Source organism: Lactuca saligna, chromosome 9 (assembly GCF_052625555.1).
Source record: "Lactuca saligna cultivar CGN05327 chromosome 9, ASM5262555v1, whole genome shotgun sequence".
Lineage (NCBI taxonomy): Eukaryota > Viridiplantae > Streptophyta > Magnoliopsida > Asterales > Asteraceae > Lactuca > Lactuca saligna.
The window spans coordinates 117694814-117766902 of NC_136425.1; positions in this window are offsets into that span (position 1 = coordinate 117694814).

The window sequence follows — 72089 nt, forward strand, 5'->3', positions numbered from 1 at the left end:
GTGATCCCATGGTTTTGTATCTATATCATATACGGGATAGTGATCCCATGGTTTTGTATCTATAGCTTATATGGGATAGTGATCCCATGGTTTTGTATCTATATCATATACGGGATAGTGATCCCATGGTTTTGTATCTATAGCTTATATGGGATAGTGATCCCATGGTTTTGTATCTATATCATATACGGGATAGTGATCCCATGGTTTTGTATCTATATCTTATACGGGATGTTTTCCTCATGGTCTCTAATTATATCTATTACGGGATAGTAATCCCATGAAATCAATCTATATTAAGTACGGGATGATAATCCCATGGTCTAAATCTATATCTTGTCCGGGATAGTGATCCCATGGTTTACAATCTATATTTCCATATATATCAAATTATCTCGAGTCTAGTCTGTCACACCCCGAAAATCAAAGGCGGAAACATTTCCGGGGTGGACTACCACGTTGTGTATCAAATCCAATGTACATAGTAATCACAGTAAACAACCATTACATTACATATATATATATATATATATATATATATATATATATATATATATATATATATATATATATATATATGAAAGTTTACATTTGTTTCAAAAGTAAAGTTATACAAATTATACATATGCATCATATTAACAAAAGTTGACATGAGTCTTCCACGCACTCCATCTTCATCAAAAGAGATCACCGGGTACCTGTCTAACTTGGACCTGAGAATACAAGCGGTTTGAAAATCAGCATAAAGCTGGTGAGTTCATAAGCGATTTTGTTTTATGAAAATGTATCGGTTTCCTTTAGTTTCCGAAAAGATTTGTTATCCAAGAAAATCCCATATTTTCTTATGTGAAGTTGGTTTAGTTATCATTTGTTACCAATTCGATTATGTGTTGTATTTTACCCCAGGAAAATCCCATATTTTCCTAATTGTAAGATCAGTTGTATATCACAAAGTATAGTTTAATACACAAAACTATGTGATGAAAATCTTGGGATCACTATCCTGAAAGAGATCTAAGATAGTTTGACACGTTTGAAAGTACAGATTTAAGATCATGGGACTACCATCCCAGACTAGACTCGAGATAATTTGATATATATGGAAATATAGATTGAAAACCATGGGATCACTATCCCGGACAAGATATAGATTTAGACCATGGGATTATCATCCCGTACTTAATATAGATTGATTTCATGGGATTACTATCCCGTAATAGATATAGTTAGAGACCATGAGGAAAACATCCCGTATAAGATATAGATACAAAACCATGGGATCACTATCTCGTATATGATATAGATACAAAACCATGGGATCACTATCCCGTATAAGCTATAGATACAAAACCATGGGATCACTATCCCGTATATGATATAGATACAAAACCATGGGATCACTATCCCGTATAAGCTATAGATACAAAACCATGGGATCACTATCCCGTATAAGATATGTTGGATAAGGTGTCTAAGTCCATAACTATTTCTGGTATGTACTTGACCCGACCCGGCATGGTCCATTTGGGTTGCATGGCACCATGCAATTGGATAGACTAAATGAGAGAAATAACGCTTGGAGATAATTAATATATTATAAGTTCTAATATATTAATAATATTATTTGATTAGTTTGATCAAGAATTAATTTAGAATTAATTAAGTGATCAAAAGATAACTAATTAAATATATGGGTTGATTAAGTAAATCATCCATATCTTGTATAGTGGGCTAAAAGGCTCCATGGATCATCAAGTTGGGTTCCACCCATAGGATGCTCCATGGGAGTTACAAACCCATGGGTCATGGAAATGAAGAGTCATGACACATTAGGGTTTAACCCTAGATGTGTCAACACTATATAAGTAATATGATCTCCTCCCAAATCGGTTACACTAAGTAATAGAGGGCTTGGCCGATTTTAAAGAGTGAGTATTCTCTCATAAGTTCTTCCAAGAGCATTTGGTGTTGTGTGAAGCATTTGAGGCATCACACTTGGGGTGCTAGGCTCACAAGGTTTCAAGGAACACAAGCAACAACAAGGTAAGTTATTCTATCTATACTTTATATTAAAATTGTTCCCCATGTATGCTAGATAGGAATATAACCTTGGAAATCAACTTTGCATGACAAATTAGACAAACATAGATCCAAGGTTATTAGGGTTGCATGTACACTTAGGAAGTGTTAGAATGCTCAAAACCCATCAGTGGTATCAGAGCCTAGGCTTGTTTGTTCTTATTTGTGCTTAAAAGTTGAAAACAGAATCGAAAATTTGCTGTCTGCGAATGGACTCGTCGAGTCTATTGGGGGGACTCGTCGAGTCTATTGGGGGGACTCGTCGAGTCCATGTGTATCTTCAACCAACTCGGCGAGTCATGTTCATGCACTCGGCGAGTAGGGTCGAATGAGTGCAGAATTTCGATTCAATTGCTGGAAAATGAATTAGAAACATTACCCTAAACTGTTTTAGTAAATGTAAACTTGTTTTTGGTGGTGTAATGTCTTGCTAATTCATTTACAACAACTAGTTATCAAAAATTACAAAGTTTTATGTAATTTTTTGATTGTGTTCATATTCATGTTCTTGTTCTTATGATGTTTTAGATGATCATAGGAATTATTTGTAACCTATTTGGTAGTTTAATTCTTGATCATAATGTGTTTTAATGGAGTTCATAACTTATCCTTAAGTTATGGAAAACCAAGAGTCACACTTGAGTTAAAACCATTAAGAAAAACACAAGAGTTATAAAAAATGAAGAGTCTTCATTTTATGACTCTATTAAACTCATAAGTTACAAGAAATGAAAAGTTTTGAAAGTTACAAAACTTGCCCTCAAGTTTTGGAACAAGTAAAGTTAAGTTAAAACTTTAGTTCCAACCCCTAGAATTTTAAAAGTTAAAATTCAACCCTTATACTTATATTATGATGATTTAATAATTATATATATATGTATAAGAACAAGTCGTCTTACCGCTAGTACGCCTCATTCACGAAGCCGGTCTATAAGGTGGGTATAAGGTTGTTGCCTATAAAATGGTGACTTAATGGGTGTATATTTTCACCCACCGCTTGCTTGACTGGTGGAGGGTCGTTAGCCGAACGGGTAAGACAAGGACTTATAAATTCTCATTCAAAGTATGATGAATATATAAAGTAACTAAATGTTTATTAAATTCCCAATCTTAGTTACTTTAGGAAAAAATGTGAATAAGGTGCTAATCCATGAAATTACACTTTACACTTTGTCTGAGTCGTTGGTGGAGCGTGTGTGGTTAACCGGCACACTAACTTGGACTTAACAAGGTAGGTAAAGGGTGGCTTAAGGTTTATTATAGTATCGGTGGAGCGTGTGTGGTTAACCGGCACATCGATTGAGTGATAAACTTTAAGGGTACCAAGTGATTTGCATGGTTACTTCACACCTCGTTTTGTGATCCTCGGCATCCCAGTCACAAAACCTGGAGGGCACTCCCGAGATTGAAACATGCCTTTGAAAAGTTCATTGGATCTCAAAGAATCTAGGAGTTTCTAAAAACCAATAAAAACTAAATATTTAATATTTCGGTTTTCGTGGTGGAAATTGGTGAATCGTCATTCACCTACCTTTCAAATATGGTATAGCTTAGATTACGGCATACCTCTTCTAAGTTATATTATATTGTGATTGGATCCTAGCCTTAATATTACATTTGGGTGTTTTATTAAGGACTCTCTTAAATCTAAACTAAACTTGTTCTTCTTTTTCAGATGTCTTCAAATAATGCTTCTGGCTCGAATCCTAATGGCTCCTTTACTCTTATGAGTCTGTGTGGGAAAGTCACCTTTGATGGATCCAACTTCAATAAGTGGATCAGAAACATCATGATGATTACCCGCTACGAGGACAAAGAATATGTCCTTGACAAGGAGCTTAAGGAAATTGACGAGTCCACTGCAACTCCCCAGGAGATCGCTGACTTTCATACTCATGAAAGAGATGCAACCAAGGTGGCTTGCATCATGTTAGCCACCATGACAGCTGAACTCCAAAAGTATTATGAAGACTTCTACCCTTATGAAATGCACCAAGATTTGATGGAAAGATACCATCAAAGTGCACGACAAGAGAGGTACGAAGTCATCTGCTCCATGATAACGACCATGATGAAGGACGGAGAGTCCGTCACGAGCCACATGCAGAAAATGCAAAGGTATGTGGATCGGTTGCTGAAGCTCAATGTGAACTTCCCTGAGGAGCTTGCAATAGATATCATTTTGCACTCCCTACCATCGTGCTATGATCAATTCCGCATGACATATCACATGAACAAGGAAGAGGTCACCCTCAGCAAACTTCAGGGACTTCTCAAGACCGCAGAAACAGGTCTTAAGGGGAAGTCGGTTGCTATCACTCCTACTCCAGACTCAACTCCGATCTTGGCAATCGGGCAAAGTCGAGGGAGGAAGAGAAAGAGATCTTCAAAGGGTACCAAGGCTCGGACCCTTGATGGCTCTTCTTCAAGTGGAACCAAGAAAGGTTTCATTACTCCTTCTTCTGACCCAAAAGAGGCTGAATGCTTCTATTGCCACGAAAAAGCTCATTGGAAGCGGAACTGCCCAAAGTACCAGCAAGATGTGAAGGATGGGAAAGTCAAACCCAACCATGCAGGTATTTACACTATCATTTCTAATAACTCACCCCATTCGAAATCTTGGGTCCTTGATACAGGTTGCGGTATTCATATTTGTTGTGACTTGCAGGGACTAGGAAGAAGTGAGAATGTGGAGCAAGGAAGAATAAACTTAATCATGGGGAATAGGAAAGTTACACCTGTCACCAAGATTGGAGTTTATACTTTATCGCTAAGTAGTGGGTTAAATTTAGATTTGAATAAATGTTGTTATTCGCCAGAAATGGCAAGAAATATTATTTCCTTTCATGCATTGTACAAACAAGGTTTCACCTTTTCGTTTGATAATGAAGTTGGTTCGATTAATGCTTTCTTTAATAATGTACTTTATTTTAAAGCATTACCTTGTGATGGTGTGTATGAAGCTGTATCTATTGTAGATAACTTAGGAAATAATGTTTTGTGTATTGATTCTACTAATAATAATAACTTGGATAAAGCATCATTATGGCATTGTCGTCTTGGACATATAAGCAAGAAACGCATAGGCCAACTCCAAAAGGATGGAGTCTTGGAGTCGTTTGACCTAAAGTCAAGTGATAGTTGCGAATCATGCTTACTTGGAAAAATGACAAAGTCACCCTTCACAGGCTCATGTGAAAGGGGTGAAGGTTTGTTGGACCTTATACACACGGATGTGTGTGGACCATTCAAACATGCCACAAGGGATGCTAATCGTTATTATTTGACTTTTACCGATGATTACAGTAGATATGGATATGTCTACTTAATCAAGCATAAGTCAGAGACTTTCGAGAAGTTTAAGGAATTTAAACAGGAAGTCGAGAATCAATTGGGCAGGAACATTAAGATGCTTCGATCCGATCGAGGTGGTGAGTATCTTAGTTCAGAGTTCCTCGACTATCTAAAGGAATGTGGGATTGTCTCACAATTGACATCTCCCAGGACACCGCAGTTGAATGGTGTGGCTGAGAGGCGTAATCGAACCTTGTTGGACATGGTTCGTTCCATGATGAGTCGAGCTTCGCTACCAATCTCATTCTGGGGGTATGCCTTAGAGACTGCCGCCCATATCCTTAATCTAGTCCCTACAAAGAAAGTTGCCAAAACTCCTCACGAGATGTGGACTGGTAAAGTACCTAAACTAGACCACATCAAAATTTGGGGATGCGAGGCTTTCGTGAGACGTGAGACTCATGATAAGCTCGAACCCCGAAGCGAGAGGTGTATTTTCATCGGCTACCCACAACAATCCTTTGGTTACCTCTTCTACAGACCTAGTGACAATGTGGTCTTTGTAGCAAGAAGAGGAGTCTTTCGAGAAAGAGAGTTTATAAGCCAAGGAGACAGTGGGAGGCAAGTTGATCTTGAAGAAATTCAAGAGTCAAGTGGTGAAGGAACTTCAAACTCTAGCCCTCAACTTGAGGAGGAAACTCCTGTTGAGCCAAATGGACGAATCTGTACCTCTGAGGCGTTCCACGAGAGTTAGGAGTGCACCTGAGCATTACTATGGATTCCATATTACTGCAGAAGGTGAGACACTTATTAGTGATGAGACACTAGTAATTCAAGATGACCCTAACAGCTACGAGGAAGCCATGGCGGGCCCCGAGTCTGCTAAATAGAAAGAGGCTATGGATAGCGAGATACAATCCATGTATGACAATCAAGTTTGGAACTTGGTTGAGAATGTACCAGGTCGAAAGACTGTAGGGTGCAAATGGGTCTTCAAGAAGAAGACCGACATGGATGGTAAAGTACACACTTATAAGGCTAGACTGGTTGCAAAGGGCTTCTCTCAAATTCCTAGAGTGGATTATGATGAGACCTTTTCTCCGGTAGCCAAGCTTAAGTCTATTCGGGTTCTGTTAGCCATAGCCGCATTTCATGACTATGAAATTTGGCAAATGGATGTCAAAACCGCTTTCCTTAATGGAAAGTTGGCTGAAGATGTTTACATGAGTCAGCCAGAGGGTTTTGTTAGTAACGAGTACCCTCATAGAGTGTGTAAGCTTGAGAAATCCATTTATGGATTAAAGCAAGCACCTCGCAGATGGAATCTTTGCTTTGATGAAAAGGTCAAGGAATTTGGCTTCTCTAGGAGTGAAGATGAATCTTGTGTATATGTCAAGGCTAGTGGGAGTATAGTTAGCTTTTTGGTATTGTATGTGGATGACATACTACTCATAGGAAACGACATTCCAACCTTGCAGGAAGTAAAGTCCTGGCTTGGAAAGTGTTTCGCTATGAAGGACCTTGGTGAAGCTGCCTATATTTTGGGGATAAGGATTTTGAGAGATCGGAGTAAAAGACTAATTGGACTTAGTCAAAGTACCTACTTGGAGAAGATTCTGAAGAGATTCAGAATGCACGACTCCAAGAAAGGAGAGTTGCCCATCCAGAGTAGCGCCAAGCTGAGTAAGACACAAAGCCCTAGCACTGAGGCTGAGATAGCAGAAATGAGTCGAATACCTTATGCTTCGGCTGTAGGTTCGATCATGTATGCTATGACGTGTACTCGACTTGATGTAGCCTTTGCCTTGAGCATGGTTAGCAGGTTTCAGGGGAACCCTGGCAAGGCACACTGGATTGCGGTAAAGAATATTCTCAAGTACCTACGAAGGACTAAGGACTGGGTCCTTACCCTCGGTGGGAGTGATGACTTGAGAGTTGTAGGGTATAGTGATGCTAGCTTCCAGACTGATAGGGATAACTTCCGCTCTCAGTCGGGCTGGGTCTTTACCCTAAATGGAGGAGCAATTTCTTGGAAGAGTTCCAAGCAAGAGACAGTGGCAGATTCTACTTGTGAATCAGAGTATATTGCAGCTAGCGAAGCGGCAAAGGAGGCGTTATGGCTGAGGAACTTCATTGGAGACCTTGGAGTTGTACCAGCTATTAAAGAGCCGATGGAAATTTTCTGTGATAGTGAAAGTGCTGTTGCCTTAGCCAAGGAACCAAGGGATCACGGGAGATCCAGACACATCGACAGAAAATACCATTTCATCAGACATCGGATCGAAGAAGGACTCCTCGTGGCAAAGAGGGTATCATCGGATGAGAACCCAGCAGTTCCCCTCACGAAGGGACTGACTCGGGTTAAGCATCTCCAGCATGCTCGGAGCATAGGGCTGAAGGATGATATTAGATTTAGTAGTTAGATAATCTCGAAATTTGTAAAGTGTAATTGACATTTGATGATGAATAAAAGTGTTTTATTTATGAGTAAAGTGTTGCTATCTCTTGTCGATCGTTTACTATATTTCTTTTGCATGTTTTGACTTCCAGAATAATTTTGTTTGGTATAACATATTATTCAAACCTCCACAGTCGGTCATATGTCGGAAGTAGGTATGAATCAAGACTGTCATGATTGGTTGTAGAGGTCTGGGACAAGGCTACAACAATCATGAGTGCTCATAAGTTCTGAGCATTGGACTCAACCCACGCTCACTGGAATCATTTCATGGAATTCTATCTCGAGTGATCGTGAGACGGTAATATCATATAAGTCTTTAAACCTAGAGATATGATTTGTTACTTACGAGTTGGTTATGCATTGATTGTACGAAAAACGCATTGGTAACTCGATGTTATAAAATCGTGCTCTTATGTGTAATTCAATGAGTAGTAGAACAAACATATGAGTCGAAGTTTATCTGTTCCTTCTTGGATTAGAAGCTGATATCTGGGCCCCTCGATGATTTTGTTTTGACCTATGTACCGGGCCCGGTCAGAACTAAATTGATGTGTTCAATAAAGTTCTTTGTCAAACAAATCGGAAATCGGGAAACAAATGTTGGACAATAAGTAAGACATTGTTCCATGTATTTGTCCGACTGATATCTAGAACAGAGGATTATATGATCACTTATCTTAAATGGCGTACCATCATCTTCTCAAGTTTCGAAAAACCTTGTAAAGAGCTACGATTGCGATCGGTTCCTGAAGTCATACTTGCAGTAATAGTTACTAGACTTATCCAAGTGGGAGACTGTTGGATAAGGTGTCTAAGTCCATAACTATTTCTGGTATGTACTTGACCCGACCCGGCATGGTCCATTTGGGTTGCATGGCACCATGCAATTGGATAGACTAAATGAGAGAAATAACGCTTGGAGATAATTAATATATTGTAAGTTCTAATATATTAATAATATTATTTGATTAGTTTGATCAAGAATTAATTTAGAATTAATTAAGTGATCAAAAGATAACTAATTAAATATATGGGTTGATTAAGTAAATCATCCATATCTTGTATAGTGGGCTAAAAGGCTCCATGGATCATCAAGTTGGGTTCCACCCATAGGATGCTCCATGGATGCTCCATGGGAGTTACAAACCCATGGGTCATGGAAATGAAGAGTCATGACACATTAGGGTTTAACCCTAGATGTGTCAACACTATATAAGTAATATGATCTCCTCCCAAATCGGTTACACTAAGTAATAGAGGGCCTGACCGATTTTGAAGAGTGAGTATTCTCTCATAAGTTCTTCCAAGAGCATTTGGTGTTGTGTGAAGCATTTGAGGCATCACACTTGGGGTGCTAGGCTCACAAGGTTTCAAGGAACACAAGCAACAACAAGGTAAGTTATTCTATCTATACTTTATGTTAAAATTGTTCCCCATGTATGCTAGATAGGAATATAACCTTGGAAATCAACTTTGCATGACAAATTAGACAAACATAGATCCAAGGTTATTAGGGTTGCATGTACACTTAGGAAGTGTTAGAATGCTCAAAACCCATCAAGATATAGATACATAATAGTTTGATAATACCATGGGATCACAATCCCGAAAGAGATATAGATTCTAAAACCCAAACTGTGAATAAACTAAGATTAATACATGTTGTGAGTCGGGTAACCATGCTAATACGACAACGAGACCTCCTTGACGTTTGTCAGACGTGGAAACGACATCCAGAAATTTGTCACCCCAGGCGTGCCTGCCTAACTGTAGCTAGCAGTTAAGGTGTGGGATTGTCAGTCCCGAATAGATCTATTCACAAATTCCGCGCTCTCCCTCCAGGAGACTCTGGTTACACTTCCGGGGAGGATTTACTGATCATCCATAAAGGGTAGTGACTATCTCACAAACCAGTACTAAACTATTCACAGGGTTCTCATACGATATCGACATACAGAAGATTATGAAACATAGTACTGTAAATATAGATACATACAATGAAATTATCTGACAATACATTTAAATGATATGAAGATAAACTGAATCATACATAGTTTATCTAATAACTTTATATAGATATTAGTACATGATAAAACGAAACAGTAAAGAACCCCAAATTATTCCCATAATAATTTGATTAGTTTTGTTATTTCCTTAACTAAAATCCATTTAGTTGTAATTGACAAGTCATTCCTTATGCTCAGAATAATACATAAAGAGTAAAAGAGTTTATAAGATTGTCAGATATAATTTGAAACATATCAAGATTTGAAAACAGTTATAGTTTGCTTGTATTCCCCCCTGAAAACATTGAAACAGTGAAAAAGAGCGTAGGGGTATGAACTCACCGGACGAGATATGAGACGGTTTGGATGCTAAGAGTTGATCCGCGGCTTGTAAACACACGAGGTTCCTAATTATGATGTAAAGATACACATTTGTATCTAATTAGGACTTAGATTGATTGTTGGATAGGGACGATTGCTTCAAGTCGCGAAAACACTCCGATACAAGTGTTTGGAGGGACCCGGGTGGCATTTAAGGACAGGAATTGAAGCGAGGGACTTGGGACTTGAGTTTACTCCCCATGAATAAACTTATACAAAAGATTTTGGTCCAAAACACCTCCGTAAACTCATGGTAGGGTGGTTTATGGTGCAAATTTGGGTCATAAATGGATATGGACACTTGGAAATGCTTGGATTAATTTTACTTAAGGCTTGGATTGAATTGAAAACATCATTTGCAATACTTAAGGGAGTTTACGGCCTACGCATGGGATCTTTTGCCGCAAACTCTCAAATCCCCTTGATTTAGTGTTTTTAAGGTGTTAAAATTAATCACATGTGATTTTAAAAATTCCCACAAGTCTAGAAATGAGTTTAGGGCACCATTTGACACCCTTTTATGAGTTTACGGCCATGAGACATGTACTATGGCTGTAAACTCTCAAATGTGAGGTTTTGATGTTTGTAAAGCCCTAAAACTATTTTTGGTTGGTCCTTTGATTTATTCCAAGGCTTTTGGTGGTGTTGGATGCCTTTCAAACACCCTAGAAATGGATTTGCACCATTTTTCATGGAGTTTACGGCCCCAGCACAAGCGTTGGCCGTAAACTCATGTAAGTCCCCCAAAAATCATGTTTCATGTGTCCAAATACAAATATCTATGTTCTATAATTAATATCTAAGCTATATGAGTGATTTGGAAGGGTTTAAGGGCATGAAAACCCTAGTTATATGAGTTTACGGCCCAAGAATGATCCTTGGCCGTAAACTCCTTCAAACTTTACAAAGATCATATTTTAAATGATTAGAGTCCATATATTGAAGTCATTTAGCCATATCTAAGTCCCAAAGTTATCAAGGAGGGGTTTAAGGGCTTAAAAACCCACTTATTGTGAGTTTACGGCCCATGAATGCTCCATGGCTGTAAACTCATGAATGTGGTCACAAATCATGTTTTGAATTCGAATTTGAAGGCTAAGAAGGTTACAATATAAGCTAAGGAATGTACCTTAGAGATTTGAAGCCTTAAATTTGAGTTTTGGACCCTTAAACTTGGATTTAATTGAGAGGTTAGAGAGAGAGAGAGTTGAGAGAGAAGGAAAAAGCTTCAAATGGATGCTAAAAAACGTTTATATAGGTCTTAAAAGTTGTACGCGGTGGAATTCTACCCGATACCGACGTTAAACGCGGCTTTTGGTCGCACCCGATTAAGTTTCCGTCACCCGACAGAGACATTTCTAAAACTTATGAAAATAATTATTTTGGGCTAATTACGTGAGTTCCTGAGTGGTTTAGACACTCATTTAATTATGATAAACATATAAGTTTAAATAATTTGACCCGAAGTGTAAACGGAACTGATTTGATAACGGCGACTTTTCGGGTAAAACGGGTTTTGGCGACGAACAATTTCGGGTTGTTACATTATCCCCCCGTTAGAGGGAATTTCATCCCGAAATTCAAAGAATAAGATATAGATCACGAATTTGAAATGAGACACGAATGGATTGTTACTTCGGATCTTCACTTTCTCAAGTGGAATCGGGTCTCTACTGGGAGTTCTAGTGAATTCTCACCATCGGGACGTGTTCTTGTTTCGTACCTTGACTCTCTCTTAATATATGTTATCAATTGGTTTTCTCATGGAAGTTCCAACCCTGGACGACTTCGGTTTCCTCAAGGAATCACTAGGGTTTCGTTGGGTAGAAGCTTCTAAGGATTCGAGACACGATGTACTGGATAGATGTTAACAAGCTCTACGAGCATCCGAACTCTGAAGATTGCAGAATCAATCTCTACGAAGGCCTCGAAAAGTATGAGGTGCGACTAAACTTTAGACGTTCGAATGAAATTCCCGGAAACTCTTCGGGGCAAACATTTAGTAGAAAGGGCTACTAACTTCCCGTTTCTCAATGGTCACAGAAACGAGGGATGTGGTAATTCGTATCAGGAAAACTTTTGAGCTTTATAGCATGAAACAATATGAAGGTTTGATGTCGAAGATCATGAGAGTTTGGTCGAGGAAAAGATATAGATAGGCGACCCTCTCGTAATCAAGATAACAACATGAATGAGGCTCAGTCTTTCCATGTTAAACGTAGCATCAAAGTATTTTCGTGAAAGGTTTCCCATTTAACCGAATGGAACAGAATAGTCCTCTGGACCGAGGATTCAATCTATAGGTACGAAGTTAGTGTTCTCAATCTCATTGGTTAGTCGTCTCGATGATACACATTTCGATCACGTACGAAGGATTGAGCTTAGAAAACGTTAGAATAGATAGATAACAGGTTTCCCTCTAAATACTGGAATCGAAAAGAGTTGCAGGTATAAGAATTATCAAAGAGAAGTATACCTGCGGCGACAGAGGGATCAGTGGTGGTAGTTGTTTTGGGAAAATTCCTTTTGAAGTGCCCTGCTTCACCACAATTGTAGCAGGCCGGACTGATTCCTGCTCCCGATGATTGGTTCGTCGATTTAGCTGGTTTTCTGCAGGTTCGAGACAGATGACCCTTCTTGCCATAGTTGTCGCAGATTCTTTCGCGACATGGGCCAGGAATGCGGTGATGGTAGTTGCACTTACCACACCAAGGAAGGCTACCAGTGTATCCACTGGTGGGAGTTTGGGCTGTGGATCCAACAGCTGAGACATCAATAGGGGCAGTAGCAACGTGGACTGCTACCGTTTGCTGTTTCTTAGAAGGCCCCTTCTTACTCGGGGCCTTCCACTTGTTCCGAGATTTCTTTTTACTTTCACCTCCACTTGTGTCTGATTCAGGAGTGGTAGCTTCCTCATCAGAGTTGTCTTCGTGATCGATCAAGATTTTCGCAAGACATTTAGCGTTGTCGTAGGTGTATGTCTTCGCAGCCAAGACATTCCCTTTGGTTGGCTGGGTCAATCCCCAGATGAATCTCTCGATCTTTTTACTCTCCGGGGTAACCATTCCCGGACAGAGTAATGCCAGGTCATCAAATCTTGAGGTATAAGCAGTTATGTTGGAACCCTTCATCTTAAGGTTCCAGAGTTCGTGTTCTAATTTCTGAATTTCACCCCGAGGGCAGTACTCTGCAACCAGAAGCTCTTTCATAGCTTCCCAACCCATGTCATTTGCTACAGGTAGAGTTAAGAATTTGACTCGGCCGTTCCACCAAGTCAGGGCTTTGTCAAGGAAAGTGCAGGCGACGAATTTTACTTTGTCAAACTCCGAACAGGCGCATATTTCGAAGATTGACTCGATTTTCTCGAACCATCGAGTCAGGGAAATGACACCTCCAGTGCCATCAAAGGTTGTGGGCTTCGCGTTCATGAAGTCTTTATAGGAACCCCCTCTTTGGTGTTCCTAGCTGTCTTCTGGATTTTGGGGTTGGGGACCACCTCCGGAGCCACCGAGATTCATTTGTGACATGGCTACCACCATTGCAGCAGTCAGAACTGTTTGAAGTGATGCGAGATCAAATTAAGGAGAATGTGGTGGCGGAGGAGGATTGTCGTTGTTCTGCGAGCTGGGTCTCTTTCTCGGAGGCATCTTGATCTAAAAAGATCAGGAAAGAGAGGATTATAAGTCCTCTGAATTGAATCAAGAGATATGGAACAGGGGATATCTCATCAAGACAGATATAGCATTATACTAAGCGATAAAGCAGGAAAGAGTTATCAAGACAGAACATTTTATCGCTAGAGGGATGTTCAAGTAACATCGCTTATACAAGGATTTTCTACGAAGGATTGGCTCGAGAAATACTCCCATAGTATTTCATTGTTCGCTGCAGCGACGACTTGTTGTTTGAGATATTAGGTAAGTTTTAGGCATGTTGCGTACCACAGTCACTCCCAAGCACATGTTGCCCGTGTCTCGAATGAATATAGTTGGCCAGGCTATATTGATCCTATACACGACTACATAACTGCCCAAGTTTAACCGCAGTGTACAACACCCATTTACTTATGTTTTGTTCTACTTGTAGTCACAGATTTCGACGGTTCGGTATACTTGTATACTTTTGAAAATACTTATAGTTTTGAAGATACTTTTAATTCAGAGCACTAAGGCCCTTTAGTGTTTATAGTTTTATAGCATGTAAGGTTTGGTATACTCTGTTCACTATAAACAAGGGCTCTGATACCAATCTGTCACACCACGAAAATCAAAAGCGGAAACATTTCCAGGGTGGACTACCATGTTGTGTATCAAATCCAATATATATAGTAATCACAGTAAACAACCATTACATTACATATATATGAAAGTTTACATTTGTTTCAAAAGTAAAGTTATACAAATTATACATATGCATCATATTAACAAAAGTTGAGACGAGTCTTCCACGCACTCCGTCTTCATCAAAAGAGATCACCGGGTACCTGTCTAACTTGGACCTGAGAATACAAGCGGTTTGAAAATCAGCATAAATCTGGTGAGTTCATAAGCGGTTTTGTTTTATGAAAATGTATCGGTTTCCATTAGTTTCCGAAAAGATTTGTTATCCAAGAAAATCCCATATTTTCTTATGTGAAGTTGGTTTAGTTATCATTTGTTACCAATTTGATTACGTGTTGTATTTTACCCCAGGAAAATCCCATATGTTTTTTCCTAATTGTAAGATCAGTTGTTTATCACAAAGTATAGTTTAATACACAAAACTATATGATGAAAATCTTTGGATCACTATCCCGAAAGAGATATAAGATAGTTTGACACGTATGAAAGTACAGATTTAAGATCATGGGACTACCATCCCGGACTAGACTCGAGATAATTTGATATATATGGAAATATAGATTGAAAACCATGGGATCACTATCCCGGACAAGATATAGATTTAGACCATGGTTTATCATCCCGTACTTAATATAGATTGATTTCATGGGATTACTATCCCGTAATAGATATAGATACAAAACCATGGGATCACTATCCTGTATATGATATAGATACAAAACCATGGGATCACTATCCCGTATAAGCTATAGATACAAAACCATGGGATCACTATCCCGTATATGATATAGATACAAAACCATGGGATCACTATCCCGTATAAGCTATAGATACAAAAACATGGGATCACTATCCCGTATAAGATATAGATACATAATAGTTTGATAATACCATGGGATCACAATCCCAAAAGAGATATAGATTCTAAAACCCAAACTGTGAATAAACTAAGATTAATACATGTTGTGAGTTGGGTAACCATGCTAATACGACAACGAGACCTCCTTGACGTTTGTCAGACGTCGAAACGATATCCAGAAATTTGTCACCCCAGGCGTGCCCGCCTAACTGTAGCTAGTAGTTAAGGTGTGGGATTGTCAGTCCCGAATAGATCTATTCACAAATTTCGCGCTCTCCCTCCAGGAGACTCTGGTTACACTTCCGGGGAGGATTTACTGATCATCCATATAGGGTAGTGACTATCTCACAAACGAGTACTAAACTATTCACAGGGTTCTCATACGATATCGACATACAGAAGATTATGAAACATAGTACAGTAAATATAGATACATACAATGAAATTATCTGACAATACATTTAAATGATACGAAGATAAACTGAATCAGACATAGTTTATCTAATAACTTTATATAGATATTAGTACATGATAAAACGAAACAGTAAAGAACCCCAAATTATTCCCATAATAATTTGATTAGTTTTGTTATTTCCTTAACTAAAATCCATTTAGTTGTAATTGATGAGTCTTTCCTTATGCTCAACATAATACATAAGGAGTAAAAGAGTTTATAAGATTGTCAGATATAATTTAGAACATATTAATGTTATGATTTGAAAACAGTTATAGTTTGCTTGTATTCCCCCCTGAAAACATTGAAAACAGTGAAAAAGAGCGTAGGGGTATGAACTCACCGGACAAGATATGAGACGGTTTGGATGCTAAGAGTTGATTCGGGGCTTGTAAACACACGAGGTTCCTAATTATGATGTAAAGATACACATTTATATCTAATTAGGACTTAGATTGATTGTTGGATAGGGACAATTGCTTCAAGTCGCGAAAACACTCTGATACAAGTGTTTGGAGGGACCCAGGTGGCGTTTAAGGACAGGAATTGAAGCGAGGGACTTGGGACTTGAGTTTAATCCCCATGAATAAACTTATACAAGAGCTTTTGGTCCAAAACACCCATTCCCCATGAGTTTACGGCCGTAAACTCATGGTAGGGTGGTTTATGGTGCAAATTTGGGTCATAAATGGATATGGACACTTGGAAATGCTTGGATTAATTTTACCTAAGGCTAGGATTGAATTAAAAACATCATTTGCAATACTTATGGGAGTTTACGGCCTAGGCATGGGATCTTTGGCCGTAAACTCTCAAATCCCCTTGATTTAGTGTTTTTAAGGTGTTAAAATTAATCACATGTGATTCTAAAAATTCCCACAAGTCTAGAATGAGTTTACGGCACCATTTGACACCCTTTTTTGAGTTTACAGCCATGAGACATGTTCTATGGCCGTAAACTCTCAAATGTGGGGTTTTGATGTTTGTAAAGCCCTAAAACTATTTTTGGTTGGTCCTTTGATTTATTCCAAGGCTTTTGGTGGTGTTGGATGCCTTTCAAACACCCTAGAAATGGATTTGTACCATTTTTAATGGAGTATACGGCCCAAGCACAAGCCATGGCCATAAACTCATGTAAATCCCCCAAAAATCATGTTTCATGTGTCCAAATGCAAATATGTATGTTCTATAATTCATATCTAAGCTATATGAGTGATTTGGAAGGGTTTAAGGGCATGAAAACCCTAGTTATATGAGTTTACGGCCCAAGAATGATCCTTGGCTGTAAACTCCTTAAAACTTTACAAAGTTCATGTTTTAAATGATTAGAGTCCATATCTTGAAGTCATTTAGCCATATCTAAGTCCCAAAGTTATCAAGGAGGGGTTTAAGGGCTCAAGAACCCACTTATTGTGAGTTTACGGCCCATGAGTGCTCCATGGCCGTAAACTCATGAATGTGGTCACAAATCATGTTTTGAATTCGAATTTGAAGGCTAGGAAGGTTACACTACAAGCTAAGGAATGTACCTTAGAGATTTAAAGCCTTAAATTTGAGTTTTGGACCCTTAAACTTGGATTTAGGAGAGAGGTTAGAGAGAGAGAGTAGAGAGAGAAGGAAAAAGCTTCAAATGGATGCTAAAACACGTTTATATAGGTCTTAAAATTTGTACGCGGTGAAATTCTACCCGATACCAACGTTAAACGCGGCTTTTGGTCGCACCCGATTAAGTTTCCGTCACCCGATGAAGACATTTCTAAAACTTATGAAAATAATTATGTTGGGCTAATTACGTGAGTTCCTGAGTGGTTTAGACACTCATTTAATTATGATAAACATATAAGTTTAAATAATTTGACCCGAAGTGTAAACGGAACTGATTTGATAACGGCGACTTTTCGGGTAAAACAGGTTTTGGCGACGAACAATTTCGGGTTGTTACACTATTGCATGGAGGAGATCGTCGTCGCCCTGTAGGCGATGAAATACATTCTCCGAAGAGGACACTAGGATACCGAGAACCACAGGATAATCTTCGCAACAAAGAATATTTGGTCAAGTATGAAAGTAGCTGCGTTAAATCTCATGACCCAGATCCCGAAGAGATCATAGGCCTGACACCAGCATTGGTGTTAGTCGAAGGGTTATGTAGGAACATACACTTTCCACGCTAGAATAAACCACAGTCTTAGAGATCCCTTGAATTATTAGGAGTTCCACGAATACTATCTCACGTAGGATTACTAGAACCACCTCCTGAGATAGTCCAACACTCGTTAGGTGAAACCCTATCTCCTCGACCCTCAGGGTTTCCGTACCTGAATTTTCGTTAGTGCAGGTTCATTTCGCACAAGCGCGAAATAGACACTCTATAGCAAACAAATAACCATAGTCACGTAACCCACTCGACGATCTAGAAAGTCTCTATCATCCAGTTGAAAGAATACATGAAACCGAAGACCACTCGAGCTCCCTAAGGACTAACCTGAAGGACTACACATCCAGTACAAGTGAGAACGCTAGTGTTGATCTTGCCATAGAAGTACACTATGTTCTTAGTACTGAAAAGCTCTACTCCTTTCCGAGAGCTTAGGACCATCCGAGAATCCTCATGGAGACATGGTCTAACCCTTTTCAGGCCGCTACTACCTTCGCATATACCACAGGATTCACACCCGGATGACCCATTTCTTAGACTTGACTTGATAGGTGATTTCCCGACAACACTCTTCGTGCCTCACTCATCTTGATAGAATCCATGGAGAACCCTAACCTCGTAGATACACCAGGCGGAACCCACTAGCTACACGAGACGGAATCTGCATCCCGTACGTGAGGGTCTGTTGGATTGACAAACACAGACCAGAGATCACTTGGGAATGCGAGGACAACCACATAGGAAGTACTCTCTGTCACACCCCAAAACCGGAACGGCGAAAACGTTCTGGGGTGGATGACGTCATGTCAAGTATCACAACACATGCATTATAGTAATCAAAGTACAACAAAACATTGCATTAATAGTAATAGTTTTACAAGGTTACATTACAACATTTTAAAGTAATACAAGTAATAGAATAAATACAGCATAGTACAAAGCTATCTTCATCAACAGCTCCGGGGATGTACCTGTCTAATGCTAACCTGAGAATACAAGTTATTTGAAAAGCGAGTATCAGCATTTTTACAAATGCTGGTGAGTTCATAAGCATTTAGTGACATTTCATTCAAATAACTTAAGAAAGTAGTAGTTTAAGAGATTTCAGTGTATTAGAGTCCTTTCACGAAAATCCTATATTTTCTTTAATAAAAGCAACCTTCTACCAAGACTGGTCAGTGATGTAGGGTAAAAAGTAGTTTTCCCTAAATTGCTATCATTATCAAAATACTGAATTTGATTATTGAGGAAAGCAACGACATCAGGGAATATCATATGCCTCAGCAGTGAGGACTGCTGACTAAGGCAAAAGAGTCATAGACTCCAGGAAAGTATCGAACTAACGACACGCCTGGTTCAGTCTAACAAATGGAGAAACAGACCCCAGAAGGTACCAAATGAAAGGTACAACTAGCAAGGTCAAAACAGTGAAGACAGACCACAGACGATACCAAATGAAAGGTACATCTTGTAAGGTCAAACAGAGATAACAGACCCCAGACGGTATCAACTGAAAGATACAACTAGCAAGGTCAAAACAGTGTGACTCTGAAAAAGGTGACGTCAGCATACAGTGTAAATCGCTGATGAAATACCGTTACCTTAAAGCCATGAATTATAAGGCAACCCAGGATACTCGTAACCATACTGACTAGAGTTCTAGACGCTCTACAAGCATCTATATAATGTGACATTTGTCACCCCTTGGTTTGGTAGGCCATGGACTGTAGCTAGCAGTCAGGGTGTGGGGTTGTCAATCCTGTATAGGCCTATACACACAATATCCGCTCTCCCTACAGGAGACTCTGGTTACCAACTAGACGATGGAGAAGTCCGCGTCCCGAAGATGCATCCCAAATAGAGGATAGTGTGTTTCTAGAAGGGAGTGGATTTCTGATGCAAGTGACGTATTAGAGATAGAGACTTCCAAACAGTGGGTAGTGTGTTTCTAAAGTAAGTGTAGATAGAGGTAGAGACTCTCAACTGACTTGACCAGAGAATTTCTTGTAGGTCCATACTCAAATACATAGTATATAACTAATGAACCAAACGACTTTCGGACGGCCACCCGATCCCACCAGACCACATCTAAACGAAGAAAAGGAAATAGGGCGGATGAGCCTTCCTAAGTCTTTCAATCGTTACTTATATGTATCTATATAAGCACAGACGTACATCTAACTACGACTGAGTGTGTAATAACTGAAGACATATCATTGTGGTATGAATTCATATCGTGTGGAATAACAGCATCATAAAGTATAAGTGTATCAAGTATAAGTGATTCTTGTGAAGTAGGAGTGTCTAACGAGTGAAGTAGGAGCGGTCGCAAGTGAAGTAGAAGTGTCAAACAAGTATAAGCGTATCACGGAGTAGAGGCGATAATAAGTGAAGCAAAAGCATGTCAAGTATAAGTGAAGTAGACTCGTTATCAAGTATAAGTGAAGAAGGAATCGTATCACTAAGTAAGAGCGTGAATAAGCATAAGCATCATCAAGTATAAGCGACTATAGGTATAAGTGAAAGTGTTACCGAGTCATAGTATAAAATAAGTATAAGTGAAGCAGCAGTATTTAATAAGTAACAATATACGTCAAAAAGGGAAATCTTTCATGAAAAGCCTTTATGTACAGAGAAAATCACAAATTCTATTCCTTTGTAAAACACGTTTAAAAACTTAGAGGATCTTTCATAAACCAATTTAGAATGAATTTGAATAAATCAGCATAAGTAAAAGTTATGAAACAGGTAAGAATCATTTTAGTGTCCCACTCGGTAAAACAGTGTAAAGGTGTAAAATCTAGTGCATGCGGGTTATCAATCATATGCGATTGACATGATAACTAGCATGTTTAACTTGTATTCCCCCCTATAAAACATTTAAAAGCATTTAAAAGGTTCATTCAGGGGTATGAACTCACCTGGTGTAAGTAGGTCCGACGAGAGTGCTGTTTGGACGTTCGGTGCCATGTAAGGACTCGAACACACTCAATGACCTATTTAACATATGATAACATATGTTCACATACAATTAGTATATTTAATGCTAATTACACAAATATACGCACTCAAAGGAGCGGAAAACACTTTTGGCTAAGTGTTTGGGGTCCCGGGTAGCGTTTAAGGGTGCTAAGGGCCTCCTATCAGTTGTGGAACTTTGCTAAACTCAAATATCAAGTGTGTGAATGGGTTTAAAGCATTAACATGGACCATTTTGGAGTTTACGGCCTAACCCAAGGGAGTTTACGGCCGTAAATTCCCAAGGTCATATTCTTGGGTGTTTAATGCTTCTAGCTTGCTCATGGGATTTTTCTAAGGACTTTTCATAAAAGGCATGAGTGGATTTGAGGCTTCTAAGGGCTTGATCTATGATTTTACGGCCAAGGAACTACTCCCAAAGGAGTTTACGGTCGTAAACTCTAATCCTTAGAGTTTTGGGAAGTTTAAAGCCCCTAATGCCTTCCAAGTGATTTCTAATGAAGTGTGATGCCATTTTGGGGGATTAAAACTACCATTTGAGTGTGTTTTGGGGAGTTTACGGCCTAGAAAATTTCTTGGGCCATAAACTCCTTTTTACCCCTCTATTTCATGTGTTTATGTCCTTAAATCCTTTCTAGCATTTTATAGAAATAGTCTAAGGCCATTTGGGGGACAAAAACCAACATTTTGGGCATGTTTGGGGAGTTTATGGCCTTGGAATAGACTTGGTCCGTAAACTCCTTTTTATCCTTCATTTTGATGTGTTTAATTGATCTAAACCCAAATACCAAGTCCCTAAATTATGTATGGAGCCCTAGGATGAGTTTGGAGTGCATTTGGGACCTTTTAACATGATTTTGAGGTGTTTACGGCCTAAGCTTGTGCTTGGGCCATAAACTCTCTTTTAACCCCCAAATCCATGAGTTTTAATGTTTAAACACTCCTAGGCTAATACCTCAATTTATTTCCAAGCCATTAGGGACAAGTTTGGGTCATTTTGGCCTTGTTTTAGGTGTTTACGGCCTAAGGAGGTTCTTAGGCCGTAAACTCCTTTTTCATAGCTTCTAAGTCCGATTTTTTGGGCTATAAACACAAATCAATATGCTTAGAATAAGCTAGGGTAAGCGGACTCACAATTTGGAAGCGTTTGGTTGTGGTTTCGGGGCGAAAACGGGTCTAGAGAGAGAGTATAGAGAGAGAGTGTAAAAAGTCTTCAATAGAATCCACTCACCCTTATATATGGTTTTGAGTCGGGGCACAGTGGAATTTTACCCGATACTACCGTTAAACGGGGCTTTTGGTCGCACCCGATTTAGTGGTCGTAATAATAAAACTTAACATTTCCAATTAAATGGAAATATGTGTTATGTATTTTATTTCCTTTTATCACGACTTAACGACATATAAACATACACCATTGAAATGTTTATTAAACTTGACGACTTCTCATTAACGGAACTTTTCTACAGTGGGATATTCCGTTAACGGTAACGGAGGAATGTAACGGGGCAACTTGGGTTGTCACATCATCCCCCCGTTAGAGGGAATTTCGTCCCGAAATTCAAATCTAGGCAAGGAAGTAGGTATGAATGGCCAAGTAGAGGTAAGAGAGTACTTCCTATGTGGTTGTCCTTGCATCCCCAAGTGAACTCTAGTCTGTGTTTGTCATTCTTACAGACCTTCATATACGGGATGCGGATTTTATCTCGTCTAGCTAGTGGGTTCTAACTGGTGTATCTACGAGGTTAGAGTTCTCAATGGATTCTATCAAGATGAGTGAGGTACGAAGAGTGTTGTCGGGAAATCACCAGTCAAGTCAAGTATAAGAAATGGGTTGTCCGGGTGTGAATCTTGTGGTATATCCGAAGGTAGTAGCGGCCTGAAAAAGGGTTGGACCATGTCTCCATGAGGATTTTCGAAGGGTCCTACACTCTCGGAAAGGTAGACCTTTTCAGTACTTATAACATAGTGTACTTCTATGGCAAGACTATCATTGGCGTGATCGCCATTCCGAAGTTCCTAACGTTCTCTATCGTACTGGTAGTGTAGTCCTTCAGGTTGGTTCTTAGAAATCTCGAGGGGTCTTCGGTTTCGTGTTTTCTTTCAACTGGCTGATAGAGACTTTCTAGATCGTCGAGTGGGTTGCGTGACTATGGTTATTCGTTTGCTATAGAGTGTCTATCTTACGCTTGTGAAAAATGGACCTGCACTAACGAAAATTGAGATACGGAAACCCTGCGGGTCGAGGAGATAGGGTTTCACCTAACGAGTGTTGGACTATTTCGGGAGGTAGTTCTATTATCTCTGCGTGAGATCGTATTCGTGGAACACCTAACAGTCCAATGAATCTCTAAGATTGTGGTTTATTGTAGTGTGGAAAGTGTATGTTCCTGCATAACCCTTCGACTAACACCAGGGCTGGTGTCAAGTCTATAATCTCTTCGGGATCAGGGTCACGAGGCTTAACGCAACTACGTTCACACTTTACCAATTATTCTTGGCTACGAAGGTTATCCTATGGTTCTCGGCATTCTAGTGTCCTCTTCGGTGAATGTATTTCATCGTTTACAGGGCGACGATGATTTCCTCCATGCAATAGGGTGGAGGATGATAGGCACTACTTGTCTATAACGAGGTGGACGAAGTGCCTGAGTAGTGCGGGCATATACTGCAACTACTCATCCGAAGGTTCTAGGTTTTCTTGGTCTAGGTTGAATCTAGTGAGTATAGAATCTTCTCACTCGGAACTCTTATGAGTTCAACCCGTAGTGATTTTCTTGACTCGGGTTCCTATTTTATGGAATAGGGTGAAAGTGTTTTCCGAAGAGGTTCGTGGTAGAGCTCATGCTTAGTCTAACCACAAATATTGGGTGTATGCGAGCAGTATACGATTGAGGTCAGCGGACATTCAGCTGTGCGACTCCACCCCAAACCCACAACCCAACGAGGAACAGGGAATAGGGAGGAAACACACACCTTAAATCTTTTTGATCTCGATTATATACCACCTTTATGCATATACCTATTTATAGTGATCAATCTCACGAGTTCTGTTCTCTAGGTTCACGAACCTAATGTGCGAGGTGTGAAGGGTTTTCCGAGGGAATCTACGGAGTATGCTTCGGTTGGTTGTTGTCTTCTGGAGTATCTTGTAGTGTGTTTCGCTTCGGTGTTCATCTGAATACGAGGGGTCGGTCAACAGTGTATGGTATCTTCCCTTGGGTGCTTCGGAAGGTTTGAGATAAGAGGGACGATTGACGGATCATATTAAGTTGGTTTATTTGTGTTAGGTTCAGGTTCGGAAGAACCTTTATTTTCCGATAGGGCTATGGAGAAAGTGCTTTTTACACAGCACTTAAGGATTTACACACGGTTGCACGAAATCAAACCATGATCAATAGAGTCGTCGAAGTTGGCACACTCCAACATGATATAAAGTGAAGATCGATAGAGTCATGTGCCGAACAGGCACACCAGTTCGAGGCGTCTCGGGTTTCGTCCTACGTATCACTACCGTGAATACTTGGACCGGTAGAGTCGACGCGGAACTATAGAGAGTTCTAAGTGTTTCCGAATAGAGTATCTTTTCATGAACGGATTCTCACGAGGCATTTTTATAATCGCCTCACATATACTAGTCATGTACATTTAAGGTGGGGAGGACTGTCGACTGAGCGACCCCGCCCTAAATCCACAACCAAACGAGGAACAGGAGATGAGGCGGCATTCGCTCACTCTAGGTCTGTCCATCTTAAATATACATGGCCGTAACGTATATGTTTAGCCACTATAGCTTTACCTAATGAATTTTAAATTTTTATAACAGTGCTGCGACTTTCGCCTTACTGGAAAGAATTTGCATTTGAATTAGTCTTTTATTGTTCTTAGCTTTGTTATCTGAGATCGAGAGTCGTACCAAAAAAAATCTATCGAGTTCCTTGATGTTTCTCCCTAAGCAGTAGTGTCAGGCTCCTTCTATGTCTTTGTCTTTTCCTTCGGTTGGGCAGTCCTTCTTGAAGTGTCCAAACTCACCACATAGGCGGCAAACCTGTGTGAGCGCCGCATTGGCGATTGCTGTTATACGTTCCACCGGAGTTCTGCATACACGAGCAATATGCCCCTTCATGTGGCACCTAGCACAATAGAGTTCCCGGCAGGCACCATGATGATGGTAGCTGCACTTGCTGCAATGGGGAAGGTCTCCTAGATACGGTCTTCTTGGAGTTGGGAGGGAAGGGTTGATAGGGGTATAGACTGCCTCAGCTCGTTGCCCATCGGAAGGTCCTTGAGCCGAGGTACTTCCCTCCTCTATCTTGAGTTTTCTCTTTAGTGGGTTCAGTTGAGGTTCTTGGGTGACTGAGTATGGAAGTGTGGGTTGATGTTGTCCATCGCCAGGATGGGAAATCCCGACAGGGCCCTTGCTAACATCGGCGGTGTTAGCATTCAGGTGAGCCATGAAAGCTGCTACGGCTGCTGAAACTGCAGCTTGGAACGTAGCTTCATCAAATAAGAGAGTAGGTTTCTCGCTTGTGGATTGGTTACGCTTCTTCGGTGGCATGGTTTTCCTACACGGAAAGGAATACAAGGTAATGAGAGACGATGGTTAACCCTGGACGTTTTTGTCCTGAACGTATTAGGCATAATATTTTTCCCGTGCCTCGGGTATTGGTTGTCTGAGTGTCGACCTACATCCCTATGATGTAGTCCTGGTAATCGAAGTGGGTGTATGAGTGTCAGAAAAAAGGCCATAAGATGTGAGTCGTTCCTACTAAGTTACGTTTATACTGAGAAAGGTTTCACTCTCCAGCCTGGAGAGATTTGAGAACAGTTCGGAACGAAGCTGCGAAAAGAGAGGCTCATGAGGGCTTATGGCTAAACAACTTCAGAGAGGTGTGGGGATCCGCTATAAGCGTATTACTGGCAACGGGAACAAGGCGATTTACCTAACACATAGCGTGAGCAGTGTAATCACTAACTCACTAAATTGTATTATTTTATGGGTGTATTAGCATGACGAACACGAGGAAAAGACACTTTTCTGGTTCCACGTACTGGCTCCCCTGGTCTGCCTCGTATCTTTGACTAGAATCGGCGTTGGTTTCCTTCGGGCAGTTTCCTAGGGTTCTCTCCTCGTATGGACATATTGAATTTCTACTCCGCCTTCCTTCTGATTCCAACTCTGGGTGTCATCACTTCAGGATGGATGACTGGGAATCTCCGAACTTTAGGCGAGTTTCTCACCGATGTCCCTAAAAGAACATGGGCACTTGGTGTATTCAATAGTCTCGACCCAGTTCATTTATTCCCGAACAGGAAATATTCTCAAAGAACTTCTTCGGGGTCGGAATCAACTCTTCTGTTATGTACTGAAGTGGATAGGGTTTTCTACAGCGTTCGTGCGAGAATGGAAATGTCTAAAGAATCCTAACAGATTATTAACATTTCGCTGGATGATTCACATCGAGTCCTGCTACGATTACACAGGGTATACAAATCATATATAGTTTAGATCCGATAGGCCTTCGAATATGTGATACTACTCTAGGACCACATCCCAACGAGGAAAAGGAAGTAGAGTGAAACCACACATTCTTAGCCTATGGGATCCTTATTATATATAACCTTGGAAGTATACCCTCTGTAGTTGTAGGTATATCAATAAGGATCTTTTAGTTCTCACACTAGGTTATCTATGTATCCTAAATACCCCTATGGTATTTTAATTCTTGTTTGGTTCTTATCTTTGAATATGGGTTCTGGGATTAGTATGGATCTTTTAGTGTTCCAAAATATTCCTATAGTATTTTAACTTTATGTTTGGCTCTAACAATCCTACTTGGTAAGTTTCAAACCTGTTGCACACCACAATCACTCTTGAGCACACGTTCATCGCATCTCGAATAAAGGTAGTTGATCAGGTTACATTTATTCCAGCGTACGATTACATAACTGCCCCGATTTGTCTGTAGTGCTCAACATCCGAAGACTGTTATTCTTGTTCTTCTTGTGATACTTGTGTTCGAGTGCTTAGATTCCGGATGTTATTATACTTTGGTAAAAATATGGTTATATTTTAAAGTATAATCTCTTGGTCAGAGTGTTTTATCCCTTTTGTATTTATAGGCTGTATATCTTTTATGAATTGATATACTTAGCTCACTATAAACAATGCTCTGATACCAATCTGTCACACCCCAAAACCGGAACGGCGGAAACGTTCTGGGGTGGATGACGTCATGTCAAGTATCACAACACATGCATTATAGTAATCAAATGTACAACAAAACATTGCATTAATAGTAATAGTTTTACAAGGTTACATTACAACATTTTAAAGTAATACAAGTAATAGAATAAATACAGCATAGTACAAAGCTATCTTCATCAACAGCTCCGGGGATGTACCTGTCTAATGCTAACCTGAGAATACAAGTTATTTTAAAAGCGAGTATCAGCATTTTTACAAATGCTAGTGAGTTCATAAGCATTTAGTGACATTTCATTCAAATAACTTAAGAAAGTAGTAGTTTAAGAGATTTCAGTGTATTAGAGTCCTTTCACGAAAATCCTATATTTTCTTTAATAAAAGCAGCCTTCTACCAAGACTGGTCAGTGATGTAGGGTAAAAAGTAGTTTTCCCTAAATTGCTATCATTATCAAAATACTAAATTTGATTATTGAGGAAAGCAACGACATCAGGGAATATCATATGCCTCAGCAGTGAGGACTGTTGACTAAGGCAAAAGAGTCATAGACTCCAGGAAAGTATCGAACTAACGACATGCCTGGTTCAGTCTAACAAATGGAGAAACAGACCCCAGAAGGTACCAAATGAAAGGTACAACTGGCAAGGTCAAAACAGTGAAGACAGACCACAGACGATACCAAATGAAAGGTACATCTTGTAAGGTCAAACAGAGATAACAGACCCCAGACAGTATCAAATGAAAGATACATCTTGTAAGGTCAAAACAGTGTGACTCTGAAAATGAATGTACCAGCATACAGTGTAGATTGCCGGTGAAATACCGTTACCTTAAGGACATGAATTATAAGGTAACCCAGGATACTCGTAACCATACTGACTAGAGTTCTAGACGCTCTACAAGCATCTATATAATATGACATTTGTCACCCCTTGGCTTGGTTGGCCGTGGACTGTAGCTAGCAGTCAGGGTGTGGGGTTGTCAATCCCGTATAGGCATATACACACAATGTCCGCTCTCCCTACAAGAGACTCCGGTTACCAACTAGACGATGGAAAAACGCCGCATCCCGAAGATGCATCCCAAATAGAGGATAGTATGTTTCTAGAAGGGAGTGGATTTCTGATGCAAGTGACGTATTAGAGATAGAGACTTCCAAATAGTGGGTAGTGTGTTTCTAAAGTAAGTGTAGAATAGAGGTAGAGACTCTCAACTGACTTGACTAGAGAATTTGTTGTAGGTCCATACTCATATACATAGTATATAACTAATGAACCAAACGACTTTCGGACGGCCACCCGATCCCACCAGACCACATCTCAACGAAGAAAAGGAAATAGGGCGGATGAGCCTTCCTAAGTCTTTCAATCGTTACTTATGTTGGATTAATGTCTAAGTCCATAACTATAATTGGTAAGACTTGACCCGACCCAGCATGGTCCATTTGGGTTGCATGGCATCATGCACTTGGATAGACTATAATGAGAGAAATAAGACACTTATGGTTATTAATATATTATAAGTTCTAGTATATTAATAATAAGAATAATAAGATTATTTAATTAGTATAGATCAAGAATTAATCTAGGATTAATTAAGTGATCAAAAGAAGACTAATTAAATATATGGGTTGATTGTGTAAATCATCCATACTTGTATAGTGGGCTAATGCTCCATGGATTATCTAGTTGGGCCAAAATCCATATGATGCTCCATGGATGCTCCATGGTGTATTTGAACCCATGGATCCAAGGAAATGGAAAGTCATGACAATTAGGGTTTGCCCTAATTGTAACACTATATAAAGATATTATTCTTGACAAAATCGGTACTAGTATTATTCTAGAGAGGGCTATCCGATTTTCATGAAGTGTAGAATTCTCTCAAGTTATTCCAAGTGTTTTGATGATTGTGAACCATTTGAGGTGTCACACTTGGGGCACTAGGCACTCAAGCTTCATGAAGACAAGCACTAACTTAAAGGTATGTATTCTATCTTGTTATATCCATTGTTTTGTATGTTAGATTAGGATAATACCTTGGATGTTCATATTTGCATGTATAATAGAGAAAACATAGATCCAAGGTATTTAGGGTTGCATGTACACTTAAGAGTGTTAGAATGCTCATAACCCAACAGTGGTATCAGAGCCTAGGCTTGTTTTCTTGTTATACTTGCAAATGGAGCTGAAAAATCGAGTTTTGATGCTGTCAGCCCAGCAGACTCGCCGAGTCCATGAAGGGACTCGACGAGTCCAAGGCAAAATGCATCCAACTCGCCGAGTTGGACCCCAGACAGCATATCTTCGAGGTTTTTGGCTAGAAATGGACTAGGAACATTACCCTAAGTTGTTTTTGAACTTATAAACTTGTTTTTGTTGTGCTAATGTTCATGCTAATCCAATTTCAAAGATACTTGTCAATAGATTCATGTTTTGTATTAGTTTAAAGGTTAGACTAATTACATGAAAAAAGTTTGATTTGAATTATCTTGTTCTTATGAGTTTCTTAGATTAATAGAAAAGTTGAATGAAATAGTTTTTTTCAATCCATTTTAATCTAAGAGTTGAGTATAAAATGTGTTTGTGTAACTTGTCCTCAAGTTACATGAAGAGTCACACTAAAGACTCATAAAACTCATAAAATTGGCAAAGGTTACAAAAAAAATGAAGAGTCTAGTTCTAATTAATTGGAGTTATGACTCCATAATTTGTCCTCAAGTTATGGAGGACCAAGAGTCTCTTCATTAAATAAATATAAAAAAAAAATAATGTAACCTTAATTAATTCCATAAGTTATAAAATAAAGAAAAAGTTAATTCTTTATTAGTTTAAAGTCTTCCATAATTTGTCCTCAAGTTATGGAACTTGAAGAGTTTTTGGATTAAAACTACTTTAAACACATAAGTTATGGAATTAATTAGTTTTGAATAGTTTCAAAACTTGCCCTCAAGTTTTGGAATTTGTAAAGTTTTCTCTTATGAATACTTTAATTCCAAGTTAGCCCTTAGAATTTTAAAAGTTAAAATTCAACCCTTATACTTTATAATATTATAAGTTAATAATATATATATATATATATATATATATATATATATATATATATATATATATATATATATGTATGTATGTATAAGAGTAAAGTCGGTCTTACCGTTAGTACGCCTCATTCACGAAGTCGGTCTATAAGGTGGGTATAAGGTTGTTGCCTATAAAATGGCAACTTAATGGGTGTCCACTCTCACCCACCGCTTGCTTGACCGGTGGAGGGTCGTTAGCCGAACGGGTTTGACAGGACTATAATTCTCCCTTCATTAAAAGTATTAATGATAAATATTAAGTAACTAAACTCCTAATAATTCCCAATCTTAGTTACTTAGGAAAAATGTGAATAAGGTGTTAATCCATGAAATTACACTTTACACTTTGTCTAAGTCGTTAGTGGAGCGTGTGTGGTTAACCGGCATACTAACTTGGACTTAACAAGGTAGGTAAAGGGTGACTTAATATTTATCATAGTATCGATGGAGCGTGTGTGGTTAACCGGCACATCGATTAAGGGGTAAACACTTAAGGGTACCAAGTAATTTGCATGGTTACTTCACACCTTGTTTTGTGATCCTCGGCATCCCAGTCACAAAACCTGAAGGGCACACTCGAGATTGAAACATGCCATTGAACAGTTCAATGAATCTCAAAAGATCTAGGAGTTTCAAATCCAATTAAACTATTACACTGAAATACACTGAAATCTAGGAGTCTCAAAAGAACAGTTCAATAATAGCATTTTCTGGAAAGAACTCTAATACACTGAAATCTCTTAAACTATTACTTTATTAAGCTATTTGAATGAAATGTCACTAAATGCTTATGAACTCACCAACATTTGTAAAAATGATGATACTCGCTTTTCAAATAACTTGTATTCTCAGGTTAGCATTAGACAGGTACATCCCCGGAGCTGTTGATGAAGATAGCTTAGTACTACGCTGTATTTATTCTATTACTTGTATTACTTTAAATTTTTGTAATGTAACCTTGTAAAACTATTACTATTAATGTAATGTTTTGTTGTACTTTGATTACTATATTGCATGTGTTGTGATACTTGACATGACGTCATCCACCCCAGAACGTTTCCGCCGTTCCGTTTTTGGGGTGTGATACGATCCTTTTCCACTGGGAAGAGAGAGCTTTTACTAGATATCCAATGTTATCATTGTCAATGTCCTTGAAGTTTTAGGAAGTTGATCTCCTAATCAAATTTGCTTTACTAGTACAGTAAATCATTTCTCTTTTAGCAGAACCAAGCAAATAGATAGGATCATTAAGGGTCTTATCATAGTCTATCTCATAGAAGTCCCAAAGGAACTCATTATGTGACTTAGAAAGTGATTAAACCACTAACTTTCTCAAGACTTTGACACCCAACTCTCCCGGCTTGTCAGCATGTGACTTTCATCTCCAAGATGTGATCACACATAGACCTTTCCTTGCCAATAGGGCTTGAGTGACCTTGAACTTGTGGGTTAAGGAGAATAATTGGAGGAGGTGGAGGAAGTGAGGTTCCAAGATATTTGGGAAGATCATATATGTCTGAACTTGACATCTTTTGGGAGATATTCAAGATAGTTGATTTAAAGTCCTTAATATAACACCCAATATGAAATATTAAGGCTAGGACCCAGCAAACTATTTTATAACTTGGAAGAGGGATGCCGTAATCCAAGCTATAGAATATTTGAAGGTAGGTGAATGACGATTCACCAATTTTCACCATGAAAAACGAAATAATTAATCAGGTTTTAATTGGATTTGAAATTCCTAGATCTTTGAGATTCATTGAACTTTCAATGGCATGTTTCAATCTCGAGAGTGCCCTTCAGGTTTTGTGACTGGGATGCCGAGGATCAGAAAACAAGGTGTGACGTAACCATCCAAATTACTTGGTACCCTTAAGTGTTTACCCCTCAATCGATGTGCCGGTTAACCACAAACGCTCCATCGATACTATGATAAACATTAAGTTACCCTTTGCCTACCTTGTTAAATACGAGTTAGTGTGCCGGTTAACCACACACGCTCCACTAACCGACTTAAACAAAGTGCAAAGCGTAATTTCATGGATTAGCACCTTATTCACATTTTCCTAAGTAACTAATATTGGGTATTATTAAGAGTTTAGTTACTTAGTATTTATCATTAATACTTTTTATGAAGGGAGAATTATAGTTCTGTCAAACCCGTTCGGCTAACGACCCTCCACCGGTCAAGGAAGCAGTGGGTGAGAGTGGACACCCATTAAACTGCCATTTTATAGGCAGTAACCTTATACCCCCTTTATAGACCGGCTTCGTGAATGAGGCCTACTAATGGTAAGACTGACTTTACTCTTATACATATATATAAATATTATTAACTTATAATATTATAAAGTATAAGGGTTGAATTTTAACTGTTAAAATTCTAAGGGCTAACTTGGAATTAAAGTATTCATAAGTGAACAATTTTTCAAATTCCAAAACTTGAGGGTAAGTTTTGAAACTATTCAAAACTAATTAATTCCATAACTTATGTGTTTAAAGTAGTTTTATTCCAAAAACTCTTCAAGTTCCATAACTTGAGGACAAGTTATGAAAGACTTTAAACTAATAAATGAATTAACTTTTCTTTATTTTATAACTTATGGAATTAATTAAGGTTACACTTTTTTTTATTTATTATTTAATGAAGAGACTCTTGGTTCTGCATAACTTGAGGACAAGTTATGGAGTCATAAAACCATTTAATAAGGAAAGACTCTTCATTTTTTTTTTTTGTAACCTAAGGCATTTTTTATGAGTTTTTACGATTCATAAATGTGACTTTTCATATAACTTGAGGACAAGTTACAAAAACACATTTTATGAACAACTTTTAGATTAATTTGGATTGAAAACTATTAACACATATTTTTCATTAATCTAAAAAAATAACTCATAAAACAAGGTAACACAAAAAAAAACTTTTGGATTCCATAACTTATGGAGTTTAATGTTTCTCTTATGATGAAACTTTTCATGTTCCATAACTTAAGAACAAGTTATGGAATTCTTTAAAACATTAAGACCAAGTTTTGTAACTCCATAAAAAACTTTGAATCAAATTTTTTTTAAACCTTTTCATATCCATAACTTATGGAGGTTTCAAAAAACTCTTTAAATCAAAATTTTAAAACTAATAAAATAATCATATAATTTTACCTTTTACTAAATTTGACCTAATCCAACTCATATAGAAAATGATTCAAATTTTACAAATAATTAGTTTTTCACAAAAACAAGTAATTATCTTAAAATTTGACAAACGTCATGCTTTTTTTTTCAACTTTGAAAATAAAACATTTGCATTAATATAACAGAAAACAACCAGGCTCTGATACCACTATTGGGTTTTGAGCATTCTAACACTCCTATGGTGTACATGCAACCCTATAAACCTTGGATCTATGTCTTCTCTATTATACATGCAAATAAGAACTTTCCAAGGCTTTAATCCTAACTAGCATATTATGAAGTTCTTATACTACAAAGTACTAGTTAGATGGCATACCTTTTGATGTAGCTTGATGTCTTCAAGCTTTAAGAGCTTAGCCCCAATAGTGTGGAAGCCTCAAGTGGAATCACAAATCACCAAAACACCTTGGAAGACTTTAGAGAATATGGATACTTGGTTCTCTCTAGTGAAATCGGCTAGCCCTTCTTAGTGTACCACACTAGTGCCCATTTCACCAACCAATGACATCTTTATATAGTGTGGAGGATTAGGGTTAAGCCCTAATACCATGACCTTTCATTTCCTAGGATCCATGGGTTAAAGCTCCATGGACTATCCATGAAGACTTAGCCCAACCTAAATGAACTTGGCCCACTACACATATATATATCTAAGAGTCCATATTTAATTAGTTCATTTTGATCACTTAATTAATTATAAACTTATTCTTGATCAATACTAATTAAATAATATGATTATATTAATGTATTAGAACTTATAATATATTAATATAAATCATAAATATACTATTCTCAAAATACTATCCATATAAATTGTGCCGGTGAAATGCAACCCAAATGGACCATGTCGGGTCGGGTCAAGTACATACCAAATATAGTTATGGACTTAGACATTAATCCAACAGTCTCCCACTTGGATAAGTCTCAAACTATTATTGAGTATGACTTTAAAACCTAACTGGTAATCGTAGCTCTTAAAGCTGCTGTCGAACTCTGATCTTGTCAACGAACTTGTCCATTAGATAAGGGATCATATATTCCTCCATTCTAGATATCATATGGACCGAGACATGGATTATAATCATTCTCTCTATCCATTTGTTGTTTCCCGATTTCCGATTCATGATGACTGACTGATTGAAAAAATCAAATCAGTCCTAGCTTGGCTAAGCACTCACATGTATCATCATTAAATCATCGAGGGGCCCACAGATATCGCTTTTATCCTGAAGGTAAAAGGAATGTATAAACTTCGACTCATATGGCTTGTTCTACTACTTGTTGAATCATACACACAGGCACGTTTTATAACACCGAGTTACCGAATGCGTTTTCGTGCAATCAATGTACAACCAACTCATAGTAACAACTCATATCTCTAGGTTTGAAGAATACAAGATATTACCGTCTCATGATCACTCGTGATAAAATCCATGAAGTGATTCCGATGAGCATGGGTTGAATGCAATAATCAGAACTTATGAGCACTCATGAGTGTTGTAGCCCTTTGTCCAGCATCTTAGACCTCTACAAGCCAACCCATGACAGTCTTAATTCATATCTACTTGCAACATATGACCGACTGTGGATGGTTTGAATAACTTAGTCATTCCAGAAGAATAACCTAGTTTATTCTGGAAATCAAAACATGCAAAGTGAAACACAAGAATAAATGAATCAAATATGGTATCAAACCCTATGAATATAAATAAACACTTTTATTTATCACCATATTGATTACTCATTATTCATTGTTTCGGTTTTATCAACTTTATACTTGAATTTAAAACAATAGTTGTCATCTAACTAGAACTTTGTAGTATAGGTGCTTAACCCATGGATCTCATGGAAATGAAAAGACATAGGTATGAGGTTTACATGGATGTAACCCTAATCCACCACACTATATAAAGGAGTACTTGGAACCTAAAATGGTACTAGTGTGTGAGGACATAAGAGTGGGCTGATTTTAGTGTGCGTACATATTCTCTCAAGTTCTTCCAAGGTGTTTTGGTGATTCCCCTTGAGGCTTCCACACTATTGGGGCTAAGCTCTTAAAGCTTGAATACACCAAGCTACATTAAAAGGTATGTCATCTAAGCTCTTAAAGCTTGAATACACCAAGCTACATTAAAAGGTATGCTAGTTAGGATGAAACCTTGGAATATTTAATATTTGCATGTATAATAGAGAAAACATAGATCCAAGGTTTATAGGGTTGAATGTACACCATAGGAGTGTTATAATGCTCAAAACCCATCACTACCACCTTCATCAGGAAAGTCATTCTGACTTTTTCTAGGTGGTCCCTAAATGGAACATGCCTTATGAAACACCATATCCTTTCACAGTCTAAAGCGAAGCACTCCCCTAGCTGCATCCCATATGGCTCCACATAAGCCACGACCGACTCACTCCAACTTGGATGACTTAGACAGGGGCGGAACACAAACACAAAAACTAGGGGGGCCGAAACAAAAAACAATCTACAATGGTTTTCGGAATGATTTTTAAACACAATAATACTTGGTTGTTATTTCATGTCTGTGACAACCCGATATTTCGAGACAATGTAATGTAAAACCAATCAAATTTAGGTCAAAATATAACTTTCCTAAAATCTTATTTGGGTTAAATAAAGTAGTAGCAAATCGTATCAAGGTTTCCAAGCATATAAAGAACACTAAAATCCAAGTTATAACGATGAAGTTATGACCAGCCGAAGATTCTCGGCAAAAACCGGCAACACTGATAGAGGTAAAAACGCAAAGTTTCAATAAAACACTTTCTGACCATAGGTGTCTAAATGAAAGTCATAGATATCGTTAAACTACAAACATGCATAAAAAGAACGCTCAAATCGGACATCGTATGAAAAAGTCATGAATTTTTAAAGAAATTCCTTAATCACGTCATTTTCATAAATAAATAATAAAAATAATTTCAAAATTTGCTGACAGAATCTAAACGAAAGTTGTAGATCGTAGTCTCACCTTCGCAGGGATATAAAGAACATCGAAAACGGAGTTCGTATGAAGGAGATATGAATTTTAGAAGTTTATTTAAAATAAATATAAAAATAATTAAAAATTCTTGGTAATATCTGAAGGGGAGTCAGTAGATAGGACCGGAGTACGCGTTGCGTACTCTCGTACGCCTCACGTACTCGAATCAAGGGCCTCGAATCGTCCACGTCGCCCTATGCAAAGCTACCGACCCGTCCCATCCGACCCGCCCCATCCGACCCGTCCCGTCCGAAGTGCGTAAGTGATGACGCACGGGTACGCGCTGCGTACGCCCGTACGCCCTGCGTACGTAGGCAGTTCAGCACCCCTATAAAAGGGATCCGAGGCTTTCCGAAAATTTTGTTCATTTTCTCTCTTTCTCTCACGATCTTGCCTCGATTTCCGTGCCCGTTTAAACCCGAAGCTCTGGTCTTTTTGCTCAAGTCCCGAGGGTCAATTTTACTCCTGAGATTCCCGAGAATCCCGAGAAAAATCCGTTTCCCGAGACAAAACTCTGCCCGGTTTTCCTTCTCGCTATCTTCAAACTTCCAAGTGAGTTCATACCCCTTTAATCAACCTTTGAAATGCTTTTAAATGTTTTAAATACTTTATGGGGGGGATACAAGTTAAACACATACAGTTATTACATCAATCACATGTGATTGATTTAATCACATGTGATTAATAACTAGAAAACCAATGATTTTATCACTGTTCAAACTGTTTATCAAACTGTTTCACTTCAAAATGTTTTATAAACTCTTCTACTTATTAAATGCTTTTATTAAACTTAGTTTTACTTCTTATAAATTGCATGCCCATATATGTACAAATATATAAGAAATGTTTAAAGGGCTTAAGAAGGCTATCCACCCTATTTCCTTTTCGCGCATTGAGATGTGGTCTGGTGGGATTTCGGGTAACCATCCGAAGGTCGTTTCAATATTAATTATACATCAACTATACATATATAGACATAAAAGTACTTCCATACTCATACTCATCAGCAGATCATTAGTAAGTTACCATCGGGGTAACACAGGATCATACTACTACAATTTCTAGATCAACGAGTCAGTTCATTCAGGAGTCAATACTTATTACTAAGAGAACATATACAACAATAGTAGAACAAGTAACATTATATTACATATACACGAATACGTTAACAATTGTGATCCACTGTATGGGAGCATGTGTTAATTGTCATGACCCGAGTTGTAGCCAGAGTCTCTTGGAGGGAGAGCATGAGTTTGCGTATAGATCTATACTGGATTGACTATCCTACACCTCGCTGCTAGCTACAGCGGGACTGACAGGTCTGCGGGTGCCAAACGTCATACCTTATTTTCAACTATACGTTGTCGTTGTTACTAGTCGATAGTATAGTGCAAATTCATCACATGATACCTTAATATAAACCCGGTTTAAGGTAGTTAGTACAACAGTAGTTCCTATAAAACAAAACTATAGTACTACAATGATTTACCCATTACATTTTGGTGATAACCTCATTTAAACATTAACGTACAAACTATATTTTGTTAAAAGATAGTTACACTTGGGAAATTACATACTTTTACATCAAACGAGCATACAAAACAGTTAAGCCTTGGTAGAAGGCTACTTTAACAGAAAATATAGGTTTTTCTGAGAGATTCAAACTTTTACAAACACTTACATACATTTACAACTCATACTTGCGACAGGTTCAAACGTTTCGATAAGAAACATCGACACTAAAACACTTATGAAATCACCAGCTTAATGCTGATAAACTCTTTCAACATAACTTGTATTCTCAGGTCATCAGTAGACAGGTACCGATGCCAGCTTTTGAGAAGATAGAGCGCATTCAAGACTCATCATATTATTTTGATTTACATTATATTTTTGGTGTCTAAATGTGTACAGAACACACTTGTATTAAAATTATATATTTAATGCAATGGATGATGTTGTTTGCTTATTTACATTTACTTTGTTGTAATACTTTACATGACGTCCTCCGCCCCAGAACGTTTCCGCCGTTCTTAGTTTTGGGGTGTGACAGATTGGTATCAGAGCATTGTTTATAGTGAATTGAGTATATCAACCCATAAAAGATATACTAACTATAAATACAATGGGATTAAAAATACTCTGATTTAGAGTTTATACTTTAAATAATAAAATATTTAAGTAAGTATACGTGCCTGCATTCATACTAAAATCAGTGTCACTAGGGCAGTACAAAAGAATTACGATTGTTGGGCAACACAAGTGGGCTTAGAGACATATGGTCAAAACTGGGAAGGTATAGCCTGATCACCTATATTATCCAAGGGTTGACTAGCATGTGCCTAAGTTTAATTGTGTGGTTACAACAATGCTAAAATCTTACCAACCCTACCACAATGAGAACAATAGAACATAACATTAAAAATTTAAAATACTATAGGAGTATTTGGTGTTACTATAAGTACTTTATACTTGAGAGCTAAAATGGGATCTTCATTATTAAGTTGATAGTTGCTAAGTGGATACACTGAGGCTATATGTAATTAGGATGTTATAGACTTAGAATCTGTGATAATTTTGCCTTGCCCCTATTCTGTGTGAATTTGGAATTAAGGTCACTTATTCGAAAGTCTATCCTGTTTAGATTACACATAGCTGTTATGCACTTTACAAATAGCGATGTAACTAATGAAGGTTTTCTAAATAAATTATCTAGATAGTTCGTCAAATAATTATTCTGTTACCCTAAATTCTCGCTTAGAAATCACAGCTGGTTGGCTTGAAGAAGAACCAGTGAATGATCATCCTATCCCCTTGAATGATCACCATGATGAAGACTTTTCGTATGATGCTAACTCCGAACCAGAAGTTGAGAACCTACCCCGAGCAACTCCCGTTCCAACTCTTAACCCTCGTCCGGTTTTTCATGACCCGAACCTGAGTGAGTGGAATGCTTGGAAATAGGGAGCCAAGGACAAGATCAGTCTATGCTATTTGATGGCGACCGAAGCTTTTACGACTTGAGCAATGAGGGCTTAGCAGATATAGTCTTGCCAATCTTGATCCGTAGAGAGACCCGAGATGAGATTCAAGGTAGGACAGCCCTACATCAGATTGCAGAAATAGTCGCCTATGCTAGAATGCATACCCTCCACGCCATTAATCTAGAATATGCTCACGAGAGATCAGAGAGAAACCATGAAACCCTACTGCAAGCACTGACTGAATCACGAGCCGAAGTCATAGGGATCCAAGTACGCCAGATGGTGTGCGAAAGACACCTACGTGACGTGGAACGTCAATTGGCTGAACTAAGCGTTCACCAGAGGGAGGACCATCGCCAGTAGTAGACGCTTTACTTTAAGGAATCGTATTTTTCTATCTATGCCTGAGGTGGCTTTTTCTATGAAATTATCATATACCGTAAGTACTTTAGTTAGGTCTTTATGCTGTCAGGAACTATCTCCTATGGATATGATGTAAGACCTTTACAAGGTCATTTTCCTGAACCTTTACGTCGTAAATATCCAAGATATTGACAGCCGGCTAACTTTTGTGTCATTTCCTTCATTCAAGTACTCTTATCGTACTCTCATTGGAGTCTATCTGAAACCTGCTTTAGTTAAGTCATTGGACCATAGCAAGTTAGATACGGAGACATTTCCAAGTCTCTTTCAGTGGTTGGATTTTGTTATTCGCCAACCCACGATACCTCAACTTGTACAACAAACGTCTTGAGACCATTCTACGAACCTACCTCTACTCCTTACTAGGACTGCATCATAGGGATGTAGGTCAAACCGTCGCGAACATACTTTCATTCTATACTAGGACTGCATCATAGGGATGTAGGTCAAACTTTCGAGAACATCGTCGTACTCTTTACATGAACAATCTAAGTACATCAGGGTAAACCAGAATCACTCACAAAATCCTTACTTTTCGTGTTACAGAATCATGTCGTCATCCAGAAGCAATCAATCGATCACCAAAACCCCCACTTTTCCTAAGGATGCCACTACCTTTCAAACAACAGTTACAGCTGCCGTGGTGGCTGCCGTAACCACGGTCCTTGCACACCGTAGCGCTAACAGCACAATCAATGCAACTGATGGGAATGAAGTTTCCAATCGTGGTATCCATCCAGGAAGTCGTCAAACAGTAACAGTCACAGGCTTGCAAAGCCGAAAAACAGAAAACAAGAAACAAAAGCGTCAAGCCCGGAAGGAACGCAGGAGATCCCAAAAGCTGGTTATACAACAGTAGCAAGTGGAAACCCCTGCCATCCCAGTACCCAGCAGGCCATACGAGGGAAAACTCCTGAAGTGTAATAAGTGTAGTTTCCATCATCATGGGGCTTGCCATGAGATGCAGTGTTGCAATTGCCTAACATAGGGTACCATGCTCGTAACTGTGGAGCACCGGCGCGACCCATCACTCAAGTCCCTTTCATCGGGACCAAACCTGCACACAAGATTTGTTATAGCACCGAACGATTTAAGAAGCAGTTTTCAAAGTGGAGTAACGAGGAAGGAACTCGTGTCCACATAATATTAGTTAAATACTGCAATCCCGTCTCCAAGGCTAGTACTAGCCAGTCATGCCACCAATGCGGTGAGGTAGGGCACTTCAAGAAAGATCGCCCGATAACAAAGAACTCTAGCGCAGATGGGAAAATTCTCAGGATCACAACTGTAGGAGAGCCTACTCCGGAACCACGTTAAATGTAATTTGGGCGTTTCGTTGTAACAGAATTATAAACTATCTAGAACTAGTGCAACTAGAGTCTTAACTTTTGTGAGATCCTGTCTGTATAGGAATTCTCGTGCTGCGTATACTTGTCTTTTGTAGTATATCTTATTCGCAACAATAGTCTTGTGGTAAATCTAAAGTACTGTAACTCTGTTCATGGTTACACAGTTGTGTTTTGTCTGTAATCATCTATGTTTAATTTTAATGTCTTTAAAGTTTCTGTATGATTCCGACATTATCATACAATCAGATTCAATTTGATCGATGCCAAAACAGCTTCATATGTACATCTCTTTCTTCTAGATCGTTTTTCCAGCGAAGCCGTCATATCAGAACACTGTAGTACTCATGCCAGGAGTACCACTTAGTTATTTTCTTTCCGAAGAAATCCCCGAAGTACCACTGTGCAGTACGTCAAGTTCAATCCAAGGATTTATACGATTGATCTATCACTGATAAATGTATGCATAAGAGTGATATATAATCAAGGTTCTACAGGTTTAGAATTGATGATTTCACTTTAACTTCTTTTCCCGGATGGGATGTGAGGGTAAGGAAGAATCAGTTATTCGACTACCTTTTCAATCTTAATTATATACGCCTCGTATACACGAGATTGTGATCGTGAAGCCCTGTATAAATTCTAAAATGGACTTCAGGACGGAGAAATGCCTAAGTATACGAGTAATCACATCATCATGTGAACAAACTTAGAACCCAGTACAACTCCTGAAAACATGTCACCCTATTGTTTAAACACCCTCGGAGATACCAGAACAGTACAAACCACTTGACGAACTACACAAAAAGAGAATTAGTAGAATAGGCTTCTCACCCTAGAGGACCCCGATCATATTCTCGCGGAGATCGACGGATTGCAACGTATGTGCCTCGGATATCGAGGACTCCGTCAAGATTTTCATAGAAATCGTTATCTCTACCTCGCATAGACAAAATGGTTGAGCAAACGCAAGGAAAGAAACTACTTCCAGAAATGGATCTGGAATCCGAATATCACCAGTTCGAGTGTTAGGGGAGGATGTCCGGAAGACTATCTCCTGAACTCGATGCGGACACTTCGAGTTCGTAGTGATACCTTTCGGATAGGACCAATACGCCCATAGTTTTCATGAGCTAAATAAATAGAGTTACGTCTTTCTTACTGGGATCAGTCATCATTTCTCCATGTAATGACTTACTTATCTACCCTTGTAGTAAGAAGAAAGCCCATGGTAACATTCCTACAGAGGAACTTTTAGCAAAGCTCTCTAGGCACGAGTTTTGAAATTGAAGAGTCAAATTTCTAGGACACACTGTTAGTAATGTGAGAAATTATGAGTACTCTTTCAATTTGTCAAAACCGTTGAGCATTTATCGACACCAGAGACGCTGATAGTTTTTCGCCAGATTCTAGGTCTTACTGACCTACTGCCTTAGTTCATTCAGAACTCCTCGCAAGCTACAGAAACTCGTACGACTTTGACCCAGCAAGGGGTGGCCTTTGATTGGGAAGTTACGCAGGAAAAGGAACCTTTGAGACTCCAAGTGAGTGACCAAGTTCTTTAGGATAACTCACTCTGGGAATGGCTTAATACATTCATAAAGCGTGGAATGCTAAATCCAAGTTAGACAGGGCCTCCGAGATTCTTACCAGAATCGGTTATGTGCCTCACACAAACTAGACCTACTCCGCGAACTCAGTAACGTACTTTCTACTCTTCGCATCTCGATCGTGAAACCATACCTTTCCGTTAGGACTCTTGCAAGTCCACTCGTTGAGATCCTTGCCTTCGTATTAGAACCATAGTGACACTCGACCGAGAGGTCAAGCGGACTAGGAAATGCCATCGCCAGTTAGTGAAGGTTCTTTGGAACGCCAACCGAGGACCCATTATCACTTAGATGCGCTAGAACCAATCGATCAGGAAGTTTCCTCCTCACGACTCGATCATTCGTGCATACTTCCTTGCTTAAATTCTAATTTCGGGACGAAATTCCTTCTAACGGGGGGATGATGTGACAACCCGATATTTCGAGACAATGTAATGTAAAACCAATCAAATTTAGGTCAAAATATAACTTTCCTAAAATCTTATTTGGGATAAATAAAGTAGTAGGAATCGTATCAAGGTTTCCAAGGATATAAAGAACACTAAAATCCGAGTTATAACGAAGAAGTTATGACCAACCGAAGATTCTCGGCAAAAACCGGCAACACTGATAGACGTAAACACGCAAAGTTTCAATAAAACACTTTCTGACCTTAGGTGTCTAAATGAAAGTCATAGATATCGTTAAACTACAAACGTGCATAAAAAGAACGCTCAAATCGGACATCGTATGAAAAGTTATGAATTTTTAAAGAAATTCCTTAATCATGTCATTTTAATAAATAAATAATAAAAATAATTTCGGAATTTGCCGACAGAATCTAAACGAAAGTTGTAGATCGTAGTCTCACCTTCGCGGGGATATAAAGAACATCGAAAACAGAGTTCGTATGAAGGAGATATGAATTTTAGAAGTTTATTTAAAATAAATATAAAAATAATTAAAAAATCTTGGTAATATCCGAAGGGGAGTCAGCAGATAGGACCGGAGTACGCGCTGCGTACTCTCGCATGCCCCGCGTACTCGAATCAAGGGCCTCGGATCGTCCACATCGCCCTATGCAAAGCTACCGACCCGCCCCATCCGACCCGTCCCGTCCGAAGTGCGTAAGCGACGACGCACGGGTACGCCCTGCGTACGGAGGCGGTTTAGCACCCCTATAAAAGGGATGCGAGGCTTTCCGAAATTTTTTTCATTTTCTCTCTTTCTCTCATGATCCTACCTCGATTTCTGTGCCCGTTCAAACCCGAAGCTCTGGTCTTTTTGCTCAAGTCCGAGGGTCGATTTTACTCCCGAGATTCCCGAGAATGCCGAGAAAAATCCGTTTCTCGAGACGAAACTCTGCCCGGTTTTCCTTCTCGCTATCTTCAAACTTCTAAGTGAGTTCATATCCCTTTAATCAACCTTTGAAATGCTTTTAAATGTTTTAAATACTTTATGGGGGGGATACAAGTTAAACACTTATAGTTATTACATCAATCACATGTGATTAATAACTAGAAAACCAATGATTTTATCACTGTTCAAACTGTTTATCAAACAGTTTCACTTCGAAATGTTTTATAAACTCTTCTACATATCAAATGCTTTTATTAAACTTAGTTTTACTTCTTATAAATTGCATGCCCGTATATGTATAAATATATAAGAAATGTTTAAAGGGCTTAGGAAGGCTATCCACCCTATTTCCTTTTCGCGTATTGAGATGTGGTCTGGTGGGATTTCGGGTAACCATCCGAAGGTCGTTTCAATATTAATTATATATCAACTATACATATATAGACATAAAAGTACTTCCATACTCATACTCATCAGCACATCATTAGTAAGTTACCATCGGGGTAACACAGGATCATACTACTACAATTTCTAGATCAACGAGTCAGTTCATTCAGGAGTCAATACTTATTGCTAAGAGAACATATACAACGATACTAGAACAAGTAATATTATATTACATATACACAAATACGTTAACAATTGTGATCCACTGTATAGGAGCATGTCTTAATTGTCATGACCCGAGTTGTAGCCAGAGTCTCTTGGAGGGAGAGCGTGAGTTTGTGTATAGATCTATACTGGATTGACTATCCTACATGTCGCTGCTAGCTACAGCGGGACCACCAGGTCTACGGGTGCCAGACATCATACCTTATTTTCGACTATACGTTGTCGTTGTTACCAGTCGATAGTATGGTGCAAATTCATCACATGATACCTTAATATAAACCCGGTTTAAGGTAGTTAGTACAGCAGTAGTTCCTATAAAACAAAACTACAGTACTACAACGATTTACCCATTACATTTTGGTAATAACCTCACTTAAACATTAATGTACAAACTATATTTTGTTAAAAGATAGTTACACTTGGGAAATTACATACTTTTACATCAAACGAGCATACAAAATAGTTAAGCCTTGGTAGAAGGCTACTTTAACAGAAAATATAGGTTTTTCTGAGAGATTCAAACTTTTACAAACACTTACATACATTTACAACTCATACTTGTGACAGGTTCAAACGTTTTGATAACAAACATCGACACTAAAAACACTTATGAACTCACCAGCTTAATGCTGATAAACTCTTTCAACATAACTTATATTCTCAGGTCATCAGTACACAGGTACCGATGCCAGCTTTTGAGAAAATAGAGCGCATTCAAGTCTCATCATATTATTTTGATTTACATTATATTTTTGGTGTCTAAAACTGTATAGAACACGCTTGTATTAAAATTATATATTTAATGCAATGGGTGATGTTGTTTGCTTATTTACATTTATTGTGTTGTGATACTTTACATGACGTCCTCCGCCCCAGAACGTTTCCGCCGTTCTTGGTTTTGGGGTGTGACAATGTCAATGTTCATTACATAAAAAAATTAACTAATATATAGAAACAATAAAGTGACACTAAAAATAATTGAACAAACATTTTTTAAAATAGTTATTTTTTGCTTTATTTACATTGTTTCTCAAAAATATATATATATAATCTGCTGATAGTTAACAAATAAAAAGTTAATTAACAATTAAATATTATTAAAATAAAATAATAATGAATAAATACTTTTTTAAGTTTTAACAAACAAATTATTCACTTCCTTCCTTTTAATATGTAGATACCTTCCATTATATTTAAAGCAAAATACCCATTAATATGTTTCATTTGCTAAAACAATAATGAATTTTTAAAAGGGAAAAAAGTTTTCACCCACTTTTTAAGAATTTAATTACTTTTTCAGAATTTCTATCTTTAAAACCTTGTTCACCTAAAAGTTACCAATGAGATAAAGAGAAAAAAGAGAGACACCATACTGGTGGAGAGGAAATTGAGCAGTGCATCAGAGGTAGCTGCTTCGAGGAGATGATGGGTACAATACGCAAATGGAGGACTGGAGGAGAGAAGATGGAGAGAGCGTGGATTTTGATTATTTTGTGAAAACCTTTCATTTTGTTGATTAGGAACAAAAGTCCTTTGTTGTTGGTTTTTAACAAAATTCTCATTTCTTGCTTTTTGAACAACCGGTTTTTGACTTGGATTTTGAACTTTGGAATGACTTTTTGATAAATCATTTTGCTTTAGAGCGGGTTTGTTCTGAACAAAAGACTTATTTTGAGAAGAAGTCTTAACTTGGTCAGCTATTTCTGTTCATATGGTTTTGATAACAAAACTTTTTGTTTCTTACAAGACTCGACATTTTTCCAATAAACCTTTTTTCCTTGCTTTATACATCGAAATTCCTTCATCTTTTGAAATCATCTTAATTTGTTCATAAAATATTTGAATCGTTCTGTTCTGAGAAACATATTCATTTGAAGGTTTGTCATCATTTACATTTTCTTTCTTAACTTCCCGAGTTCTTTATGGTTTTTGCCTTTGAAAAGTGGATGATTTTTTGTTAAGAGTATTTTCAACCGTGTTTTGGTTTCAAAAAAACCCTTCATTGGAAACTGCTTCATTATCTTCAACAACAATTTTACTGATTTTAGCTTTCACTTTATCTCCATTTCCAGATGTGACAAATACTTGATTTGGAAACACCACATCATCAGTGCACTTGAAATTTAGATAAACAACAGAGTTCAATTCAAAATAATGAGAACCTTTTTCCTTCATCACTTTGTCGAACTTCTCTGTTTCCTCATGCACCTGATCGACAACCACCCTGGGAATTGTTTCAACTAAAACATATTCATCATCATTATCACTATCAGTTTGACTCTCTTCGACAATAACATGATTATAGTCATGAGCTTTCGATGTTGAAGGTTGATCAATGTTAACCTATCCAATGAATCATCACATTTTTCTTTACCCTTAGCCATTGAAGTGACATTAATGATAGATAACTAAGAACAATCAACAACTTCCTCCTCCTCAATTTCACTGATATTGTCAGAATCATCTTCGATATCAGCAAAATTGTTTTGAGAGTCCGATGTCTAATTCTCAGTCTTTTTCAAAATACTAATTTGTTCAGTTTTAGTCAAGGTCTCATTCACAATATTAACCAAATTAGCATCCAAACATTCATCTAATTTAACAATACCATATGCATATGAATCATTTGGGACCTTATCAAACTCAAAAATGAACTTTCTCACAGTCATAAGAAGTCAAGTCTCTCTTTTCCTTTTTGAATGTGAATAAAGGAAAAAGTTTCCTATGTTATTCTTTACTTATATCTGACAAATTATGTAAAGTAGTCAACTTAGCATAAAGTCTCTTTTTAGAATTACAATAAATGTTTCTTTGTCTAAGAAAATTACAAATGACTATCCTCAAACCATCCCATCACAAGAAAGATTCTTGAATTGCTATTCTAAATGAGTTATTCTACTTATCTTCGACTCCAACTTTTTCTATGATCCTGGTAATAACGATTTTGATTTCTTAGCATCTCTAATAACAGAAATAAACATGTCATTAAAGCAAGATAGAGTATTATCAAAATCAGACAAAATAGCATCATATGAACTAAAAGGAATATCAAAGGATTCAAGAAGAATAAGTACCTTAGAGGTCATTGGAGACTTGTCGGCACCACTAGAAACGAATCATTTGCCCATCACCTTATATTCCTCCTTGTACTCAGCATACATTGATCCATGCGTGGGGATTTTCATTTCCTCATCATATGATCCAGATGACCAGATTTGTTACATTCTATTCCGTTTTCCATTTCCTCTTGCAACCAAAGACATCCCTTTCGTCTTAGATCTTACCTCTTCTAGCCTCTTAGTATAATATACCTCGTCCTTCACTCTTTCTTTCTCCTCTTCTCTCTTCCTCAACATGCAGTCACTTGCCTAATGGTTCTCATCATTACAGTAATGGCAATAGAAATGAGAGTCACCTTTCTATTTCTTCTCTTGCTTCACAACCTCAAACTTGTTATCTTTTATCTCCACCTTCATCTCCTCTTTCATACCCTTCACAAGTAGATGAGTTTCCTTTAAAATCACATTTTCCTTTGAACTTCGAATTGAATGGATTTTTGAAAAATTTCTTCTCTTTATTGTTTGAGTAAAAAGCCACTACTTCGCCATCAGATCGTCTTTTGTTTGTGTAGCTCATTTGTCTATCCCTAGAGGCTTTCAATCGTTCTCGAATTTGAACAAGTTTCTCAATCTTTTCCCTGATGATTTCTGGACCAGTGAGAGTGTTGTCAGGGACTTTCCCTTTAGCTAGTTGTGTATCACCCACTTCATCCCAACACAGAGGTGATTTTCACTTTTAGGCATAGAGGGCTTCGTATGGAGCAACCTTGATACTTGTATGGTAGTTGTTATTGTATGAGAATTCAACCAACGGAAAATAGGTATCCCATGCTTTATCATAGTCGATCACACAATCTCTCAACATGTCTTCTAATGTTTGAATCGTTCTCTCACTTTGCCTATCAGTTTGTGGATGGTAGGATGTACTCATGTTCAGCCTAGTTCCTAGGGATTTTTGTAGTGACTGCCAGAACCTTGAGGTGAATCTACTGTCTCTATCAGAGATAATAGATATGGCCACACCATGTAGTCCTACAATCTCTTTAATGTATGTTCTGGTCAGTTTCTCCATTTTGTCAGTTTCTTTAATTGGTAGGAAGTGTGCGGACTTGGTTAACCTATCAACGATCTCCCAAATGGTATCGAGACCACCCGTTGTCTTGATTAACTTGGTTATGAAATCCATTCTAATCCGCTCCCACTTCCACTCAGGTATTTCTAGTTGTTGTAGCAAACATGGAGACTATTGGTATTCTACCTTAAACTTGGCACAAGTCAGACACTTGCCCACAAAGGTAGAAATATTTATTTTCATGTTTGGCCACCAATATAACTTCATGAGGTCTAGATACATCTTGTCTGAACCTGGATGAATGGAGTATCATGTCTTGTGTGCTTTGTTCATGACAACGTCTCTGAATCCACCAAATTTCGGTTTCTAAATCTAGTTCATGAGATAAGAAACTCCATCACCCTTGACTTTTAAGTTCTTGTCCATTTCCCCTAAGGCTTCATCCATCACATTCTCGGGTTTCAAGGCTTCCTGTTGAGCCTCTTTAATTTGTGTAGACAGGTGTGAATGGATGGTCATGGTTAGTGCTTTGACTCTACGACCTGAGTACTCCTTTCAACTAAGGGCATTAGTTACTACATTGGCTTTGTCGGGATGATAATGAATTTCACATTCATAGTCATTTAGTAGTTCTACCCATCGTCGTTGTCTCATGTTGAGCTCCTTCTGGTCGAATATGTGTTGAAGGCTTTTGTGGTCTGTGAAAATAGTGCTCTTTGTACCAAACAAGTAATGTCTCCAGATCTTTAGAGCAAATACTACCACTCCAAGCTCAAGATCGTGAGTAGTGTAGCTGAATTCGTGTCTTAAGGTGTCTTAAGGCATAGGCAATGATCTTTCCTTGTTGCATAAGCACACAGCCTAGCCCTTGATTAGATGCATCGCAATATACTACAAAATCTTCTATCCCTTCTGGAAGGGACAATATTGGTGCACTTCATAGGGCTTGTTTTAGCATTTGGAATGCATTTTTTTGTTTTTCTCCCCAGCTGAAAGTCACACCCTTTTGAGTTAGGCTGGTAAGTGGTTTTGCGATTCTATAGAAGTTTTCTACGAACCTGCGATAGTAGCTAGCAAGGCCTAAGAATAGATGGATCTCCGTAGCTATTCTTGGTGCAGATGAGTTCTCGGTTGCCTTGATTTTGGAAGGGTCCATGTGAATTCCCTCATCGATGACCACGTGACCTAAGAATTCTACTCTCCAAATCCAAAATTCACACTTGGAGAACTTTGCATAAAGTTTTTATGTTCGTAATGTTTCCAAGACCTAAGTGCTGACTATGTTCCTCCTTACTGCATGAGTAAATAACTATGTCATCTTTGAATACTATTACGAATTTATCTAAGTAATGACGGAACAACTTGTTTATTAAATCCATAAACAATGCGGGTGCATTGGTTATTCCGAAGGGCATCACTACAAACTCATAGTGACCATAACGAGTTTGAAAGGCTGTTTTGGGAACATCTCTCTCTAGAACCCGTAACTGGTGATACCCGGACCTTTAATCAATCTTTGAAAAGTAGCTTGATCCTTGGAGTTGGTTAAACAAATCGTCTATACGCGGTAGAGGGTATCGGTTCTTAATGGTCAGTTTATTTAGCTCGTGGTAATCGATACACATACGGAACGATCCATCATTTTTCTTCACGAATAAGGTTGTTGCTCCCCATGTTGAGAAGCTTAGTATGATGAATCCATTGTTGAGCAGTTCATTTAGTTGACTAGATTTTTCTTGCATCTCTGTAGGTTCTAGACGATAAGGTGATTTGGCTACGGGGGGTAGCTCTAGGGATTAAGCCGATTCTGAACTTGACTTGGCATTCTAGTGGTACTCCAGGGAGATCTTTGGGTAAGATGTCAGGAAATTTGCAGACTTCAGGAATGATCTTTATGTCTTTCACATCCTGATTCTCGTCTACCACATGGAAAAATAACGCATGATATTCCTTTCGTAAGTACTTATGGGCTTGGATGCACGAAATGATGTGAAGGTCCATGCCTGGTTTGTCGCCATAGATACCTAGGGTTTCACTACTCGGTAGACTAAGGAAAATGGATTTCTCATAACATAGGATGTCAGCACGATGGGACTCAACTAATCCATGTCGATGATAACATCGAAACTTTTTTATAGAGACCAGCATAAGGTCAATTTGGAATGAATAGCTATTTATAGTGAGGGTACATCCTCTATGTGTGTGTGTGTGTGACAACCCCAAATCTATTCCCGTTACAAACCCTATTTTCACTAACGGAATGCGTCATTATATGTTATTTCTCGGTATTGTTCGGGTCGTCAATAAATAAATATTTAGTTAATTATATGTTCCGGTATTATCATGAGTAATTATAACTTGCGGATGTTAACCCCGTTTAACTAAATAAAGTTATAACTACTTTTCAACCACTTCACCCGGGTAAAAAGTTTTAACCCCGTTAAACTTTAGCATCGGGTAGCCGTGTATCGGGTACAATACCCGAGACATATAAAAACACTTGAACACTTCAATTGGACTCTTTTACCACAATTACACCTCTCTCTCACTACTTTCTCTCTCTAGACCCGAAATCGACTCCAAATCCGCGAATTTCCGACTTCCAAACGTAAGGATTCATCCCCTAACTTAATCTAATCATACTTTACTGCTTTTAGAGTCCAAAATCATGAGAATCAAGGACCATAAAGGAGTTTACGGCCTAAGAAGCTCCTTAGGCCGTAAACCCCCAAAATCATGCCAAAGACTTTGTTTATCCTTCCTTTAAGCTTATGGACTAGTTATGTGACAACCCGATATTTCAACTCTTTGTAACGACCAAAATGGGTCAAGTATTGTAACCACTTCTGAGTAATAAAATTTACTTTCATAATAAATGTACAAATAAGTTCTATTTATTTTCCTTCTATGATTAAATGTGTTTGAACCATGATCGTACGTGAAAAGAACGCCCAAATCCGACTTCATTTAGCAAAATTATGAATTTTCCAAATTCGACTCAGCAACAGACAGCTAAAAACTCGAATCAGAAATCGAGTGACTTTTGACCGGAATGACCTAAACGAGAATCGAAGGTCTCAACAATGGTATTCTAGCGGTAAAAAGTCTGGCAAAAACCGACATCAGATAAAGAAGTTACGAATTTTCAAAGAAATTCCTTAAACACGATAGATTTTATATTTAATAAAAAAATAATTTTGGAATTTGCCGACGGAGTCTAAACGAAAGTTGAAGAGCGTAGTCTCACCTACGCGGGGATATAAAGATCATCGAAAACGGAGTTCGTATGAAGAAGATATGAATTTTTGAAGTTTATTAAATAAATTATTTATTTATTTAAATCAATATTCGGATATTATCCGAAGGGGAGTCAGCATACGCGTTACGCGCCGCGTACTGCTGTACGCCCGGCGTACCCGAGAGTGCTCGGTCTCAAACAGTCCACGTCGCACGATCCGAAGACCCGACCCGACGTCCCATCCGACCCGCGTGCCAGCGATCCGTCCCATCCGACCCGCGAACCCAGGAACCCGTCCCGTCCGAGGCAGAGGCGGTCGGGTTCGGTCACGCATGACGCACGCGTACGCGCTGCGTACTAGCGTACGCCCCGCGTACCGAGGCAGACCAGCCTCCCTATAAATAGCATGCGAGGGTTTCCAAAGAAGGGGCTCATTTCTCTTCTCTCTCACTCTACTTTGCCTCGTTTTCCGTGCCCTTTCAAACCCGAAGCTCTGGTCTTTTTGGCTCAAGTCCCGAAGGTCGATTTTACTCCCGAGATTCCCGAGAATCCCGAGGAAAATCCGTTTCCCGAGACGAAACTCTGCCCGGTCTTCCATCTCGCTATCTCCAAAACTTTCAAGTGAGTTTCATACCCCTTAATCAACCGTTTTAATTATTCTAAATACTTTTATATGCTTTCAAAGGGGGGGATTACAAGTAAAACACACGAGTATTATCGTGTGTTACATAAAGAAACTCTTTTATATACTGTTAAATACTCAAATCACATTCGGTTTATAAACTTTTAAAGGAACTTTTATATATAAATACAACACATATGTTACAATAGTATTCGAATCTTTTAAAATATGAAGTTGTTGTAATACATGTGTAAAACTAAACTGTTCTTAAATTATTCTTTTTCTAAGTATTTCTAAACAAACAAAGCACACTTTTCGAAACTATAATAGGTATAGTTTTACGAATAGATTTCTAACTCTTATGTACTAGAAACATATATTTCAAGAGGTTTACCTTCGTATACAAGAACAAACGTAACATTTTAACAAGTTGATCTGTTTTTATACCACGGGTTCGTGAGACACTAACTTCATGTACGTTCGAGTACACATCTCAAGTCCTGTATTATATACCAGAATCCCTTGGAGGGGGAGCATGGTGTTTGTGTATAGATCTATACGGGCTTGACAACCCGCGCCCTGACTGTTAGCTACAGTCCACCGTTTGGGGTGACAAACGTCATAACATTCCAACGCCTGAAGAACGTTGTGTATAGGCATTTCGAGTCAATAGTATGGTTATAAAACTCACAAGGGGTATTAAAAACGCATTGATTTACAAGGTTTCTAAACTTAATTATTATTTTACTTTTACATACATTTTTGGAAACAAACATTGGTCTCGAGTGAAGGCTACTTTTATGCTAGTAGAAAATATAGGATTTTCGAAACACTCACGCGAAAAGATAAAACATTTCATTTCATTTAAACATTGTCATTTAAATACTTATGAAATTCACCAGCTTAAATGCTGATCAACTCTTTCAAAATTACTTGTATGTCCCAGGGATTCAGTAAATTTCAGGTACTAGTATGCTTTTGAAGAAGAGATGCTGCGGCGCCAGTTTAATCTCATATTTTTGAACATCATATTGTAATTGGTTTTGAACATGTAACTTTTGACAAATGTAAACTTTCAATTATATATATGATGGTTGTATTGCTTTCTTTACTATGTATTCATTTGTTACGCTACCACATGAAGTCATCCACCCCCGAACGTTTCCGCCGTTCAGGTTTGGGGGTGTGACAGATTGGTATCAGAGCAATGTTTATAGTGAACTAAGTATATCGAACCACATAAGATATATAAACTATAAATGCTTAAGGGACTAATACTCTCTAACAAAATAAATTTCATTTTACACTTAAGCAGCATTTCGTTCAACTTAAATTAATAGTTCGTTTAAGTACAATTACATGCATACCACAAACTATTTTCATGTTATACAATTTTACAAGTATATAGGCAAGTTGATACGCACGAATCAAGGAATGACCATTGTGAGCAACAAGTCAAACCTTACCAAGTCATTACAAAAATCAAACACAAAAATTTAAATACTATAGGAGTATTTATTATCTAAAACTAGTTTAACTTACACGTTTTACATGTTCCAACGTTATTCAATTCTTATAACCTTAATTCTCGTATAGTCAAATGGCTGGATTTCACCACCCTGGCGATCCCTACTTTCCCAACCAAGGTAACGGAGGATGGATCGAAGATGATCCCGAAGAGGACGAGGAACCCATAAACGTGGGTGATGACTCCGGTACCGACTCAGAGCCGGATGTCATCGATCCACCACCCATTCAACCTCCCGTCTTCGTAAGGAACTTTCAAGGACCGACTCCCGTCTGGGGAAGTCACCTCCACCATTGGAGCCAACAGCAGAACCTACGCCCTCCCTACGGCATGTGCCGGGACTTCTATGATGTCCGCGGCGGAGGTTCGGCTGATCGAGCACTCCCAGTAATGGTGGGTAAGTTAGCCAATCAGTCCTATCAGTCTGGAGTACAAGCTAGTCGACTCCGGGATGTCAACGTGGAAGTGCAGGTTCACACTTCTGACATCCGTAGGTTGGACAATAGGCAAGACAACGCTCAGTTCCAAACCGAAGCGTTTCAAGCGCAAATTATTGCAGCCCTCGCCGAACTAAGGGAACAACAAGCCGCTTTAGATAGACGTTTAATGGAGTCAAAGCAATCAGATACGGAGTCAAGCTCCAAACACAACTTCCGACGCAAGTAGTGCTTGTCAAGAACTCAAAATTTTGTTATAGCTTAGGACCTCGGCTAAAAGTCTTTAAATTTCTTAAACTTAGTAAACGGAGATCCTTATAAAGGACAAATTTTCTTGATCGTTGTAACAACTTTTATATTAATATAAGTGACACTATTATTACTATGTGGAGTATTTCGTTCGAACCTGGAATGGTCCTTGGGAACCCAAATACTTGTTTCATACCTTCAGTCTTACAAATAACTTTCATTCTTCTATTTTAAGACTCATGCTATCCTTGTTGTTGAATTATAGTGATTTAATTCATGAGACACATACATTTTCCATTTCATGAAATTCTTATCATTGTTTTTCCTTCCATCTATAGTTGAAGGATGCCTCCGCGTAGGAATCCAAGGCGATACAACAATGAGGAAATACCTATACCACCACCTCCACCACCCCAATTTGATGCTGTAATGTTTCAAGCAGCCGTCACCGCAGCAGTGGCAGCTGCCATGTCACAGATCAATAACTCGAGTGCTAATGTCTCGGGATCTGGCGTACACACGTCCAATCATGGCGAGAGTCATGGACCACCTCGGGAATGCAACTATAAGGACTTCACCAATGCCAAGCCCCGGATGTTTTATGGTACTGGTGGTGTGATGGCCCTGAGACAGTGGATTGAAAGGACGGAGGCAGTCTTTGAAATATGCTCCTGTCCCAAACACAGCAAGGTCAAGTTTGAAACCTTCACCCTTCTCGATAAAGCTTTAACTTGGTGGAATGGTCACGTTAAAGTACTTACCCTAATCGTGGCAAACTCCATAAGCTGGGAGAGCTTGAAGGCCATGATGATGAGGGAATACTGCCCGCGGGGAGAAATTCAAAAGCTTGAACACGAACTATGGACTCTCGGGATGGTGGGTACCGACATCGCTACTTATACCAACAGGTTCTGAGAACTGGCAATCCTTTGTCCAGACATGATTGCTCCCGAGAGCAAGAAGATAGAAAGGTACATCTGGGGACTGACGCCTCAGATGCGGTCAAGCGTGTTAGCTTCCAAACCTGACACCTTCGAAAGTGCTAAGGAACTGGCACAATCTCTGATCGACTACGGAGGTCATCAGCACTCAACCACTTCTGCACCAGCACCACAGAAAGGAAACAACAACTACAACAACAACAACAACAACAATGGCAGGAAGAGAGCGTGGATCAAAGGAAAGGGTGGATCTTCCCAAGAACCCGCAAAGAAACCACTCGTGTCGGTTAACGCTGCTATTGTACCTGCTACAGTCCCTACAAATACCTACCCAACAAAGCCTTATGTAGGCAACCTCCCAAAGTGCACCAAGTGCAATTTCCACCACCATGGACCTTGCCGAGATATGCAGTGTGCCAACTGCAACAGGAAGGGACACACGGCTCGTTTTTGCAAAGAACCCGCAAAGCCGATCACTCAAGTTCCCGGTGCGGGTGTAGGGCAGGCTTGCTACGGTTGTGGCGAGGTGGGTCACTACAAGAGGAACTGTCCTAAGGCAGCAGGCACTGGAGGTGTAGGACGAGTTTTGGCAATAGGCCACGACGAAGCTGTAGCTGACCCCACTATAGTTGCTGGTACGTTTCTTCTCGATAATTCATACGCATGCATATTATTCGATAGTGGAGCGGAGAGAAGCTTCGTAAGTCAAAACTTTATCCATTTACTTAAACCTAAACCTAGCAAGTTAAAAGAATCATTCACTGTAGAGATGGCCAATGGAAAAACCGAAAGCACAAATTACATATACATGGGCTGTACGTTAACATTGGACGGCCATTCTTTCCCAATCAATCTCATGCCAGTACAAATTAAAAGTTTCGACGTCATAGTCGGCATGGATTGGTTGAGTCTCTTTCGCGCTGACATCATGTGCTTTGAGAAAGCAGTCCGTCTTAATCTCCCGAACAACGAAACATTAGTTATCTACGGCGACAAACCTAGTACAAACCTTCGCATCATTTCGTGCATCCAAGCTTGAAAGTGCTTGCGGAAGGATTGTCAGGCATTCCTAGCACACATCGTCGATACAAGTCAAGAACTGAAGGACATCAAGAGCATCTTGGTAGTACGCGACTTTCCCGATATCTTTCCAGAAGAACTACCAGGATTACCACCGCAACGCCAAGTCGAGTTTAGGATCGACTTAATTCCAGGAGCTACCCCAGTAGCGAGGTCGCCTTATCGCCTCGCACCAGCAGAGATGCAAGAACTTTCCAGTCAACTTAACGAACTCCTTAGCAAAGGATTCATAAGACCAAGTTTCTCACCTTGGGGAGCACCGGTCTTGTTTGTAAAGAAGAAAGACGGATCGTTCCGTATGTGCATCGACTACAGAGAGCTGAACAAACTTACTGTCAAAAACCGCTATCCTCTACCCCGTATCGACGACCTATTCGATCAACTGCAAGGGGCGAACTACTTCTCAAAAATAGACCTACGATCCGGATATCACCAATTACGAGTCCTAGAGGGGGACATTCCAAAGACAGCTTTCCGAACTCGTTATGGACACTATGAATTCGTGGTGATGCCGTTCGGATTAACCAATGCACCAGCAGTATTTATGGACCTAATGAATAGAGTATGCCGCCCTTACTTGGACCAGTTCGTCATCGTCTTTATCGACGATATACTTATCTACTCTCGAAGTGAGGAAGAGCATGGTCAACACCTACGAAAAGTCCTAGAAACACTACGAACGGAAAAACTCTATGCGAAGTTCTCTAAATGCGAATTTTGGATTCGAAGAGTCGAATTTTTAGGTCACGTTGTTAGCGAAAAGGGTATACACGTGGACCCCTCCAAAATTAAGGCTATTGAGAATTGGTCGGCACCGAAGACACCTACTGAAATTCGTCAATTTCTAGGTCTAGCTGGCTACTATCGCAGATTCATAAAGAACTTTTCAAGCATTGCGAAACCTCTTACTTCATTAACCCAGAAAGGTGTGGCCTTTGACTGGGAAACAAAACAAGAGAAGGCATTCCAGACACTAAAGCAGGCCTTGTGCACCGCACCGATACTAGCCCTCCCCGAAGGAATAGAAGACTTCGTTGTATATTGCGATGCTTCAAATCAAGGACTAGGTTGTGTTCTTATGCAGAGGGGAAAGGTTATCGCTTATGCCTCCCGACAGCTTAAGACACACGAAGGGAACTATACGACACACGATCTCGAATTAGGAGCTGTGGTATTTGCTCTGAAGATCTGGAGACACTACTTATACGGAACAAAGAGTACCATCTTCACCGATCACAAGAGCCTTCAACACATTTTCGATCAGAAGGAACTCAACATGCGACAACGACGATGGGTCGAGTTACTGAATGACTACGAATGTGAGATTCGTTACCATCCTGGAAAGGCCAACGTAGTAGCCGACGCCCTCAGTCGAAAGGAATACACTGGTCGGAGGGTCAAATCTCTGACCATGACTATCCATTCCCACTTATCCACACAAATTAAGGAGGCACAAATGGAAGCTTTGTAACCCGAAAATATGGCGGGTGAATCCCTGCGAGGAATGGAGAAGAATTTAGAAGTCAAGGGTGGCGGAGCCTACTATCTCATGGACCGAATCTGGACCCCAAAACATGGTGGTTTCAGAAACATAGTCATGACTGAAGCTCACAACTCAAGATATTCCGTTCACCCGGGTTCAGATAAAATGTATCTGGATCTTAAGAAACTGTACTGGTGGCCTAACATGAAAGCAGAGATTGCTACCTTCGTGACTAAATGTCTTACTTGCGCTAAGGTTAAGGTCGAGTATCAGAAACCGTCAGGACTACTACAACAGCCAGAGATACCGGAATGGAAATGGGAGCGGATTACTATGGACTTCATAACCAAGTTACCCAAGACGACATGTGGACTCGATACCATATGGGTCATTGTCGACAGACTGACCAAATCCGCGCATTTCCTACCCATCAAGGAGACTGACAAAATGGAGAAGCTTACAAGGACTTACTTAAGGGAAGTAGTGCGATTGCATGGTGTTCCGATATCCATTATCTCCGATCGAGATAGTAGATTCACTTCAAGGTTCTGGCAGTCACTACAAAGTTCCCTGGGAACTAGGCTGGACATGAGTACGGCCTACCACCCACAGACAGACGGACAAAGTGAGAGAACGATACAAACTTTAGAAGACATGCTGAGAGCCTGCGTGATTGATTTTGGAAAGGCATGGGATATCTGTCACACCCCCAAACCAGAACGGCGGAAACGTTCGGGGGCGGAGGACGTCATGTTCAATATCATAACAATTCAGAGAAAGGAAAGTACACACCACTAAGTTTGCAAGATGTTTACATAGTTGTTTTCATTACATGTTCAAAATAAAGGTACATAAACATCATTCAAAATGAAATAATTAACGCCAGCGTGTTAATCCCAAAAGTTGATTCCCAACCTGCTTAGCGATTTCCTGAGAATACAAGTTATTTCAAAGAAAAAGTGTCAACAATTAAGTTGGTGAGTCCATAAGTAGTTTAGAAAAATTGGATGCCATTCCAAAATGGGTGTATGTTTTCCAGTAAACGTAGCGTTTTTAAATGTAAAGAGTTGTGATTTGTGGTGTTGAAAATGAATGCATTAGCTCCAGAAAATCCCATGTTTTCCTTAATAGTTGAAATACGATTTGTTGTGTTTTCCAAGAAAAACCCTTATTTTCTTATAAAAGTATTAGATGTATATAGTTGTTCATGTTATAAGTTGTAAATGATTGCACCGGGAAAATCCCTTATTTTCCTATTAGTAGTTTGGTTTGTATGCAGGAAAAACCTTTATTTTCCTCACACACAAGGCCAGTCTCTAAAACCGAAAATTGCAAGAAATCGACGTTCCTCGTAAGTGTGTCATAGTTTTATATATAATAAAACTATGTGAAGACCAAACCGGTTGGATGAAGAATAGTTTTAATAACTACTCGCTCATCAAAACTGAATATCATAATAATTGTATATCCGATGAGTTTCTATAACCATACTAAACATAATATGCCTGTAACGACGTTCTTCAGGCGTCGCAGTTTATGACAACTATCACCCCAAAAGACGGACTGTAGCTAACAGTCAGGGTGCGGGATCATGACTTCCCGTATAGATCTATACACATTTGACACGTTCTCATCGCGGGAGATTCTGGTTATAGACAGGACTTACTGCAGTACTTTTCTAATAAAGAAAAGTAACGTTTGAAGATGTATGCGTCTCATGGATTCTCAATTAAGTCTATATTAAAGTGATAGTTTTGTATGCAAAGTTTATCCTTTTTCAAAATGTTTGATAAAGCAAAATCATGAGTTTTTAGAATGTATAAAACGATTTAACAATGAAAGATCATTATATGTTTCGTATAAATCTAATGCACACAAAGTATGACAAGAGTTTTCCATAATAGTAATGAGTTCCAAGTGGTTTATTTGATAACACAAGTAAAGTGAAACTTTATAAAATGCACGATAATGACCGTATGTTTACTTGTATCCCCCCCCCCCTAAAAGAGTGTAAAAGTATTTAAAAATGTATTTAAAGTGTGTTAGAAAGGGGTATGAACTCACTTGACAGCTTGAAGATAGCGTGATGGAAAGACGGCAGAGTTTCGTCTCGGGAAATGGATTTTCCTCGGAAATCTCGGGATTCCTCGGGAGAAAATCGACCTTCGGGTCTTGCACGAAATGACCAGGGCTTCGGGGTAGTACGAGCACGGAAAACGAGGAGAAACGCAAGTAAAATGAGAGAGAATGAGCCCTTTTTTCGGAAGCCCTCGCATCCCTTTTATAGGGAGGCTTGTCTGCCTCCGTACGCGGGGCGTACGCTAGTACGCAGCGCGTACGCGTACGTCACGCATGACCGAGGCCTCGACTGCCTCGGCTTCGGATGGGACGGGTCCCTGGGTTCGCGGGTCGAATGGGACGGGTCGCTGGCACGCGGGTCGGATGGGACAGCGGGTCGGGTTCTCCAGATCGCGCGACGTGGATGATCCGAGGCCGTGGCCTCTCAGTACGCGGGGCGTACTAGGGTACGCGGCGCGTACTACTGCCTTAGGCTGACTCCTCTTCGGATAATACCGAATTTTGAATAAAAATTATATATAAATTAATTATCAAACTTCAAAAATTCATATCTCCCTCATACGAACTCCGTTTTTAGCGTTCTTTATATCCCCGCGAAGGTGAGACTACGATCTACAACTTTCATTTAGATTCCGTTGGCAAATTCCGAAATTATTTTTATTATTTATTTATTAAAGTGATGTGTTTAAGGAATTTCTTTAAAAATTCATAACTTATTCATATGATGTCCGATTTGAGCGTTCTTTTTATGCATGTTTGTAGTTTAACGATACCTATCACTTTCATTTAGACACCTAAGGTCAGAAAATGTTTTATTAAAACTTTGCGTTTTTACGTAACTTTGTATTTACTGGTTTTTGTTGGAAAACTTATAATGAGCATAACTTCTTCGTTATAACTCGGATTTTTGTGTTATTTATATGTTTGGAAACCTTAAGATGATAACTACCACATAGTGTACCCCAAATAGAGTTTTTGAATACTTCATTTTCTATTTCTTTTCTCAAGGAGGTTACATGACTCGATCTTTTACTGACATGAAATAACGGGTTGTTACATCATCCCCCCGTTAGAGGGAATTTCGTCCCGAAATTTTTAATACAAAAGAAGAGTCTTAGGGTCTGGGGAAGAGATGTGGATACTTCTGTTGCATTTGGTCCTCTCGCTCCCACGTGAACTCGGGTCCCCTCTTAGCATTCTATCGGACCTTTACTATTGGAATGCGACTCTGTTTAGTTCGTTTAATTTCCCTATCCATGATCTCGACGGGTTCTTCCACAAAGTTAAGATTTTCATTTAGTTCGATCTCATCGAGTGGAATTACAAGTGTTTCGTCGGACAGACACTTCTTCAGGTTTGACACGTGGAATACTGGATGTACTTTGTTAAGCTCTATTGGAAGTTGGAGTTTGTAGGCTACTGGACCAACCCTTGAAATGATTTCGAAGGGTCCAATGTACCTAGGATTCAGCTTCCCACGCTTTCCAAAGCGTATCATTCCCTTCCAGGGTGAGACTTTCAGTAGTACCCGATCGCCAGTCTGGAATTCCAATGGTTTACGTCTTTTGTCGGCGTAGCTCTTTTGTCTATCCCTCAAGGATTTCAGTCGCTCTCGTATTTGCACGATCTTTTCAGTAGTTTCTCTGATGATCTCCGGACCAGTGAGGGTGCTATCAGGGACTAGACCTTTTGCTAGTTGGGTGTCGCCTACTTCCGTCCAGCACAGAGGTGATCTGCACTTACGGCCGTAAAGGGCTTCAAATGGAGTAGCATTGATACTGGTATGATAACTATTGTTATAAGAGAACTCAACCAAAGGTAAGTGAACATCCCATGCTTTACCAAAGTCGATTACACATGCTTGCAACATGTCTTCCAAGGTTTGGATCGTTCTTTCGCTCTGTCCGTCAGTTTGGGGGTGATAGGCTGTACTCATGTCCAATCTTGTTCCCATGGATTTTTGCAATGATTGCCAGAACCTAGACGTGAATCTGCTGTCTCTATCCGAGATGATAGACATTGGCACTCCATGGAGTCGTACGATCTCCCGGATGTAGATTCTCGATAGCTTTTCCATTTTATCAGTTTCCTTGATCGGTAGGAAATGAGCGGACTTGGTTAATCTATCGACGATTACCCAAATAGTATCCTGGCCACCCTGAGCTTTGGGCAGTTTCGTTATGAAGTCCATGGAAATCTGCTCCCATTTCCACTCAGGTATTTCAGGTTGTTGGAGTAGTCCTGAGGGTTTCTGGTGTTCTATTTTGATCTTGGCGCAAGTCAAACACTTGCTCACATATGTAGCGACCTCTGCTTTCATGTTTGGCCACCAGTAGAGTTGTTTGAGATCTTGATACATCTTGTCTGACCCGGGGTGTACGGAGTATGGAGTCTTGTGTGCCTCGTTCATAACTACCTCTCTAAATCCACCAAACTTGGGCGTCCATATTCGGTTCATGAGGTAGCGTGCTCCATCACTCTTGATTTCTAAATTCTTGTCCATTCCTCTAAGGGTTTCACTTGTCACGTTTTCGGGTTTTAGGGCCTCTATCTGAGCTTCCTTGACCTGTGTCGACAGGTGCGAATGGATTGACATGGCTAATGACTTCACTCTTCGGCCAGAGTACTCCTTACGGCTAAGGGCATCTGCCACGACATTAGCCTTTCCTGGGTGATAGCGAATCTCACATTCGTAGTCGTTGAGTAATTCGACCCAACGTCGTTGCCTCATGTTCAACTCCTTCTGGTTGAAGATGTGTTGTAGGCTCTTGTGGTCTGTAAAAATAGTGCATTTGGTACCATATAGGTAGTGTCTCCATATTTTAAGAGCGAAGACCACCGCCCCAAGCTCTAAATCATGAGTGGTGTAATTGACCTCATGCGTTTTTAGTTGTCGTGAGGCATATGCAATAACCTTTCCCCTCTGCATTAGTACACAGCCCAGCCCTTGCTTCGAAGCGTCGCAATATACTACAAAATCTTCGGTCCCTTCTGGGAGAGAAAGGATGGGCGCACTGCAAAGGGCCTGTTTCAAAGTCTGAATGATATTGAATGAACTTCTAATAGTTCTAGGAAGTTGAGTTTAATTGACACAATATTTTAAGCTTGAAAGTAAAGTTTGAATAGATGCACCAATGAATCGAACTATTTGCGCATGATTAACAACGGTAAGAAAAGCGGTATACCCTTATATATATTAAACATATAGTTGTGTTACAGCGGGGTCTAGACAAAATTCCTTGGCCTCTCTAAAGGCCTCCGGTTACGGAAAATTTTAAAGAAAGTAATACTTTTATCCGAAGTCCTAGTTTATAACAAAATTTGAGAGTTGGGCAAGTACTACTTGCGGTGCGCCTTGCGTTTAGAGCTCGACTCTGTGTCGGACTGCTTCGACTCCATGAGGCGTCTGTCAAACGCAGCCTGTTGTTCTCTTAATTCTGCGAAGGCCGCGTTTGCTTGTGCTTGAAACGCTTCGGCGCGAATGTGGATGTCGTTCTGCATCAACTCTAGGCGGTTGATATCGGCCGTGTGAATTTGCACATCCACATTGATCTCTCGGATTCGGTTGGCTTGCACTCCAGATTGATAGCACTGGTTGGCGAGTTTGCCAACCATGACCGGAAGTGCGCGATCGGCTGATCCCCCGCCTCTCACGTCATAGAAGTCTCGGCACATGCCGTAAGGAGGGCGTAAGCTTTGTTGTTGGCTCCAATGATGGAGGTGACTTCCCCACACTGGAGTGGGTCCTTGGAAATTTCTTACGTGGACAGGAGGTTGTAGGACTGGTGGATTTATAATTTCTGGCTCCGAATCCGTACCAGAGTCGTTCCCTGCCTCCACATTTATAGGCTCTTCGTCTTCTTCAGAATCTGCTTCGATCCATCCACCATTACCTTGGTTGGGGTAGTAGGGGTCATTGGGGTGATGGAATCCCGCCATTTAGGCTGTACGAGAATAGGGTTAAAAGTTTACTATAAGTTAGAGCATATGAAACTTACTCTCGAGTTTAATGGTTGACGGCACTCGAATACACCCTCAATATTCTTTAGTGATATGCTTTTGGAAATTTTAAAATTTGTTGTCCATTACAGGCACTCCTTGGCATATGTTTAGTCGGCTCTTGGACAAATATAGTTGATCAGGCTATATCCTTCCCAGTTCCGATTACATGTCCCAAGGCATACCTGCACTGCACAACTGATATATAATACTTCAACGTTGTTTTAATTATGATACTGACCATGTTGTTGATGTGCAATGAATGCATGCCTACTTTACAAAAACTAAATAAAAATTTTATTTTTAAAAGTACGAATCTTACTCAGAGTGTTTTTACCCAGTTGAGTTTACAGTTGTATAACAAAAAGAAATGGTTTTGATATACTTAATTCCCTATAAACAATGCTCTGATACCAATCTGTCACACCCCCAAACCAGAACGGCGGAAACGTTCGGGGGCGGAGGACGTCATGTTCAATATCATAACAGTTCAGAGAAAGGAAAGTACACACCACCATATATAATAAGTTTGCAAGATGTTTACATAGTTGTTTTCATTACATGTTCAAAATAAAGGTACATAAACATCATTCAAAATGAAATAATTAACGCTAGCGCGTTAATCCCAAAAGTTGATTCCCAACCTGCTTAGCGATTTCCTGAGAATACAAGTTATTTCAAAGAAAAAGTGTCAACAATTAAGTTGGTGAGTCCATAAGTAGTTTAGAAAAATTGGATGCCATTCCAAAATGGGTGTATGTTTTCCAGTAAACGTAGCGTTTTTAAATGTAAAGAGTTGTGATTTGTGGTGTTGAAAATGAATGCATTAGCTCCAGAAAATCCCATGTTTTCCTTAATAGTTGAAATACGATTTGTTGTGTTTTCCAAGAAAAACCCTTATTTTCTTATAAAAGTATTAGATGTATATAGTTGTTCATGTTATAAGTTGTAAATGATTGCACCGGGAAAATCCCTTATTTTCCTATTAGTAGTTTGGTTTGTATGCAGGAAAAACCTTTATTTTCCTCACACACAAGGCCAGTCTCTAAGACCGAAAATTGCAAGAAATCGACGTTCCTCGTAAGTGTGTCATAGTTTTATATATAATAAAACTACGTGAAGACCGAACCGGTTGGATGAAGAATAGTTTTAATAACTACTCGCTCATCAAAACTGAATATCATAATAATTGTATATCCGATGAGTTTCTATAACCATACTAAACATAATATGCCTGTAACGACGTTCTTCAGGCGTCGCAGTTTATGACAACTGTCACCCCAAAAGACGGACTGTAGCTAACAGTCAGGGTGCGGGATCATGACTTCCCGTATAGATCTATACACATTTGACACGTTCTCGTCGCGGGAGATTCTGGTTATAGACAGGACTTACTGCAGTACTTTTCTAATAAAGAAAAGTAACGTTTGAAGATGTATGCGTCTCATGGATTCTCAATTAAGTCTATATTAAAGTGATAGTTTTGTATGCAAAGTTTATCCTTTTTCAAAATGTTTGATAAAGCAAAATCATGAGTTTTTAGAATGTATAAAACGATTTAACAATGAAAGATCATTATATGTTTCGTATAAATCTAATGCACACAAAGTATGACAAGAGTTTTCCATAATAGTAATGAGTTCCAAGTGGTTTATTTGATAACACAAGTAAAGTGAAACTTTATAAAATGCACGATAATGACCGTATGTTTACTTGTATCCCCCCCTTAAAAGAGTGTAAAAGTATTTAAAAATGTATTTAAAGTGTGTTAGAAAGGGGTATGAACTCACTTGACAGCTTGAAGATAGCGTGATGGAAAGACGGCAGAGTTTCGTCTCGGGAAATGGATTTTCCTCGGAAATCTCGGGATTCCTCGGGAGAAAATCGACCTCGGGTCTTGCACGAAATGACCAGGGCTTCGGGGTAGTACGAGCACGGAAAACGAGGAGAAACGCAAGTAAAATGAGAGAGAATGAGCCCTTTTTTCGGAAGCCCTCGCATCCCTTTTATAGGGAGGCTTGTCTGCCTCCGTACGCGGGGCGTACGCTAGTACGCAGCGCGTACGCGTACGTCACGCATGACCGAGGCCTCGACTGCCTCGGCTTCGGATGGGACGGGTCCCTAGGTTCGCGGGTCGGATGGGACGGGTCGCTGGCACGCGGGTCGGATGGGACAGCGGGTCGGGTTCTCCAGATCGCGCGACGTGGACGATCCGAGGCCGTGGCCTCTCAGTACGCGGGGCGTACTAGGGTACGCGGCGCGTACTACTGCCTTAGGCTGACTCCTCTTCGGATAATACCGAATTTTGAATAAAAATTATATATAAATTAATTATCAAACTTCAAAAATTCATATCTCCCTCATACGAACTCCGTTTTTAGCGTTCTTTATATCCCCGCGAAGGTGAGACTACGATCTACAACTTTCATTTAGATTCCGTTGGCAAATTCCGAAATTATTTTTATTATTTATTTATTAAAGTGACGTGTTTAAGGAATTTCTTTAAAAATTCATAACTTATTCATATGATGTCCGATTTGAGCGTTCTTTTTATGCATGTTTGTAGTTTAACGATACCTATCACTTTCATTTAGACACCTAAGGTCAGAAAATGTTTTATTAAAACTTTGCGTTTTTACGTAACTTTGTATTTACTGGTTTTTGTTGGAAAACTTATAATGAGCATAACTTCTTCGTTATAACTCGGATTTTTGTGTTATTTATATGTTTGGAAACCTTAAGATGATAACTACCACATAGTGTACCCCACATAGAGTTTTTGAATACTTCATTTTCTATTTCTTTTCTCAAGGAGGTTACATGACTCGATCTTTACTGACATGAAATAACGGGTTGTTACAATATCCATTTACCCCTTGTCGAATTTTCATACAACAATAGCTATCATACAAGCATAAAGGCTGCTCCGTTTGAAGCCCTCTATGGTCGAAAGTGCAGATCCCCTCTGTGCTGGACTGAAGTTGGCGATACCCAGTTAGCTGGAGGAAGAGTTCCTGAAAGCACTCTCACCGGTCCGGAGATCATACGTGAAACAACAGAAAAGATCGTTCAGATTCGTGAACGATTGAAAGCCTCAAGAGACCGACAGAAAAGCTACGCTGACCAAAGGAGGAAACCTTTGGAATTCCAGGTAGGAGACCACGTCTTGTTAAAGGTCTCACCGTGGAAGGGTTTAATACAATTTGGAAAGCGTGGGAAACTAAATCCAAGATACATAGGGCCTTTCGAGATTCTTGCCAGAATCGGCCCTGTGGCTTACAAGCTTAACCTACCGCGCGAACTTAGTAACATCCATCCAACCTTCCACGTCTCAAACCTGAAAAAGTGTCTGTCCGACGAGACTCTTGTTATCCCTATCGACGAAATCGAGATCAACGAGAGCCTCAACTTTGTGGAAGAACCAGTAGAAATCATGGACCGAGAGGTCAAACAAACAAAACAAAGTCGCATACCCATCGTGAAGGTTCGCTGGAACGCCAAGCGGGGACCCGAATTCACTTGGGAACGCGAAGATCAGATGAAACAAAAGTATCCTCATCTCTTTCATATTCACTAGTATCTTTACTACTTTAAATTTCGGGACGAAATTCTCTCTAACGGGGGGATAATGTGACAACCCGATATTTCAACTCTTTGTAACGACCAAAATGGGTCAAGTATTGTAACCACTTCTGAGTAATAAAATTTACTTTCATAATAAATGTACAAATAAGTTCTATTTATTTTCCTTCTATGATTAAATGTGTTTGAACCATGATCGTACGTGAAAAGAACGCCCAAATCCGACTTCATTTAGCAAAATTATGAATTTTCCAAATTCGACTCAGCAACAGACAGCTAAAAACTCGAATCAGAAATCGAGTGACTTTTGACCGGAATGACCTAAACGAGAATCGAAGGTCTCAACAATGGTATTCTAGCGGTAAAAAGTCTGGCAAAAACCGACATCAGATAAAGAAGTTACGAATTTTCAAAGAAATTCCTTAAACACGATAGATTTTATATTTAATAAAAAAATAATTTTGGAATTTGCCGACGGAGTCTAAACGAAAGTTGAAGAGCGTAGTCTCACCTACGCGGGGATATAAAGATCATCGAAAACGGAGTTCGTATGAAGAAGATATGAATTTTTGAAGTTTATTAAATAAATTATTTATTTATTTAAATCAATATTCGGATATTATCCGAAGGGGAGTCAGCATACGCGTTACGCGCCGCGTACTGCTGTACGCCCCGCGTACCCGAGAGTGCTCGGTCTCAAACAGTCCACGTCGCACGATCCGAAGACCCGACCCGACGTCCCATCCGACCCGCGTGCCAGCGATCCGTCCCATCCGACCCGCGAACCCAGGAACCCGTCCCGTCCGAGGCAGAGGCGGTCGGGTTCGGTCACGCATGACGCACGCGTACGCGCTGCGTACTAGCGTACGCCCCGCGTACCGAGGCAGACCAGCCTCCCTATAAATAGCATGCGAGGGTTTCCAAAGAAGGGGCTCATTTCTCTTCTCTCTCACTCTACTTTGCCTCGTTTTCCGTGCCCTTTCAAACCCGAAGCTCTGGTCTTTTTGGCTCAAGTCCCGAAGGTCGATTTTACTCCCGAGATTCCCGAGAATCCCGAGGAAAATCCGTTTCCCGAGACGAAACTCTGCCCGGTCTTCCATCTCGCTATCTCCAAAACTTTCAAGTGAGTTTCATACCCCTTAATCAACCGTTTTAATTATTCTAAATACTTTTATATGCTTTCAAAGGGGGGGATTACAAGTAAAACACACGAGTATTATCGTGTGTTACATAAAGAAACTCTTTTATATACTGTTAAATACTCAAATCACATTCGGTTTATAAACTTTTAAAGGAACTTTTATATATAAATACAACACATATGTTACAATAGTATTCGAATCTTTTAAAATATGAAGTTGTTGTAATACATGTGTAAAACTAAACTGTTCTTAAATTATTCTTTTTCTAAGTATTTCTAAACAAACAAAGCACACTTTTCGAAACTATAATAGGTATAGTTTTACGAATAGATTTCTAACTCTTATGTACTAGAAACATATATTTCAAGAGGTTTACCTTCGTATACAAGAACAAACGTAACATTTTAACAAGTTGATCTGTTTTTATACCACGGGTTCGTGAGACACTAACTTCATGTACGTTCGAGTACACATCTCAAGTCCTGTATTATATACCAGAATCCCTTGGAGGGGGAGCATGGTGTTTGTGTATAGATCTATACGGGCTTGACAACCCGCGCCCTGACTGTTAGCTACAGTCCACCGTTTGGGGTGACAAACGTCATAACATTCCAACGCCTGAAGAACGTTGTGTATAGGCATTTCGAGTCAATAGTATGGTTATAAAACTCACAAGGGGTATTAAAAACGCATTGATTTACAAGGTTTCTAAACTTAATTATTATTTTACTTTTACATACATTTTTGGAAACAAACATTGGTCTCGAGTGAAGGCTACTTTTATGCTAGTAGAAAATATAGGATTTTCGAAACACTCACGCGAAAAGATAAAACATTTCATTTCATTTAAACATTGTCATTTAAATACTTATGAAATTCACCAGCTTAAATGCTGATCAACTCTTTCAAAATTACTTGTATGTCCCAGGGATTCAGTAAATTTCAGGTACTAGTATGCTTTTGAAGAAGAGATGCTGCGGCGCCAGTTTAATCTCATATTTTTGAACATCATATTGTAATTGGTTTTGAACATGTAACTTTTGACAAATGTAAACTTTCAATTATATATATGATGGTTGTATTGCTTTCTTTACTATGTATTCATTTGTTACGCTACCACATGAAGTCATCCACCCCCGAACGTTTCCGCCGTTCAGGTTTGGGGGTGTGACAAGTTAAGGCATAAACCTAGGGGAATTTGGACACTAAAACACAAGGAATTAGAGCCTAAAAAGGAGTTTACGGCCCAAGCTTGTGCTTAGGCCGTAAACACCTCAAACACCCCAAAAACACTTGTTTAAAGTCCCAAAAACTCATCTAGGGTGTTTGGCAATTTAGACTTGACAACAAGGAAGGCTTAAATGCATCAAACAACATCATTTGATAGCAAAAAGAGGAGTTTACGGCCAAGGCTAAGCTTGGGCCGTAAACACCCATGTTTTTGTGTCAAACAAGTCCCAAAACCCCTCAAATGCATGTAAGGATTTTAGCTAAGGCCTTTGGAAGTGTGTTGTACCATTAAACTTCACATTTGGACACAAAATGAAGAGTTTACGGCCAAGGATGTTCTTGGGCCGTAAACTCCCCAAAAATATATGCCAAATTTTCCCAAACTCACTATATGGCCTTCTAGAATTTATCTAAGGTGTATGAGACTTTGTTGTACCAATAAAACGTACATCTTGAAGGGTTTACAAGAGTTTACGGCCCAAGAACAAGTCTTGACCATAAACTCCCCAAAAATGTTACAAATTATGATGTTTAATCCCTTAAAATGGTCCAAGACACACACCACTAAATCAAGGAAGTGAAATAAGACCTTAAGCATACACTTTGGAGTGCCACAAGAGTTTACGGCCAAACCTAGGGGGTTTACGGCCGTAAACTCTCAAAGGATGGCTTTTGGGCCATAAACTCCAAGGGAGTGAGCTCGTGGACCCTCCCGTAAATCATTCATGACTTTGTACCACTCCCGGGAACCCCTTCTAGGCCTTAAAACCCCGAAAACGATGCTAGAATGTCCAAATACTATAATGAAAGGCATAAGATGATTAACTTCTTGTAAAATACATATTTCATAGGACATTAGGGTCCTAGGAGGTGCTCAAGAGGTTATTGGGTACCAAACGCTCAATCGACACTTTTACCCGATTTACCCGATTCACCCGATTTCCGTGATTTCAGGTGAGTTCATACCCCTTAATGAACCGTTCAAATGTTTTATATATTTTAGGGGGGAGATACAAGTTGAATATACATGTTTATGAAAAGTTATACAAAACTATTTTTCAGATTTCAGAGTTAATCACATGTGATTCCCAATCTGTAGTTCAAATCACATGTGATTTATCACTATGCTTTATAAATAAGTCAATTGTTTTCAAAACTATCTTGGATTAACAAACAAGTTTTAAATGTTCCTTTTGTACAATAATTTTGTTAAATAAAACTATTTATGAGAATGTAATCATACTAATATATTTATATAAGTAAGACTTGAAAGACTTAGGACCGATAGCTCGCCTTATTTCCTGTTTCTTGTTTGATTGTGGACTTAGGGTAGTAGTTATCCATCCGACTGTCATTGATTTCTTAATTATATATCTCATATATTAGTACAGATTATGAGTACTTCTTAATTCATTAATTACCTGAATCACTACTTGATTAGAACCACATACACTAAATTAACTATAATGGGTATAGTTAAGGACTCTATCCCTAGTTTCCACTATTACTCTACACTACTATAATTCTCTATTATGAAGC